Source organism: Jatropha curcas, chromosome 4 (assembly GCF_041381405.1).
Source record: "Jatropha curcas cultivar XTBG-Jc1 chromosome 4, XTBG_Jcur_1.0, whole genome shotgun sequence".
Lineage (NCBI taxonomy): Eukaryota > Viridiplantae > Streptophyta > Magnoliopsida > Malpighiales > Euphorbiaceae > Jatropha > Jatropha curcas.
The window spans coordinates 12479815-12551903 of record NC_143154.1 but is presented as its reverse complement, the minus strand read 5'-3'; the positions used below and the strand labels follow the sequence as shown (position 1 = coordinate 12551903).

Below are 72089 nucleotides of genomic sequence, written 5' to 3'. Positions count from 1 at the left end.
CCATTGACGCGCCTTCTATCAGGCAATCATCTCCGAAGCTCGGTTTGATCGGCTTGGAAAGATTCTGAATTGATCATCTGGTCACCTCCTAAGCTCGGTTTGATCGGCTTCGTCGGTTTCCATCCAACATGTGAATGACTTCAAAGCTCGGTTTGATCGACTTGGAAGACACCTTCGGGGCTCGGTTTGATCGGCCTGAAGGACTTTGAATGTTTGGTCACCTTCTCAGCTCGGTTTGATCTGCTTCGTTGGTTCCCATGGAATCTGAAGGGGCATCCTCAAAGCTCGATTTGATCGGCTCGAAAGATGTTGATTTGATGGCAAAGTCTTCGAAACTCGGTTTGATCGGCTTGAAGAGCTTTGATCTGGCCACCTACTCAGCTCGGTTTGGTCGGCTTTGTCGGCTTCAGTCGGTTTAGAAAAAGGCATCCTCGAGGCTCGGTTTGATCGGCCCGAAAGATGTCGATTTTACCCTGGTCAACTTCGCAATTCATCATCATTGACCAGGGGTAAATTTCAAACAGCTTCGCAACACACCATCACTGCTTTGAAATTGTTCTGATTAGCTTCGCAATGCACCATCACTAATCAGAAGGACCTATCGGCTTCGAAAAACCATCACCGGTTAGCCTGAAAAATTATTCACAGGAAAAAGAGCAATGTTCGTGTACGAACAGACCTTGCCTTCTGTTAGAAAAATATTGGAACATCACATGTGCCCATGCATTACTTATGAAAAATTTTGCAAAAATTTCATCATAAACGATTTAACAGAAAATTTGTTATCTGCATTTTCAAGTATACCTTTTATGATATAGTGGTTGAAAGAAAACTTACCTGAGAGTAATCTGGCAATTTGATGCTCCTGCCCCCTGTGCGGTGAGTAGACAAAAATCGCTGAAGTGTGCGAGCCGCACATCGACGTCAAATCGCCGAAGTGGACCGTCGTGGGTTTTCGAAATGGGCCGTGTGGGCCTGTTGGTCTCGGAAAGAGGTAATGGGCCCAATGCTCTTTTTGGGCTCAGTTGAGTGGGCTTGGGCCCAACTTGCTTACTATAAGTAACTTTCACTCTTAATCGATTCACTTTTACTTATCACAAACCCTAAGCAATTGAGAATTCTCTGAACTTTCAACCAAAAAGATGTCTCAACTCTCTGAAATCCCCGCTTCTGCTTACACTCCTGAGATGGAGACCCTCGGGGCCCTACCCGATATCCCGACTTTCGATGGCGAACCAATGCCGGTGAGCCGGAATCCACTAACCCCCGGGACACGGCCGTTGCAGCTCCTTCCGTCGCCGGGTACGGAGTTCCCGGTCAGGTACGAGATGAGCCGGATGCGCGGCTTTCAGTCCGAGGTAAGTAAAAAAAATTCCTTTCTGTTTTTTTTTTTTTTACTGCTTTTGATCCATAGTTGTAGCAATAGGATTACATTTTGAAGTTTATGCCTGCATCAACAGTCGCGTCACGCAGGTAGGAGTTGCGTGGCGCGGTTGTTCTTCCATGAATAGATGCGTGACGCAGCTGTTCTTGTGTGAATCAGTTGCGTGACGCAACTATTCGAGGCGCCAGAAACCCTAGCTTGCTTTGAACCTTAGAATCGACCCTTTTTATTGCATTAAAACTTGATTTGTTGACATTTGATTGTTGGTAGCTCTAGGCGACTTGATTTTGCCCTGAAAATTGTATGAAAACAACACAGACATAGTGAAATTAGATTGAAATTGAATTACTGCGTACCTTCGACAGTTGCGTCACGCAGCTGTTCTTTGGAAGAACAGTTGCGTGACGCGACTATTCATCAACGAGTAAGAGTCTTGAACAGTTGCGTGACGCAGCTACTAAGGTGCGTGGCGCGACTTTGTGGTTGCGTGGCACATCTGTTCTTAGGGCAACATATTTCAAATAGTTGCATGACGCGGCTGAGGAGTGGCGTGACGCGAGTGCATAGATGCGCTACGTAGCTGTACTTCTAGGTGCGCAACTTAGGCAAAGTTGCGTGACGCGACTACGTAGACGCGTGACGCGACTTTGTAGTTGCGTGACGCAGATTCGGTTCAAACCGAAATTTGGTCCTATTCATTTTCCTGCCATATAAGAAGATAAATAATTGTTAGTATCGTACGTATTGAAATTGAAATTTTTTCTTACAGGTTAATCTGGGCAAGGCCCGCTCGGGTGGGTCGGCCACTGATGCTTCCGCTTTCTGGGATTTGCTGGACCCTCCTATGCGAGCCTGGGTCGTCGCCGCTGGCTTCGGGGATTACGCTGCAGGATTGCGTAGCACGCAGCCTCGTTTCCCACCCGCTATGTGTGAACCCCTCCCCAAACATCATGGTATATGAATGCATGTGACTAAGGGCAGAAATGCACGTGAGTGTGTGAGTCGCCACCTTGTTTAATTATTTTAGGGTAAACTAGGAAAAAACCCTAAGTGACTCCAATTTTAATTAACCTAGTTACTAGATTAATTATCCCAATGTTTAAGGCACAGTCTACGAACCCGAGGTGGATCCCGAGACTATGTCATGCTGATGAACTAACCAGTGGATGAATGCTTTGCAGGGTAAATGGATGCAATTGGACAAAAAAAAAGAAGTGTTTTGATGATTTCGACTTGCCGCTCGGGGTTAAATCCCAAACGTGCCTACGTACTTCCGTTTGAATGGAAGATCAAAGTCAACGTAGTTCGATAGGCCTCTTTTAGAGGGCTTTGAATGGGGATGCTTTATGCATGAGTGTGTGTATGCTTTGTGCATTTTGTTTAGACATTCTGCCTGAAAATTGATTTTTAGGCATTTGATGCCAAAAGTGTTGATTTTAATGGCTTTTAGCCAAAAAGATTAATTCAGGCAATTGTTGCTGAAAATGTTGTGATTTAGGCGATTGTCGCCAAAATGCTTGATTTAAGGCTTTTAGCCAAAAGATTGATTAATTTGAAGGCTTTTAGCCAAAAAAAGGTTGATTTAGGCAATCTGTTTGCCAAAAGATGATTATTTAGGCGATTGTCACCAAAATGATTGATTTAAGGCTTTTAGCCAAAAAGGTTGATTAATTTAAGGCATTTTGCCAAAGAAGTGATTTAAGCGATTTGTCGCTTAAAAAATGATTAATCTACTTATAGGCAATTTATTTGCCAAAAGTGATTAATTGATTTGTAATGTAGGCAATTGATTGCCAAGAAAAACGTGTTTAATGAAGGCTATTTAGCCACAATTATTGATTAATTGGACTTAAGCCGGGTTTGTTCGAAATAAAGTCAATTTCACCATAGTTATTGATTAACTAGGCTTTTTAGCCAATATTGTCGGATTTAAGCTTAACACCACGATTATTGATTAACTGGGCATTAAAGCTTAATTATATTTAATTGAGGCGATTTATTTGCCAAATTAATGACGTGAATGCATTTATGCAGTTGTAGAGTTTTAGGAGTAGAAGAGAAATATGCATGAAGTGCTAAAATTAAATGGACAGGGTTTCGTTATTACCTGAGTCAGTCGTAGGCCACTTCTTAGCTCCAGATTAAGCTCCTCGTTTGGGAAATATTAATTTAGAATTAATTTAATTTAAGTGGCCAAATATCAAAGCAAGAAAGCAATTAAAGCTAAACTAAAAATGCAGAAAAGCAGTAAAGAATCGCAAAGAGCGTAGGGGAGAAGGAGTGTTTTCTCTCGAATCCCTAACTTTTGCCTTGGAATGAAAGATTTTCCAAGCGAGATTTTTGTTATTTTTGTGTATATTTTGTATCCTTACTTTTTGCCATGGAACATATGGTCCCAAGCAGGATTTTCTTTTTATTTTGTTACAAATTTTCTAATCTCTCACTTATTTTCAGATAATGCGGGAAATGTTGAAATACAAAGGAATTGCAACCCCCTTATAACTCCCTTTTCTTTTGGGCGTCAATTTACTGTAAGTGATTGCGTTATATTATTCAAAGAGAATTTGAGGTCCAGTCTCAAAATCAAGGTCAGACGTCCATACCGAACATCAACTCTTATTAATGCATGGCTGATAAAGAAAGTGTTACATGGTGCATGAATGTCACAACATATGTACAGTTTTATATCATACAGGGGAACGGGAGTTGGGAAATGCATGCCTTCTAACCTTATTTCTCCCACACACGGATTCCATTGGTATAAATTTCGACATCTATTTCCTAGGAATTGGTCTAATCTCGACAACCAACAGGGGGTTTTGAGATTGACGATATAAACTCTCGGAAATGAATGCGGCATTACAACAGCAAATAGAATCGGGCGCACCTTAGGGGAAGTAACTAAGGCTTTGGACTATGTGCATGGGCTTCGGTCTCATTGGGCTGAACAAAGTCTGGGTTCCGCAAACAGGATTCGGGCTTTGTTGGGCCTACTCCTTTTGACGCACTTTTAAGGTACTAGGCTTGCGGTTGGTAGTAATGTTAATTCTCGGATGGATGCACCTAAATCGCATGGTCTAGGCTAGATCCACCGTCAAACTTAACACCAGTACCGAAGGGTGATATGGGTAGAATGAGGTGAGAAAAGAGAAATGCGAATGAATGCAAAAATCCTAGAAAGAAAATGGAAGCAGTTAAACATATACGGACGATTAATAATTTTCCATCGGCTTTTTCTAACCAATTTTATTTAGAAATAGTAGGCTTTTTAGAGTCAACTCCTAATTGCAACCACTACATTATTTATAAACAACCGGGGATTAGTGGGTGCAAATTCCCCAGTGAAGTCGCCAAACTGTTTTGCCCCGGAGAAAATCAGGCTTTAAATGTTTTGATGTGTGTTTATTTTGGAAAAATGGTGACAAAAGCCCTTTTTAGATATACGGTGCCGATAAGTCGGTCTTATAAAACATTTTAAGTCGCCACCTATTTTTTCGGTAATGGGACCGTTTCCATTTTTTAATTTTATAAAAGTGACTCCATTTTAACCCATTTTATTCAAGGCCTTTTATTTGAAAGAAAACTGGTCAGGCGTACCGAGTACGATTCTAGGTAAGGGAGTTAGGTATGTCGGCCTGTTGGAAGCCGAGGCCCGGAAGACCGACCTCTTTTAACCTACGATTTCTAATTCGATTTATTTTATTTAGAAAAGCCATTTATTTAAACCCAACCCGAATAAATCGAACCGAGTTCCTATGTGGAAAATTAATTAACCGTCCCAATTAGGTTCATTCATTGCATTCATCACAAATAAATCATCACATCCATCATCCATCCATAATACATGTCAAATAGAGTAAAAGACCCGCTCTTGCCTTATGGTTAAAGGCGGGCCACAAACCGAGTTTAATAATGTAATTAATAATAAACGATAAGAAATAAAATCTTAAAAATCTCATAATCATCAATAATTAGTTGACTTTGCTTGATTAAAACTTAATCTGCCCATGATTGATCATTTCCTAGATTAGGATTAAAATCTACTTAATGACATGGAGTTAAAATAAAATAACAAAAGTAAATTGAAACTGGGAGACAGTCGCGTCACGCAGCTGTCCTACGAAGAATAGGCGCGTGACGCAACTCTTGTCTCTTATTCTGGAACTTGTAACAGTTGCGTCACGCAGCTGCTCTATGAAGAACAGTCGTGTGACAGAACTCTAGTTATGATTCTGTAGACTAGAACAGTCGCGTCACGCAGCTGTTCTATGAAGAACAGTCACGTTACGGAACTTCTAGCTACGTGACGGAGCTGTTCATAGTTTATTCAAAACACTCAGACATATTGATTATTTATTTACAGTGAAACACTAAAGAGTATAAAAACAAAATAAAAAAACTGAGTACGCGAACAGCTGCGTCACGCAGGTGATCTAACCCAAAATAAAGGATTTTGGACACGAACAGTCGCGTCACGCAGGTAGTAGCTGCGTGACGCGGCTACTCTGGTCCGCAACTACCTTTCAAACCTTCCTTTTTTACGTATTCTTTTTGTTTATAGTGATTAAAACCAACCCAAAAGAGTTCAACAATGGGCAAACTTCCGTTTTATCAATAACAATTCAACCAAATAATGTGAAAATGAGATTTTAAGAGATAAGATACTAGAAACGAAAAAAAAAAGAAAAGTTAGAATCGTTACCTAGCCCTCAGATTTGAGGATTGCATACGCTGATATTGATTTAGAGATAATGTTTCACAATCCCAGGAGCGCAATCACCAAGTTCTTTCACGAAAATAAAATTTTTTTCCTCTCTTTTCCTCCTTTTTATCTTTTTGTATTATTTTTCTTTGATCTTAAATCTAAATATCTATGACTTGATCTACCTCAAGTTTACTCAGTGGAGTTCTTGAGAAAGAGCTTTAGTCGTTTTTTAGATACCTAAACTTAGAAAGTTGTATTTCTTAGAGGAAAATGAGAGGAACGTGTCAAAAGTACAAAAGTCCGTTTTTGCTGTAAAAATGTTGTATTTATATGGCTAGGGCAACAGAGCAGTCGCGTCAAGCGGGTAGAAGCTACGTGACGCACCCGTAAACCTGCGTGACGCGACTTACTTTTCGTACAGTTGCCGCGTATCCATACAAACAGTGCAGGTCGTTGCACGGGCGCGCGCCAGAGGTGTCAGTCCTGTTAGAGCTGCGTGACGCAGCTAAGAGTGCCGTCACGCAAGTACTAGCTGTGTGACGCAGCCCTAATACAGGTCAGGCTCCTTTGTGCGGTTTGATTCAATTTTTGGTTCAAACACTTCTGGTTTATTGTGAAACCTTATCCTTTGTCCTCATATCATCATCGGGTCAGGTGGAGGCATAAAATCACGCGTCAACAGGCGATGAGGAAAGGATGATGCCAGAAGTTCCCAGATTGACACCCTAGCTTGTGTCTTTTTTAGCTATGAGAGTACCGGGTCTTCCTTTGGCTCATCTGCCTTCTGGTAGGGCTTATTTTGGACTTTGTCCAAGACTAATGGTTCATACTGTCTCCCGCTCCTGGTTATTGCATCGACCTCTTCAGATAAGTCATTCAGGTCCAGGACACAGATGTCATTCATTTCTAGGAATAGTTCAAAAGGATCGATCAATTCCTGGTCAGCAGCAATAGCATTTACCCCATGATTTGGTAAGGGATTAGTGCTAATGTTTGGCTTACTCCTTGGAATAATTGAACCGTTGTCCACCAGGTCTTGGATGCGGTTCTTAAGCGTCCAGCATGCTTCAGTCTTGTGCCCGTTACCCTGATGATACTCACAGTATTCGTCAGCTCTGTAGTTCCTTGGTAATGGGTTGGGTGGCGGCCTTGCTTCCAAAGGCTTGATGTAGTTTGCCTTGACAGCCTCTCGGAATACCAAAAGGATTGGCATCCCGAGATCAGTATATGTCCTTCTCGACTGACTGCCATTTTTCAGATTTCCCACACGTAAAGGATTCGTGGGGGTGATGCTTGCCACTTCGTGGACTTTGCTAGCTTGGCTAGGCTTCTTGTATTTTGAGGCTCCCGAGTCTTCTTTCAGTTGCCCCATTTGAATTAAATCCTCTACCTTCATAGCAGTGGCAATGAGCGACTGGAACGTCGGTAGGTACTGAGTTTGTAGTTGTTGTTGGTAGACAGGCAACAGGTTCTTTATAATTATGTCCACATGTTCTTGCTCAGAAGGCCGGTTGATCATTTGGGTGGCCTTGGCCCTCCACCTCGTAAGGAATGAGGAAAAGGGTTCATTGTTTTTTGGTTTGGTGGTCTCCAGTTCTCTTCGAGTAACATCGACCTCCATATTATAGTGGTATTGCGTATTAAACGCATTGCAGATGTCTTCCCAGGTCTTCATTTTAGACCGGTCCAGGCTGACAAACCACCTCAAAGCAGCACCAGTGAGTGATTGTTGAAACAACTGAGCAAGGAGCTCGCTGTTCAGTCCGAACGGGTTGAGGGCACCCACATACATTTTCAGGTGCGTTTTGGGACAAGTGGTTCCATCAAACTTGTCCATGTTGGGCATTTTGAACTTTGTTCGTAGTCTTGCTTTGGGGAACAAGGACAAGGAGTCCATGTCCACTACTTCCTTGTGTGTCTTAAGGGCAGTAATAGACCTTTCCAACAATTCCAGTTTGTCTCTCATTTTCTGAGCTTCCAGCTCAGAAGCAGTACTGGAGGGCATGTCATCCAGGGCAGGGTTTGTCGGTTCAGCAGCAGGTCCCTAATTGGAGGTAGCAGGTCCACTTCCCCCAGCGGAAGCCCCATTTCCATTACCACTACCTAGTTCAGCTATTAGGGCAGTTCTCTGGGTAGCTAATGCCTCATTCATTCTAGCCTCCATTCTGGCTTCGAGTTGTTCCATGAGATTTTGGATGTCAACAAGTGATGCCATAGGTGCAGTTGAAGTTGATGAGGTTGGAGAAACCGATGAGGTTGGTGAAGCTGGTGAGGTTGGTGAAGCTGGTGAAGTTGGTGATAGCACTGTAGGTGTGACTGGAACTTGGATAGGCACTCGAACAGTGGGTACCTGTAAGTATAAGGGTAATCGGATTAGGGTATAGTGGTTCGTGTATCAGGGTAGCTGATGTGAGGTAGATCGACTCTTTGTCCAACTGTGCATGACTAAAAAGAATATTTTGTGTTCTTTTTAATGTTTTTATCAGGTGATATGTCATGAATGCGCACAACATCACGTCATAATTCGTTTCAATGACATGATTCACATCATTGGGTGCATACAGCCCTAAAGGATAGGTTCTATAGGCTATGACACAAATAGAGAATAAGCTTATAAAGGGACCTTTGAACCTTGAGCATGGATATACCTAACCACATGTGAAACAAAGAGTTTCCCGTAGGTCCAACATTACGCATACTCATGGGCCACCCCCAAAAGGATTAGGGATGGTTTGCGGTAACAAGGAGGACGCTTTGGCTGTCTGTCGACATAATCAAAGAGACCTGCCGATCAGCGCTACTTGCTATCCAGACTCAGAAGTTTGAACAGAAAGAGAAGAAATTCATTTGAAATTCGTTTTTTATGCAATGGAGAAAAAGATTCTCAATTAGTGCAAATAAATAAACAAATTTAAGTGATTTAAAGTAAATTTTAATTAGGTCCAAATTCTCCTTATTAAGCATTCTTAAAGAAAGAATACTTAATCTTTGTTGGGGTACCCTGCAAAACAAAGCATAGTAAAATAATACCCTAAAGAAGGGCAGGTTAGTTTACACAACAATTGTAGTCCACTTTATGTAAAACGATTACATAAGTCCCCAGCGGAGTCGCCAAACTATGAACCCCTCCCCCAAAAATAGGCATATAATGAATATGACTAAGGGCAGAAATGCATGTGAATGTGTGAGTCGCCACCTTGTTTAATTATTTTAGGGTAAACTAGGAAAAAACCCTAAGTTGACTCCAATTTTAATTAACCTAATTACTAGGTTAATTATCCCAATGTTTAAGGCACAATCTACGAACCCGAGGTGGATCCGAAGACCATGTCATGTTGATGAACTAACCAATGAATGAATGCTTTGCAAGGTAAATGATGTAATCGGACCAATGAAAATGTTTAAGTGATTTCGACTTGCTACTCAGGGTTAAATCCCAAACGTGCCTACGTACTTCCGTTTGAATGGAAGATCAAAGTCGACGTAGTTCGATAGGCCTTTTTTAAAGGGCTTTGAATGGGTATGCTTAATGCATGAGTGTGTGTATGCTTTGTGCATTTTGTTTAGGCATTTTGCCAAAAAATTGATTGATTTGATGTTTTAGGCATTTGTTGCCAAAAATGTTGATTTAAGGCTTTTAGCCAAAAGATTGATTTAGGCAATTTGTTGCCAAAAGTTGATGTGATTTAGGCGATTGTCGCCAAAATTGATTATTTGAAGGCTTTTAGCCAAAATGGGTCGATTTAAGCAATTTGTTTGCCAAAAGTGTTGCTTGGGCGATTGTCGCCAAAATGATTGATTTAAGGCTTTTAGCCAAAAAGATTGATTAATTCAAGGCATTTTGCCAAAAATTGATGTGTAATTTAGGCAATTTGTTGCCAAAATGTGATTGATTAAACTGTAGGCAATTTGTTGCCAAAAAACGTGATTGATTAAGGCTTCTAGCCACAATTATTGATTAATTGGACTTTTAGCCGAACTTGTTCGAAATAAAGGCAATTACACCGTAGTTATTAATTAACTAGGCTTTTTAGCCAGTATGTTCAGATTTAGGCTTTAACACCACGATTACTAATTAACCGGGCATTTAAGCTTAATCATATTTAATTGAGGCAGTTTATTTGCCAAATTGATGACGTGAATGCATTTATGCAGCAGTTTAATTCAGAATTGGAGTAGAAGAGAATATGCACAGAATGCTGAAATTAAATAGACAGGGTTTCGTTATTACCTGAGTCAAACGGCGGCCGCTTCTTAGCTTCAGCTTGAAAATTCCAGATTAAGATCCTCGTTTGGGGAATATTAATTAAAATTTATTCAATTAAGTGACCAAGTATCACAACAGCAGAATAATAAAAGCCTACACTAAATGCAGAAAAGCAGTAAAAGAGCCGCAAGGAGCGTAGGGGAGAAGAGAGCATCCGTCAACACAGACTGAGTCTGTAAAAAAGTCGCACCGGGGCTGTATTTATAGGGAAAACCCGGGCTGGAGGGCGGCCGCCGCAGCTATGGCCGGCGGGCGATGCTGCCGTGGCCAGCGATCACGGCCGCCTCCGCCGTGAAGGGCGAGCGCCCCGGCCGTGGCCGGCAGACGCCGCTGCCGTGGCTTGTCCACTTTCTAGTTTTTGTTCCGGAGGCTTTTTCGGAAGTTCCGTACCTCCAATAAATATTCCGGGACCAGTTCTGCGATCCTCGCAATTTTCCGGACGTTTCAAGTACCATATTGGCATACTTTCGGTGAACTTTCCGAATGGCCTCGGGTCCGGCCGGACTGTTTGCAGTCCGGGAAAACAGGCTTTTTGAGCCTCAAAATTTGAGTATTCACAACCGGTGGTACTATTCACAGGCCGGTAAACTACTATTGAAACACAGGAAAAACGGGGCGTTACAGCGCTCCCCCCTTAAAGAATTTCGTCCTCGAAATTCACCTGAATTATTCCATAAAAATAATTCCTCAAATTTCCTCCATAAAAATAATTGCTCAAATTTTCTTACTTAATATAACACCATAAGTCACTATTCACTAAGTATCTAAATTCTCCAAAAATATTCCTTACTTACTTTCTACCCATAAAAACCATGCATACATGCTCCAAAAATGTTAAATAAAATATAAAACGTAACTAGTAATTTTTCCGGACCAAAAATAATACTAACTTCCAGGCCGGTGATACTATTCACAAACCGGTAAACTACTATTGAAACACAGGAAAAACGGGGCGTTACATCTAGGTCCTCCTTGACACCTTACACCTTACTTGGCCTGGTCCAAGTTTAATCTCTGAGATAGGAAGATCCTAACTTCCTTAGTCCTTCCATAAAGAAGGAAAGCATGAGTCAGCCAGCCTTTAGGCTCCCCTCTGGCCAGCCAGTCAACCAGCCTTCCTGCTCCCCTCATAGCTTGCCATCCAATCCATGTCCACCTAGTCGATCTTGCCCACAGGCCCAGATAAGCTCTAATGGCTTAATCTTTTTAAATGTAGTCCTCTCTTCTTCTAAAACGACTCCAATTAGCTTTCTTTTTCCAAATTCGACGATCCATGCCAAGACATTGTTTATAAAATGGCAATCCAATGCCCAAAACATGATAATTAATGTCTTTAATGAACCTTTCTCTAATTATAATCAACTAACCCTCACAACGGGTAAAATTGCTTGGTCATGATTCCCATTTCAAGGAATAAGCAGGCAGGCTCGAGTCTAAAACCGAGTTGCGAACCAAATCCCTCCAAAAATCCTTTTTTCCCTTCTTTTCTTTAATTTAATTTGAATTAGGAGACATGTGATTGCCCTAGAATCCATAAAGGGGCAAGAGGCAATACTCCCTCAATTTATGCTCTATTTTATTTACTTTACGGCTTTTTGTTTATTTAATTGCTTTCTTTTTTATTCAATTATGGCATCATATTTACCGCTTTCTATAAATGTCATTCTTTAGCTAAATTCTATTTTTTTTCATTTGATTGAACATTAATTAAGGCAAGTTAGATGATCATCAACGAATCCTCCTTGGTTTCATTAATTATTACACTTTTCTAAATTGGAGTCAAATCAGGTTTTTCTTAAGTTTACTTTTGAAATGAAAATTTAAGTGGCAACTCTACAAAACCTTTCCATGAGCCTTATCCAAATGAGCGTTCCAATTCCATTTTTAGCGGATCATATCTAGCGCTCAGGTCGGGGTCTCACATCTGGCGACTCCGCCAGGGACATAAATTAAACTTTTACAAAGTGGACTGCAAATTGGTTTAGAAAATAAAAACAAAAATTATTTTCCCAATGTTCGTTTAATTGTCCTTCTTTTAATTTTCAATCTTTCATGCATTATGACATTTTGCATCACCCTTTAGAAAAATTAGGATAAACTTTCTGGGTTCTGGTAGTGCCACGTCAACAACTCTCTTGAGGCTGTTGAGAGGTTGAGAAAGTGCCTAACCCGCAACGAATTCTTAGATCCTTCCTGAGATGTAACGAGTATGGAGTACTGTTGGACCAATGCCAAAATCATTATTTTACATGTGGTTAGGTATATCGTTGCTCAAGTGTGACGAGACCTTATTAAGCCAAGCCACCCTTGATCCACTTCATGTAATGGCATTAGAACTATGGCCTTAGGTTGTATGTACCTTAATAATCTAAACTTAAGGGAATGTCATACAAAATGGTTTTTGATCATGCATTTTACATGCATACCATGCATACACCTTATGACCGAGAACCTAAGATACCCTATATCCTTGTGTCCAACCATTGAAACCTTAGGGCCTTAAGTTTCTACCCTATAACCAAGTGGAACCTAACCCAGTGTACCCTACCCATGTTTCCCAGGAAAGCATGACTCAGGAAATTGGGAATGATTAGTTGGATGCCCTCAAGGAATGGTTTGAAGCTACTTTGAAGAGGCAAGAAGACAACTTTTGACAAACCACGACTAACGAAAGGAGAGCTATCCTGGCTGAAGTTAACATTCCCTACCCCGAGCTCTTAAACCAGACAAGGGTAAAGCACATGTGGAAAAAGAAGAGACTGAGCAGGAAGACAACTAGTTCGGTGCTGCTCAAGGGGCCAATGAGAAGCCATCCCAACCAAACAATTCTGAGTTAGACGAGGGATCCAATAAGAAGATGCTGGAGAAAATGGTGGCAATGGAAAGAAAACTCTTGGCCCAAAAACCAAATAAGGAGATAATTGATGTACACTCTCTGGCACTTTTCCCGAGCTAAGATAGCCTCCAAAGTTTAAGATGTCTCTTATGGACAAGTTCGACAGAACAACTTGTCCTAAAACGCACATGAAAATGTATGTAGGTGCATTGAACTCCTTTTGGTGTGAATAATAAGCTCCTTGCCTAGTTGTTCCAATGATCTTTAACAATGCTGCATTAAGGTGGTTTGTGGGGCTAGAGAAGTCTCACAAGAAGATTTGGGAAGATGTTTGTAATGCTTTCAGCAACTAATACCATTATAACATTGAGATTGATATCTCTTGTAGGGCCTGGATACCACTAAATAGGACCTGAAAGAGCCCTTCTCCGCATTCATTATAAGGTGGAGGGAAAAGTTGCTCAAATGGTAAATAAGCCAAATGAGCAAGAACAAATTGATATGGTGATTAAGAACCTGCTGTAAATTTATCAAAGTCACCTGCAGACCAGCATCTGCCCAACTTTCAAGCATTGATTTCTACTGCCAATAAAGTCAAGGACTTAATCCATTTTGGCTCAATTAATTATAAGTCGACTGCAAGGTTCACGAGGAGGAAACAATATACTTCACACTCCATTAGACAAAGGGTGGAGAAGTTCCTCATATTTCTACTTAGGCTTCATCCTAGGTAGACAAAGGTCGCACCAGCCGAAGATCCGACATCACTGATTTTAAGGTTCCAATCACCATGATCTACAAAAAAGCATTGGAAGAAAAACTAATTCAGCCTCTAGAACTAAGGGATTTGTCTCGAACGAAGGGGTATAATGCCACTGAGTAAAATGATTACTGTTAGTCTTTAGGCCATCAAACTGAAGCATGTTGGAGTTTGAAGAGGAAGATCCAAGACTTGATGGACCAAAAGGTTATCCTACCACTGAAAAGGACCCCGAACATCATTAGTAACCACTGCCTAATCATCACATCAAATCCATCATTGAGGCTGGACTGGACATAGACTACTAATTTCTCATTAAAGAGGTGGACTCTTATGTATGTGTTTTGGACTTGAAAGATTTGTTCAAGGAAATTTTCATAACCAAGAGTGGCAGGCAGGTTATAGTCCAACCTATTGTTCCTCCAGCTAAAAAGCTAAGACCTACACCTGAACTCGAAGAGGATCCAATCCAGAAGTAGTTGAAAAAGACCTAGGCTAATATATCTATCTAGAGCCTGATTATGTCATATTTTCCTCATCCTTAAGCTCTTTGTAAAGCGGGCCAATGTCAAACCCCGATTGAAATATCACTTGACTTGTTGGTGGCCTCTCTTACCTACAACACCAAGTCCAATGTAGTCTTCTTCAACGATGAAGATCTAGCGAAAGGAGGGGCATCCCATAATAATGACATGTACATGACTGTGATGGCCAAAGGGAAAGCAGTCCCAATAGTGCTGATGGACAATGGGTCCACCTTAAATGTATGTCCATTAAAGGTGGCAAGCCGCTTGGGGATAGAAGCAGCGGACAGGAACCCTCTGACCAGATTATGAGAGCCTACGACAACACCTAAAGGGAAGTGTTGGGGGTGGCCACATTAGAAGTCATAGTGGGGCATGCTAAGTTCTCAATCTCTTTCCAAGTAATTGATGTACCTTTGTGCCTCAACCTCCTCCTTGGATGATTTTGGATGCACAATGCAAGAGCAATACCTCCTCGGTCCACCAAAAGTTAAAGTTTCTATTCGGTGATGTTTTGGTCACGATCAAGGGAGATTTGGCTAGGAAATTAGAAGTTCCTGCCAATAAACCTATCATAGAGATATAGCTAGATCCAAAAAATGTGTCATTTTCAAGTTTCCAATTTGACACGGTAAAGTTTATAAAAGCTAAAGTGAAGGAGCTGGTCCCTTTTGAGTTGGATCCATACAATAGCTTCGTAGTGGCCAATATGATAAGGATGAATTACTTCCCTGGGACTTGGCAAGAGACAGCAGGACATGAAGTAGTTTAAAGGGTACCCTACAGTAGAATCACCCTTTGGTTTAGGGTATGTGCCTACGTTCAAGAAGAGAGTGGTGGCTAGGAAGAGGGCCCAGAAAAGAAGGCTTATGGCTGTGAAAGGTGGCAAGTATGATTACCCCATGTGCCCTTACTTTCAGCCTTGAATGGTTACTTTATGAAGGAAGGAGAAACTCAACCGTTTCTCGTGTTTTTAGAACCCCTATTTTGCCCTAACACCAAAAAGCAGTGCATTGTGTTCGAAATATTTGTCGATATGGAGCTAGGAATGGAGCTAGAAGACTAGATGAAGCCTTCTCTCTTTGAGACAGTCTCTGTATTAGAAGAGGATGGAGTTAAGATGGATTAACAACCCTCATTCAGTCGACGCAAGGTGGATCGAAGATCTAGTACTATAAGAAGGTGTCGAACGCGAAGCTAGTTTAAAGATCTGTCTTATCTATACTTGAGTTAAAGTCATAGTTAGGGTCAAAATTTGAGTCTAGTGAATCTACTGAGTTGGACCTAAAGGGTCCGAATTTCAATTATGATGTAACTCTTGACCTTGATGGTCTTATCCTTAGTAAGAATTTTAAGCTTTCTAATTACTTGCCTTTGTCTTCTTCCCCATTTCCATTTGATTCAATAGAGAATGCATTGCATGAAATTAAAAATAAAACTGGACCTTCATCCACTTTAGATACCAAGACAGAATGGGTTTGATTAATTTGATTATAAAGTTTGCAAGTTATTTTGTATGGAAAGTAGTGGACATGACAGGAGTTGATCCCTCCATAGCCTCCCACAAGATACCAACCTATGAGCATGTGAAGTGAAACAAAAGTTTAGAAGATTGAAGCCAGAATGGTCCTTGAAAATCAAGGAATAAGTCGCCAAGCTGTTAGACAATGGGTTCTCGAGTCAACCACACATCTTACTTGGCTAGCAAACATAGTGCTAGTACTGAAGAAAGACGGGGAAGGTACGAATGTGTGCAGACTACCAGGACTTGAAGAAGGCCTATGATAAGGATGATTTCTTGTTACCACATATTGACTTTCTAGTTGACAGGATGGCTAGTGTGGAGATTATTTCCCTAATAGATTTATATGCCGAAGATAATCAAATACCAGTGTTTTCGCTGAACAAAGAGAAGACAACCTTCATCACTGAATGGGGGTATATTATTATCGGGTAATGCCTTTCGGATTGAAGAATACTGGGGCAATGTACCAATGAATGGCAACCACCATCTTCCATGACATGATGCATAAGGATATTGAGGTATATGTCGATGACATGATTACCAAGTTGGAAACAGCTGAGGATCACTTTTGTGCTTTACGATGGTTCTTCCTTACACTCCATCAATACAGCCTCAAGCTAAATCTGACTAAGTGTCTGTTTGGAGCACGCTCTAGTATATTCTTGGGTTATATGGTCAGCAAGAAGGGGATTAAGATGGACCCATCCAAGTCCAAGGCCATTCTAAAATGCCACCTCTAAAGATAGAGAAAGAAATTTGGGGATTCTTAGGTAGGCTTCAGTACATCAGTTGGTTAATCGCGCAAATGGTTGACACATGCAGATCTAGTTTTAAGCTATTTAAGAAAGGAGCATCTCGAGAATGGAATTAGGACTACCAGGATGCTTTTGAAAAAATCAAGGAATACTTGCTACATCCGCTTATTTTACATCTGCCAAGACCAGGGCAACCCTTGCTGTTGTACTTATCTGTCATAAACGAATCCATGGATGCTATGCTTGCTCAAAAGGCAACAAACTCTAATAAAAAGAACACAATCTAGTATCTGAGCAAGCGACTATCAGAATATGAGTTGAAATACAGCCGTATTGAGAGGTTATGTCTAGCACTTGTATAGGGTTGTCAAAAGTTGCAACACTATTTGTGCTCTTACACCACAAAAGTAACTACAGACTAGAGACCCTTGAAATTCCTTATGGAAAGGCTGATTCTGGATAGCAAAATGGCCCGATGGATGGTAACCTTCGTAACCTTTAAGCTATAAAGGTAGTGTCGTAACGAACCACTTGGCATCTGCCTCGGTGCATGATGAAATACTCAAGTGGAAATTTCCCAATGAAGACATCCTGTAAGTGGAGGCGAATGTGTGGAAAATGTACTTCGATGGGGCATTAAATCACAATGATTTTAGCATTGGGGTTGTATTGATTGCAGTTAATGGCGAACATCTGCCTATATCCATCAAGTTATCATTTTTTGCAACTAACAATGAAGCGGAGTATGAGGCTTGCATCACCAGATTAGAAGCTATAATCCAAATGGGTGTTTCTTACTTGGAAATATATGGGGATTCCTACCTTATGGTCTCCCAGGCCTTAGGGAAGTGGAAAGTTAAAGAAGAATGCTTAGTTCCTTACCATCAGTGCCTAGAGCATCTCATAGGCTAATTCCAAAGCATGTCTTTCTATTACCTTCCCTGGGAAAAGAAACAGTTTACTGATGCATTAGCCACACTAGCTTCAATGACAGATGTGGGGGCAGAGATTGTGATTTGACTATTGGCTGTTGAAATGAGGGAGCAACCAACCTTTTACATGGAAATTCAGATGGTAGATGAGAATCCTTGGTTTTGGGATATATATCTCCTTCTCAGGGACAAATTATACTCGGAGAGCGCCACCAAAATAGATAGGCGTACCTTAAGGCAATTAGCCTCCAATTTTATCTTACACGATGATATGGTGTATAAAAGAGCCTGGATTAACATCCATCTCTGATGTGTGACTAAGTATGAGGCGGAATAGATCATGGACTGGGTGTATGGGGGTAAGCAAGGTCCGCACATGAATGGCTACACAGTGGCTCGTCATATCACCAACTTGGGTTACTTCTGGTTAATTATGAAGAAAGACTATGCCAATTTTGTTAAGAATTGCCACAAGTGTCAGGTGTTTTTTAAGTTGTAAAAGAGACCTCTAGTTCCTCTAAATCCCACCACGATGCCATGGCCTTTTGCCACTTGGGGTGTAGATGTCATTGGAAGAATTACTTTGAAATCATCTAATGGGCACAGATACATTCTAGTTGCAATGGATTATTTCACTAAGTGAGTGGAAGTGGCCTCATATCAAGTGAGAATGCCACGAAGGTGGCACATTTTCTCCAAACCAACATCATTTATCGGTATGCCCTTTGAAATCATTTTCAATAATGAATCTCATTTATAAAAGGAGGTGGTTGCCCTCTTGAAGAAGCACCAAATCCAACACCACTGATCTTTGCCACATAGGCTGTAGACAAATGGAGCCGTTGAAGCGGTTAACAAGACCATTGAGATAATTTTGTAAAAAATGGTTCAAAACCATAAGGGTTGGCACGAACAATTACCCTTTGCTTTATACGGTTATCAGACTTCCATTCAAACTCCAATAGGGGCAACTACATACTCATGGCTTACGAAATGGAAGTCGTGTTACCTATTGAGTTGGTGATTCAGTCTGTTATGCAAGAAAGCTAAATTAGCAACGTCAACTAAATAAAAGGGTATCATGAGCTGCTAGCAGGCATATATGAGAAAAGGATAGAGGCTTTATGCCGAATTCAGAGATACCAGCAAAGGATAGCCCGACACTTTAATAAGAGGGTGAAGACCTAGGATAGGCAAGAGGGTGATTTGGTGCTAAAGGAAATTCGGGCTCCGATCTATAGTGTTAGAGGGAAGTTCAGTCCGAAATGGGCAGCCCTATACTTGCTCAAGAAAATCTTATCAAGAGGTGGAGTTATTCTAGTTAATCTAGATAGGATAGAATTTTCAAGCCCGTACAACCTGGATCAGCTCAAGAGATACTTTGTGTAAATAATAATGAAATAGTTTATAATTTCATCATGCTTTGTAATTAGAACTACGAGAACCTGATTCTCAAAATTTTTCAAACTATTTTCAAGAATCTCAAGACACGTAGGAAGCCCATCCTTTGGGTCCGGTCCAATTAATCAATAAAATTTTCATTTTTTGACTGTTGATGTTTCTTTGCTCATTTTTGCTTTCATATGAAATGAATATGCAGTTTATTTATTATTCGAATCAATAACCCATACATGATCAATTTTGTCCAGTTATTAGTCGAAAACGAAAGTAATATAAACAAATGGAAACCCAATGAAGAAGTAAAAAAAAAAAAAAAAAAAAAAAAAAAAAAAAAAAAAAACCCTAGAATCTAGGTGCTCCTTTTCCTTCTAAGAGGAAGGTCTCTTATATTGTCCCCTGAGTCAGCAATAGGTCGTGTCACCCTAGCCATAGGAAGAACAGTCCCCTCTGTGGTAGCATGCCCCCTATCATAAGATCCAAAATCCTAGTAGGTGATCACTCTCTAGCTCGACTAGCATGGAAATTCTCTTTGCCTTCTCATAGGGCCATCCAATGCCTCACAAGTCATTGCCCGGAATGTCCTAGGCCACCCTTCCTGGACAACCATCATGGTTCTCCCTGTTAGCTCCACTGAATCAAAAGCCCTACCAAGCTGGGGGCAAGCACTGTGCACAAACCACCTACCTCAATTGAAGTAAGGCAACAACATTACCATCTGATTCCATCTACAGTACTAACTCTGAAACATTTATCTCTACTTGGGCAACTAGGGCAGGAAACAAAAATCTAGTAATAAGGCAAAAGACTAGTGCCCTCATTCTCAATTTCTGAATAAGACTAATCTTGAGAACCTCCGGTATCCGAGAACTTAGAAATCAATCCCATCAAATCCACTACCATCAAACTCTCAGCCTTCTCCTTACTAAATAGGCTTCCTAGGTAATACTACCAGTTTATCCTATATCCTACACCCTAAGTTAGCACAGATACAATCTCAAAGGCACCTATGTTAATTTTCTTCAACTTGATGAGGTTCTTGGTCCACAAGTACATCTCATGCATAAAAGATTGCACTCATATTAAAAAAATTTTTATCATTCATAGCATTTATACATTCATCCATGCATGGTAGTATCTTGTACTGCGACCAAAATTGAAGGAGATAATACACAAAAAAGAAGTCTAGTGCATAAGTCACAATCCTAATGCTAATAAAGATAAAAGGAAATGACCTCTCCTTCGATGAGTGTTCCAACCCGAGGCATAGGAGGGTCACATTCTGCCATCGGCAATATGCTTAGAGCAACAACCAACATAGCATACATCCTCCAGCTGACCATGTAGTTAATGACGGAAGCACTCCATAGGCACTTGCAAAAGCAATTCAATTAATGAAGTTCACTTAGATGATCCTTTCGGATAAGTGACATGAGCCTATGCTTTTGATGATCCTTTATGATAAAGCATAAAGGGTACAAACCTTAGTCAAGTCCTCTAGCAATGGCCTATAGACAAATGGAAGGTTTGTTAGAATATTCATTGTCACCATACAAAATCCCATCGCAGGATAGGACACCCTCTCTTGAAGCTAGTAGGTTGAATCTAGTACAGGTCCAGTCGCAGTCGAAGTTGGTGTCGGGCCACTTGAAGCTTGAGATGGACCAGCAAAAAACCTATATGGAGGAACTCGTACATGAGTCTGACCATGAGAAACCCTTACAGTCGGGTGTGTAGATCCTCCAAAGGATGGCCCCTGTGTGCTGCTAGGTGGCGGACCAGTTGAGATGTCCTAGGACAAGCGAGCCTAGGCAAAGGCTGTGTAGTCCTCTGTGGGATAAATGAAGTGAGCTATCTCTACACCCATGGTAATCATAAACTCTAGATGAGCATTACCGAGACCCTCTCTCATGTCAGAAAAGGATAGGGAACGACACAACTTTGCCTATCATCACCGTCACTCGCTCCCCAAGTAGTATTGATAGGTCCCGATACGTGAAAAAGAACCATGAAACCAAAACCATTTGGGTTCAAAGAAATACCTCCCACAAAAAATAAGTCCCACCAATCGATGACTCGCCACGAGACAGGCTGCATATATACTTAACATGGTACACAGGACCGCACCACCCTAATCAAACTCAACAATCTTTGCCCAAGTCCTTAAAGGTCCTTAGAATACTCAAGTCCACGATGTCCTTATGAGTGTACCATATGGTGCAGCTGAATATTAGTAGAAGTCCAACAAGTCGAGCACACTAATCAGCCCCACGAGTACCCTGAAAATGACCTAGCACTCCTATGTGAACTGGGTCCTCAGCCACCCACACTGAACGGTAGGGCCGTCACCCAAAGGAACAATGCCGATCAGATCCTGCATCTAATCAGGTCCGATGGCCCTCCAATCATTATAAAACTACAAGGCATGCCCCCCGAATACTAAGCCAGTCATAGCTGCCAGATCCAAAGGTGTGCAGGTGATCTTAGCGCTGTTGACGCGTGTCTTTATGCCCCCGCCTGATCCGATGAGGATACGAGGATGCGGAATGAAGGGTTAATGCTATCTAGAAGTCTTTTAACCCAAGGATTTAAATTAAATCGATTTTAAGTTTCTGGTTGAGTCAGAGTTGCGTCACGCAGCTAAGCAGGCGTATGATGGCACTGTCAACTGCGTCACGCAGCTCTAATCCAAAAGCAATTCGGATTTGTATGACGTCACCAAAAATAAAGACATAACTGTTTTTTATTCTATCTGAGCGACATGTGGCTGTGGTCCAGAAAGGAAGCTGTGTCACGCATCTACTAGATCCGTCACCTAACCGTAAGTTGCGTGACGCAGCTACCCTCTGCCGCCCTACATTTATAAATTGATCTTTTTCTCTCATTTGAAGGGGCTTTTTGAAAAACTCACTTTCGGCTATATTTTTCTCTAGAGATTCTTCTGAGTTCATTTGAAGAAAAATTGCCATTAGATATCAATTTAGGTAAAAACAAAATCATAAAAAAGAAAGAAATCAAGAGAGAAAAGAATAAGTGTTTGAATCCTTGGTGATAAAGCTTCTAGGAGGCCTTAACTATCATTTGTTAAGGCATTTAAGCCACTTACAATCCTCAATTTGAGGATTAGGTAACTCCTTTACCCTTCTTTGTATTTTTATTTACTTTTGTGGTTTTAGTAGTTTAAGCTTCTTTAAACTGTATTCTGTTCATCTTTGGTCATTTTAGGTTTTCTTAAAGCATATTTAGATAAAAAAATGATCTAAACAAATCATTTGAAAAATAAGTTTGGGCCAGAGCAGTTGCATCACGCAACCAACGGATTTGGAAGATACATGACGGATCTGTTCATATCCAAAATTTTATTTCTATACCCAGTGTTCTATTTTCCAGATTGTGGATTTAAAATAAGTTTCTCATGGATCTGGAGTTTTAGGGACAGTTCCGTTACGGAACTATTAGATCCGTCACGGAACTAGAAGATCCGTGACGCAGCTGGTCTAAGATTCCAGAAATAATTTTTGTTTTTTTCAAAAAAAAAATAAATTTTGCACAAAATAAAGTTTAATTTCTCCAATAAATCCGAAGATGTCTAATTATGAATAGATTGCAATTTAATTAAGTTTAGAGTACTAAAATGTAATTTTGCGTATTTACTTGTATGAATTTTACAATTTTAGGTTGAATGAAAAATGAAATTAAATTTATGGGTTTGTTAGTAATTTGCATGTTTAGCATTAAATTAAAAAATAAAATGTGATTTAGGTGCTAAATAATAATTATGCATGATTTTGGTTTTTGGTTTTTGGGTTTAATTTTGAATCGAGTAGAATGTATTTTAGGTTCGGTTTGTTGCCCGCCTTGAACCATAAGGCAAGAGCGGGTCTTTTATTTATTTGATTTAATCGCTTTGGTTTGAATGATTATAAATGCGATAATTGGATTTGATTGGGGCGATTAAGTAATTTTCCATAGAAGAACTCGGTCCGATTCATTTGGGTTGGGTTTAAGTAAATAAATAATTTGACTTTTCTAACTAAAATAAATTAGAAATCATAGGTTAAAAGATGCTGATTTTTCTGGGCGTCGGCTTCCAACGGGCCGGCGTACCCAATTCCCTTACCCAGAATCGCATTGGTGCGCCTGACCAGTCTTTTTAATAATTTGGCCTTAAATAAAATTGGGTTTAAAATAGAGTCACTTTTTTATAAAATAAAATTGAAAACGATCTCATTGCCGAAATAATGGGTGGCGACTCAAAAACTGTTTATAAGACTGATTTATCGGCATCGTATCCAATAAAATGTTTTATCACCACTTTTCATAATAAGATTACTTTCCACATCAAAATAAACAACATAAAAATAAAAAATAAAAAGGATGTTTTCGAGCCATCCGGGGGCGGTACGAAAACAAGCGCAAGGCATATGAAAGGTTTTAGTGGTGTCCCACCACCTCTCGACTTATCTAAGTCCATACTTCAGTTAGAAACACGGGTTTTAAACCATTTAAATCAATTTATTTTACCATCAAATTTAATATTCAGACATAAAATAAATAATATTATTCACGGGTTAAAAACTATTGGTCACTTCCTGAGACCATTGTTCATGACCACCATTATTCATGACCCAAGATTTAGGGTGTTACATTGCTCCTCTCTTTCTCTCTCTTCTATGGCTCCTCCGTCCTTTGTAATGGGTCACTCTCTATGCAAATTGCAACAAACATGGCTTCTTCAATCTGTCACGACCCGTTTCCGTGGGCCGGACCGGCACTAGGGCCCAGGTAAGCTTAAGGCCCCCGAGGCCCGTAGTAAGCCTGAAACACTAAAAATTTACTATCTTAATATAATATTAAACATTCAGCCCATGTTTATAGGAAAATAAATCTCAAGATTTTATTAAATCTCGGCCCAAATTTATCAGCTACAACATTCCACAGTTTGGGCTCAATTAACAATACACCACATTTTTAATATGGGCTCACATAATTATATTGTCTATGTTAATACACGACTAATTGTATACAATTTCTACAACTGCGGAGTCACTAACTAATAGATATACATAGGTTTTTTATACATCTAGATACATAGCAAAATATTTATTGGTCTAGGAAAATTTTCTTTCTAGCTCTGCGACGAAGGAACATAGCTTAACCGAATTAAAGAGAAACTTACTTCCTGAAATATTAAACAACACATGTGAGTTTTCTAAGGAGTAATAATTATTGCACAACACACGCAGTCACACAAATGTGTAAACATATCAATCTAGTCATCCGACTAGTTGTATGCTCACGCAGCCAGTCACACAAATGGCACATCACCAGCACTCACAATCATTAACATCTTCATATAATCACATCACGTGGAAATTGGTCTGTGGCGTCACCGAAACCCCCAATGAGCCGTCCTCCCACATGGCCCATCCTCTCATAACGTGTGCACCAGGGAGCCGATCCCCCATACTGGCCGACCGGTATAATCCTCACTTGACCAGCCCTCTCATTGTTTTTCCATTCTCTCTTTTCTTTTCCATACCAACAGGAGGCAACCCGGTCATCTCCATCAAATCTAGATCATCAGGCGCTCACAACAGGAGGCCACCCTGCGGGCTGCGATCAAATCTAGATTATCAGGTGCGCCCAATAAAGAAGCCAACCTGTGGTTTTCCATATCATACAAATCACAACGATAGGTACACACGGGGGCGCCGATCTCCCATTTACCCGGCCGACGGTCCAACCGTCCTCACAAACCCATGGTGACCCACTTCATCCCAACTCCACACAAACAAAGCATAGCATTATCACAACACAATTAATCAAACATTGCAATTAGATGCAAACATATTGATCAGTTGAACATCATAATGCAATGCACAATTAGACATTCATACTCAAATGCAAATAAATAAATAATATTAACAATAAACAACAATGATAGAATAAATAATAATAATAATATACAATAATAATGAAAATAAATAAGTAATTGAATAATTAAATAAATAATGATGATAGTAAAATAATTAGAGCACTTTATTTACTATGTATTAAGTTATGGAATTAATCTAAATAAACTTATTAATTATATTGTTAATTAAAATTAGTCTAAGTTCTATTGAAATTTCGGCAGCACCTCCCTTAAAAATTGGACTATCTACCTGTTTAGATAACACAGTATTATTATATATTTATCAATCAATACACACAGCCCATCCGTCGGGCAATCAATCAACTTAATTCCCATCCTCCTTCAATAGCAACGTCATAGCTAACAAACCATTTAAATCGTCTATCCATTATACATTACTTGTTTATACATATATATATACTCCCTTCTAATACAACACAAAAACTCAAATGGTTGATGCCAACTTGCAGAAATAAAAGTTTTCTATGTCCAAATCATGGATTAAACATTAACTAACTATTCCTATCGAAATCAAATTTATAACTTCAATGTACTATACTAGGCTACAATTTTCCAGAAATAAATAAATTGAAATAATTGCTTGCCAAATCTAAAAGTCTAGACTTCATGATTAAATTTTCATATTTTACACACTAGCTAACTCACTACCCTACAAGAACTTCATTTACAACTTCAAATACCCATCCCAAACATTATAATTCAAAGAACCAACTAATTAACTGCTGCTAGCTCATGGAATTCAAAATGTTCTATTTAATACCCCCAAATATATCCACTGGTTTGCACATAACTTATTAAAATTCAATTTATAACTCATTCAAAATGGAAACAGTTCAATAATTTCTTCATAGGATATTAAGAACTTGAGCATATAGCTAATTAGTTATTTTCAACCTAAAGAACCCTAAATCCTTCGTAAAGATTTATAATAGATGCAATACCCTAACCATCCCAATATACGAATCAGTTTATATACCAATTTAAAGAGCAACAATTCGAAATTCCTAATCACATTCACCTAAATAGTAGCTAGATATATAAATTTCTACAATAGCTCAAGCATTGGTGCCAATGTTGCTGTCATAATCATGCTATATCTATTCTTAAACTGAAATCCCCTTGTTCATGCTAACTTATCCATCAATTTAGCTAATAGTTAAACTAAACTAGAGAATCAATTAATAGTAGGAGCTAAAGTCTAAATTTATGCAATAGTTTGATTCATGATTCAAAACCTTCATCTTTGATCAAGGAACTCATAAACTAAATTGATGAAGGTTGGAAATTGACTTACCCAGCTGCGATACACGCCGGAAATCGAAATTTTCTGGTTAGAACAATCGGCAGCGGCTCCTGTAATATCCTCAACGTTGTAGTTCCTGCTATTCTAGCTTTTTCGATGAATTCGGTTATCCGAATGAAAGGAAAACTTAGAATAATGGGAAACACTATATATTGAGGATGTGAATATTAATTAAATAGTAATTAATGTGATTACAAATCAATGTGACAGCTCCTTTGTTCAAAAGCCAATTCTGTCGATGCTAACTTGGTCGGAAATGAATAGGATGGTGGCTGGAGAAATGCTAGAGATGAGGAGAGGGCCTGTGATGAGCTGGTGTAGTCGGAAAGTCGAGGAGTAGGAGACTCGACGTGATTTCCCGATTGAAGGAAGTCGTGGCTCTCTTGCGCCTTCTGCGTGCGCCAGAAACGAAAGAGGAGAGAGGAAGGAATGCCGGAACTGCTGCGGCGAGGAGGCGACGACGAGGAGGCGCTGGTCTCAGGCGGTCGGAAAAACGAGAGGAGGAGAAGGGGAGGGGTGGGTCGACGCTGGAGAAGAAGGACGAATAAAAAAAAAAAGAAAAGAAAAGAAAGGAGAATTCTAAAGCTTCTAGACCATTCCAGTTCGATTCGAACCGGTTTGGTCTAATTCTATGATTTGGCTCAATTTGTTTGGTTTTCGAGTTTTTCACTTGGTTTTCGAAAAATCGAATTGGTTTACGGGTCCAGTTTAGTAATAATAAAATACTAGCTGGTATAATCTCATTGGTTGAAATAAAAAATTTAGTTTTTAAATGAAAATTCTACGAAATTAAATTTTCGGGTCGTTTCACTTATACCATACTTGTCCTTTTCCTTCCACTCTCATCTTTTTGCGTTCTTTCATTTTCAAATCACGACTCTTTTCTTCAACGTTTAAAACTTAATTCCAAAGTCATAATTCCTATCTCTACTTCATTTTACACACCAAACAATTCTCATTCTCTTCAATCTTGCAATCACATCTCAAATCCTCCATTTCGCATTACCACCGTTCTTAAATCTGCACTCATCTTCACGTCATTACACGAAACCCATATCCAAACTGCTGTCATTTGTTCAAAATGGTTGGACATCCATCTTACACATTAGAAATTTAAAATCATTTCATTATCATAGATTTATCAAAACCCACTTTGTTTATGTTGATATTGACAATAATATTACATGGGTTCAAGCCAGCGCAATCATTGGGGAAGCATATTACAGAAAAAAAAGCAAAACCCATAGCTTTCTAGCTAAAATTTAGACCAAAATTTGGATTTTGTTTGAAACTTTATTACAGAACAAATATATAACGTTAGATTTGAAGCAACTACCACTCTCAATACTCGAGCATCAATATTGATATGGATTGTGGCTCATGTGTCATATGAAATAGAAAGTGTGAATGATTATGTGGCTAAATGTGTATATATAGACATTGAATTTTAAAAATCTCTCTCTAATGCACTAGTTTTGAATTTTCCTCCATCCTCATTTCCTTTTCTTTTATGGGCCACAATTCAATATGCAATCAATCATTATAGAACAATAAATGTGTATATTGTCTAAGAGACCCTCTATAATAGAAGGTGTGGTAGGCAATATCTATTTATTTTTTTTGACACCTCAGGTTGACATCCAAATAGACATGCCATTGGAGAGCATTTTTTAAAAAATCTTTTCAGTTTTTCTGATGTGACAATTAAATAAGAGCAGTCCACATTAGTATCGGAGATGCTTTTATCACCATATCTTAGAGTCTTTCTTTTCTATTCTATCTTTTTTACCTAATTCCTTTCCTAACAATTATCACACATGAAGAAAAGAGGATGAAAGAGACTGACCCACTAAAGAGCCATGAAAGAGAGAGAGAGATAAGATCGGTTTGTGGAAGAAGAAAGAGAGATATTGCACAAAATAAAACGGTGCATTTTTGTATTAATTTAAGTATGGTTAGTTAACTAGTATTGGTCCCACTTTTATTATTTTTTAAACTCAATTTTGAGCAATTATGTATTTAGGGTGCAATAGTAACACAAATTTAAAATCTGGTGTATATAGGGGATTAAGTTCATTTTAGGATGCAATTGCTACAATCATTAAAATTTAGGGTTCTCAAATGGTTTAGCCATAAAAAAAAATCATTGATCCGCACATACAAAATTACTACTTTAAATCCATAAACCTAATTCCAAGTACATTCATTGCGATCCCAACAAGTTCTATGCCCATAATTAATTAATTAGATAAGTATTTAGATTTTTGTCATTTACCCTATTCAATACGAATATTTTTAAAATCGAAACGGACCGTTCGGTCGGATCAGTTAAACCGCGACCAGTAACTGATCTGGTCTAGTTTGACACAAAAAATCGGATGGGCTAAAAACCGAGTCGGACGGGACAAAACCGGCCAAACTTGGGAACCAACAAACCGGGATGAACCGGATTTTTAAGAAATGGCATCATTTTTCTGCAAAAAAAAGAACAATGAACCCTTAAAAATTAAAACTTATCGGTACCTTGATTTCCATTTCCTTTCTTCTCTACTGTAAACCTAAAATCTCTTCCTCACTATCTCCTCCACAAATCGAAGAAACAAAGCAGAGATTGAGAGTTCACTTGGGGCTGTTCATGCTAAATATTTACTGAAAGTGAGTTTTCATTGATAGTAGTATTTGGTTTGCTTATTGAAGAATGAAGAAAACAATTACTTATAAAATTTGACTGAAAACATCGGCATAATCTAATAATACTCATTGAGTTAGGATATAATTATAGAAGGTTTATGTATTTTGTTTAATTTCTGTTATGCACATAAGGCGTTTGAAGAAATGTCCAGGTGAAATTTGGCTATTCTTGACCTTAGATAACAGAGTAAAAAGAGGATAAAATCAATTTGTAATTAGTTTATGCTATAAAAATCAATTTTTAATTAGTTTATGCTATGAACTATTGGACTTTAGCATAAATTGATCAAAGTCAATAAAATAAGCTGAGCAATAAAGGAATATGCCATTCATGGAGATTGTGGAGTCCATGGATGTAATGGACTAGCTAAAGAAAGTAATTTTTCTATAAATGAATGAGCTCATGATGATTCTTTAATTTAATTAATAATTTAAAATTTTTATTTTGCCCCGTTTGTAGTTCACTACAAGTCATATATACATAATTTTAATTGTCCAGTAAGTGCATTTAGGTAGTTGTAATTAGTGTTTTGATTTTCTCTATTCAACTATTGTGTTTAACTTTCTTGATTTGTCCAATTTCAAGTGAATTTGCCTGAGTTGTATTTTCTTGGAGATGGTAAGATATTTAGATACTTTCTTACCAGAAATATAAAAACATCATACCAGATTAGCTTTTTCACTAATTCTATGTGCTTTTTCTATCAAAAAGGAAATATTATATTACCAGTAAAGCTTATTTTGTCCCTAGAAGCATTATGTTACAAGAAGCTAAACTAAAGCAATATTGGAGGAGTTTTCTATTTTTCCTACACATAATATTTCTTTTTTTTTTTTTTTTTTTTGAAAAGAAAATTGTACATCTGATCCTATTTCTAACTTTTGGGACATTTTTGGTCCATGCTAAAAGCTAATGCATTGACTTGTTAAAATTTATGATTGGGTGTCACGACCCGTTTCCATGGGCCGGACCGGTACTAGGGCCCAGGTAAGCTTAAGGCCCCCGAGGCCCGTAGTAAGCCTGAATCACTAAAATCTATTATCTCAATATGAATTTCAAATATTGAGCCTATATTAACATGAAAAAAAAAAATATATCTCAAAATTTTATCATATCTTGGCCCAAATTTATCATCTTCAACATTCCACAGTTCGAGCCTTATTTACAATACAACACATTTTTAATATGGGCTAACAGAATTACTTCATCTGTATTACTACACTACTAGATGTATGTAAATTCTACAACTGCGGAGTGACTAACTGTTGTTATACATAGCTTCTTATACATATAGTTACATAGCAAAATAATTATGGAACCAGGAAAACTTCTTACTAGCCCTGCGGCGAAGAAACATATCTTAAACCGAATTAAAGAGCAACTTACTTCCTGAAAAATTTAAACAAGACATGTGAATTTTCTAATGAGTATTAAATATTGCACAACACACGCAGTCACACAAATGTGTAAATATATCAATCTAGTCATCCGACTAGTTATATGCTCAAGCAACCAGTCACGTAAATGACATATCACCAGCACTCACAATCATAACATCTTCATATAATCACATCACGTGGAAATTAGTCAGTGGAGTCACCGAACCCCCGATGAGCCGTTCTCCCACATGGCTCATCCTCTCACGTGTACACCAGGGAGCCGATCCCCCATACTGGCCGACCGGTCTAATCCTCACTTGACCAGCCCTCTCATTGTTTTTCCATTCTCTCTTTTCTTTTCCATACCAACAGGAGGCAACCCGGTGGTCTCCATCCAATCTAGATCATCAAGCGCTCACAACAGGAGGCCACCCTGCGGGCTGCAATCAAATCTAGACTGTCCGGTGCGCAACGACGAGAAGCCAACCCGTGGTTAACGGTAACGATAACGGTAGGTGCACACGGGGGCGCCGATCTCCCATTTACCCGGCTAACGGTAATCATATTGGATCCATATAACGGTACGGTCTCACAGTCCCATAGTAACCCACTTCATTCCAATTCCACACAAACAAAGCACAGCATTATCACAACACAATTAATCAAACATTGCAATCAATTGCAGACATATTAATCAATTAAACATCGTAATGCAATGCACAATTAAACATCCAAAATCAATGCAAATAAATAAATAAATAGTATTAACAATAAACAACAATAATAAAATAAATAACAATAATAACAATAATAATGAAAATAAATAAATAAATATGTAAATGATTAAATGAGTAATAAAGATAATAAATAATCAGAGCACTCTATTTATTACGTACCAAGTTATAGAATTAATCTAAATGAACTTATTTAATTATGTCATTAATTAAAACTAGTCTAGGTTCTATTGAAATTTCGGCAGCATCTCCCCTAAAAATAGGACTATCTACCTGTTTAAATATCACAATAATATATATATATATATATATATATATATATATATACACACACACACACACACACACACACACACACACACACACATAGCCCATCCGTCGGGCAATCAATCAAATCAAATACCCGTCCGCCTTTAAATGACATTATCGCCATTTAACATCCATAACAACTTACATGAGCTTAATTCATATTCTAAATAACATCATTTATCAGTCATTGGATACATATGTATGTATATACAAGCATATGTGCATAATTAACTTTCACGATTAATTCTTATTCCATATCTTTTCATTAGTACCTAGGCATGTAAGACTTCAAGCTTAACCTCAGTTACCACTTATTAGAACAAGAAGTTTTACTATATTCAAATTTACACATTATGTTCTAAGTATCTCGTATCATCCAACTAACAACATCAATAATTAATCACCAATACAAAATTTTAACTTTACTTTATAAGGTTAAGCAAATAACTAAGTAGATAAACAATTGCAAATTTATATTGGCTTAACGTTTATATCCTTCTAGTGTAACTATATATATATATATATATATATATATATATATATATATATATATATATATATATATATATATATATATATATATATCTTTAATAATTATATGCAATTATAATTTATAAACTCTTCCATTTCCTTGTTATTAATTAAGATCTCGAAATTCCATTTAATGATCCATGAACCATCATCTATTGAATATGAATAAGCATTTATGAATATCTATCGACCTGGAAATAAAAAAAAAATACACTTCCTCATCCATATTTGTCTTCTACAACAATTTAATATATTTGCTGCCACTACACAGATTCGTAGTTTTTCTACGCTAAAATCTTAAATTGCACACCAACTAACCAATCTGTTGCAAATATTAGACCTACTACCTCATATGTACACTATCAAACAATAATTTGAAGGAATAATTAAAAATAAAATTCCTAAATTCCAGTTTAATCTCATAGCACACAGGCTGGCAAATTCACTAATCAACTTACCTTACTAAGAGAAAGGTTGGAAATTGCTTACCCAGTTGCGAAAATGTCGGAAAAGTGCAAGACAGAAAGGAAATGCCACTGTCCCTGCCGAAGAACGATATCGCAACTCCTTGCGATTTGTTGCACCAGTAGATGAACGACGATGGAGAAGGGGAGAGCGGAGCTACACCGTCGACGGGGATGAAGCTGGAGTCGATCGATCGCCGGAGAGTTGAGCTAAAGAGGCGACGCGATTTCCCGATCACAAACTCGCAAGTCTGCTGTGAGTGTACGCCAGAAACGAAAGGAGAGAGAGAGGAAGGGAGGCGAGGGCTGCTGCAGTGAGAAGGCGACAACGAGGTTGGCGATGGTCTCGGGTGGTCGGAAAAAAAAAGGGAGGGGGAGGGGGTGCGCGCGCATGGCGCTGGCTCCAGGAAGAAGAAGGGAAAAGAGAAAAAGAAGGAAAAGAAAAAAAAAAGAAAAAGAAAAAAAAGAAAAGAAAAGAAAAGAAAAGAAAAAATCTTGGGGCTTCTAGACCATTCCGGTTCGATTCGAACCGGTTTGGTCTAATTTAATGATTCGCCTCGATTTTTGCTCGGTTTGTAGGTTTTTTCACTTGGTTTTCAAGCTATTTGTGTGGTTTTCGAAAGATCAATTTAGTTTTAAGGCCCGGTTCGATTTATTTTAATTATTTAGTTTGGTTCCATAATATTTTCTCCATTCACTCAATATAAATAAAATATGAACAATTATGATATTTGATTTTTAGGATAATTAATTTATATATATTCATAACAGATTAAATTGCTGGAGTTTCATATTATTTCTTGAAAATTTTTAACTGTCCTCAAATCGAAAATTCTGACAATATATTTGGGCTTGGGCCCAACTCACAACACTTTGGACCCAAATCTAAGATTGTTTGGTGTTTAAAGCCCATATAGTCAAAAATCGAAATTTTTGATTTAATAAAAATTTAAAAGTTTTGAAAATAAAAATTCGGGATATTTCATTGGGTCACTCATTCATTAAGGTTTAATTTATGTTTAATTTTATTTAATTATGCAGTACTCAATAGTTGAAAACCTCCATATGCTATTATCATTTAAAATTAATGATAGATTATCTAATTGTTTAATTTTATTTAATTAATAAATTAATATTGTTAAATTAATAGTTTTATTTATGCCCTTCCTTTGCAGAAGCCAGGGAATCAAGAAACACATTGTCATCTGATGCACAATCTATAGAACAAGCTTCTATAGCACCTTTTGTGGGAGGTTCTCTTTGATTAAAAAAAAGATATAGCATGGAAATATGTTACAGAAGGAATAAATTCACAAGGAAGAAAGATTTTGATTTGCGAATTTTGCAAAAAATGAGTTGCAGGTGGGAGCATTAATAGAATGAAGCAACATCTTGCTGGGACTAGAGGGAATATTGATCCATGCAAAAATGTGACTGCAGATATTCGACATCACATCAAATGCTCATTAGATGAGAACACACAAAAAGCTAAAGGATAAGAAAGGGTTGAATAATGCAATTCCAATGGCTGAAGATGTTGATGACATCCAAATGTTTCCTTCTCATATGATTGGGAGTTCAAAAGGAAAGAGGAAAACTCCTTCTGGTTTTAGGATTGAGTCATATTTTCAAAAAGGTGTAAGTGATTCTTCTCAACCTAGTATTAAAGCATGTATGAAAGTAAGGGAAAATGGAATGACACTTATATGGCTACTGCATTGTGGTTTTATGATGCTTGTATCCCTATAAATGCTTGCAACTTGCCTTATTTTGAACTTGCCTTATTTTTAACTTGCTATCAATAAAATAGCTAACATTGGTCATGACTATAAGGCTCTCTCATATCATGCTTTGCCTGTTAATTTGTTACATGATGCTAAGTTGCATGTTAAGTTGATTATTGATTCATATAGAAACACTTGGGTTGAAACTAGTTGTACTATAATGGGAGATGGATGGACAAATATTAGAGGAAGACCATTAATTAATTTGTTGATTTACTGTCCAAAGGATTTCATTTATCAAATCAGTTGATGCTTCTGATATCTACACAAATGTAGAAAATTTGTGTAATCTTTTTTCTGAAATTGTAGAATGGGTTAGTCCTCGTGATGTAGTTCATTTGGTGATTGATAATGGAGCCAATTATAAAGCTACAGTTAGTAAGCTTATGGAAAGATATCCTTTTATTAGTTGGTCACCTTATGCAACTCGTTGTGTGAATTTAATTATGAAAGATATGAGGAAAATGCCTACGATCTAAAGTCTTATAGTTCTTACATATAAAGTGACTGTTTTTGTTTATAATTGTAAAGTCACCTTGAATTGGCTGAGAGTTAATTGGAGAGAAATCATCAAACTTGGGGCTACTCATTTTGTAACTAACTCTATTGCACTACAAAGCATACATGGCCACAAAGATGATTTGCAAGCTTTGGTTATTGGTGAGCTTATAAGCAATTTTTGAAAATGCAAAAAGGTAAAGAGGTGAAATAAATTGTGTTGGATGAAAATATGTGGAATAATTGCTTGATGGTTGTGAGAATTATGACTTCAATAATATGTTTATTGCGCCTTTGTGATACCGATGAAAAATCATCTTTGGTTTATATTTATGAGATCATGTATAGGGCATGTTTGGGGATTAAAAAGATATTCAAAAATAAGAAGAATATATACAAGCCCTACACTGATATTATAAAGAATAGATGGGATAGAATGTTGCCTCGAGACCTCCATGCATCAACATGTTACTTGAATCATGCTTTTCAATAAGATCAAGCCACTTTTTATAGAAAGCTAGAAGTTATGCGAGATTTTCTTGATGTAATTGATTAGATAGAGGATTTTAGAGGAACAAAGATATTAGAAGAGACAAGAATCTTTCGAGAGCGAGAGATGGGCAGCTCGGCCAAAGGCTCTCAATTGCAGCAAAACCACTAGACCTAGCAAGAATTAATTTGATATAACTATAATTTCTTATTTTGATTTGGGGAGTTTTATGTATATGCATTTCGTGATTTTTATATAAAAATTTATTTATTTTGTTTCATATTCAACAAAAGATGAATGGTGGAGCATATTTGGTTATGATGCTTCAAATTTGCAAAAATTGACTGTAGAATCCTTAGCCAAACTGTTTCTTCTTCTAGATGCGAGCGCAATTGGAGTGTATTTGAACGTATTCACATAAACAAGAGAAATAGATTGGAGCATCAAAGGTTTAATGATCTTGTTTATGTTCTTTACAACTTGTAGCTTGCAAGATAGGTGAGACATATTTTTTTCATATATTTATTTTTTATATCTTATTCCTTGCATAGAAATAATACTTTCATATACTTATAATTGATAGATTGACAAAAAACAAAAGACTTTACCATCCAATTGATTATGAGTCCATTGACAAAATTGAATTTTGGATCGTGGAAAAAGAAGAAAAAGGAAAACTTAATTTTGATGAGCTTGAAAGTGCACTTCAAGAAGAGTATCCATAGAATGTTGGAGATGCATCTCAAGGTTTGTTCTTAGTTTTTAACTTTTGATTAATTTGTTTTATGCACTATTAAATTTATCTTGAAACAAAACTTGTTTGAAATTTCTCTTTAATTCTATTTTTTAAATATTTTTTTAGATGTTAAGGATGATGATGATATTGATGCAATACAATCAAAAGGAGGAGATGATTATAATGATCTTGACAATGAAAATTGGTTGCATCGTTCATAAATTTGGATGTTTACTTATATTGAGATATTGAATTATAGTTTATATTTGGATTTTTAATATAAATTATATTGGATATATGTTTCTAATTTATGTTTGGAATATTTAATTATAACTTATACTTGACATTTATTTCTAATTTACATTGTGATATTTATTATTTATATTTGGTACTTGTTATTTTAGTTTTTGATAAATATGTAAAAAAAAAAAAGTCAAAAATTTGGTTCAATCGAGTTGATCTGGTCCAACCGTGACTAGGTTACCATGCCGGTTCAATATCCGGTCCGTTTTAAAAATATTTTTCAATAGGACTCATTTACACCAATCATTTTCGTTCTCTCTTTGCATCTGAACTCTACAAACCAAACAACCATGAATCAACGGCGAGCACTATTCCCGCCAACTCACGTCAACTCCCACAGAGCTAATCAAAGTCAAAGAGAAAGAAAAATAAAAAAGAAGGCGTGGTGTCCCACAAAATATACACAATAGACCAATCTTTCTCCATTGCGGAAACAGGAAATCCTTTTGGCCAGATCAAACACAGTAACCAACTTCCCTTATCAATATATTAAAAAAAAAAAAAATTGGAACCGACATGAAGGATGACGATTCTCTCCCGACATCGACATCGGCTGCGACGGCGACGGGAACAACAGAGGGAAAAGCAAATGCGAAGAAGGATAGCTCTGATTCTATTCTATTCGGGAAAGGACGTTACAAGTTCTGGGCTTTAGCTGCCATTCTGCTTTTGGCATTTTGGTCGATGTTCACCGGAACCGTCACCCTACGTTGGTCCTCCGGCAATCTCAATAGTCTTTACGACGACATTGATGCTCCTATACACGACGATCTCGACGTCCTTGTCAGTCTCTCTCTTTTTTCTCTCTTTCTTAATGTGTATGGATAAATGGATCTTGGCTGATTTTAGGAGAAAATTGTAGGAAATGGAGGAAAGGGAGAAGGTGGTGAAGCACATGTGGGATGTTTACACTAATAGCCGTCGGATCAGATTGCCTCGATTTTGGCTGGAGGCTTTTGAGGCTGCCTACGAGGAGTTGACTAGCGATGTCCCTGGGATTAGAGATGCTGCCATTTCTGAGATCGCTAAGATGTCTGTCCGCTCCATTATTCTAGATCCGCCTCCTATTCAATCAACGGTCAGCATTCTAGGGCTTTATTTTTCTGTATCTAGTTATCAATTACCAAGTTATAAACCATTTGCTTTTGGAAATTCGAACCAACATTTAATAGTTATCTTAATTAATTGGGAAAAATCATTTACTTTATTGAGAAGAAAAAATCTAAGTTTATTTTATGTTGCATTAACTTTGAAAAATCCATGCTACTGTGCATAAGTTGATTTGTGGTTAGGAGTTGGGTTAGGTTCTGAGCTACCAGTTAAAGTATTACTCCAGATCATTTATGACTGGAACAATGCACATTGTCATTGTGTTGAAAGTTGCTGTTTGCTATAGTATATCTTAGTGCTAGTGGTCTTAAGGGAAGTAAATTTCTCAAGTCACCCAGTATTTTTGGAAGAAGCTTTATTATTTATATGTCGTCACAAATTTAAATTATAATTTGAAGGGTGATTAAGTTGTTGGAATTTTTAGCTTTCAATAAAGATTTTCTGTATTTTCAGTGACCTCGAATGTTTTGAGATGGATTATCCCTCATTTATTTTACCTTTGTTCTTGTTCTTTGGATGTCTCTCTTGTCCCGCCCTTTTTTCCTGGAAAAAAAATGTGAATTTTGAATCATTGTATTCTTGCAATGGGTTTTGTTTTACATTCTATTTTTAAGATGTAGGGATCTAGAAGCTTTTCCAAGTCCTATTTGATAACTTTATGAGGAGGTTCAGACATGTAAATAGTCACTTGAAAGAAGAAAAATTTTGAATTTTGGTACTTTGTGGCCTTGCTATGGGTTTTGTTTTTACACACTTACTATTTTTAAGTTGTAAGGGTCTAGAAGCTTCTCTTGAGTCCTATTTGAGAACTTTATAATGTTTGGACCTGTAAATGGTTGTTTGAGGATTTCAGACTCGAGTCACTTGACAAGAAGCTAGATATTTATTTGGTGAATCAAGTTCAACGAGCATTATTATTATTATTATTATTTTATCTTTGGATGTTGGTCATTGGTATTGCAACATCTGATATGTAGTTAATACGTAATAGGCATTTTTAAGTGTGTGAAGTGTTAACTACTGTTAATTTGTTATTGTGAGCCACCTGAGAAATACCCTGTAAAGATGCTTATCAGGTTAGTTGAACGTCCTGTATGATAACTTGGAATATGTGGAACACTAGTCAGATCATGAAACATCCTCCATCATATTCTCTTCCTAGCCTGTTAGATTCCACATGAGTAAACTTCTGTTCTGATACGTGTCATTATCTAGGACGATAGCAGATTTGGTGAAGAATCTATCATGCTTATCTCTGTAAATTATGGTTAATCGATTCTACTTGAAATGGCAAAACTGATGAACGGTTCCAAATTACAGAAATTTGCCCATTGAAAACAAGTTCACGATTTGGATAGCTTAAGATGCAGACTGAATATGCGACTTAAGACAGCTCTCAAATAAAAGCTGTGGAATAAGGACTCTATGCACTGATCTATTTTCCCACTTTATGATGCTTAAGATGGTCCATTCTCCTTGAACTAAGTATATGTGACTAAGCTTTATAGAGTCAGCGTGATAAATTGATGGATAGATTATAATGCTCTAGACTGCTATCTGTGGCTGTTTGTGTTATTAGATCTTATGCTCAAGTTGGATATGTTTGTGGTTCTTCTTCTTTATCTTTTATTTTCTTTTGTGGTGTGATTTTGGTGTGGGTTTTCTACTTGTTCGTAGCATATATCCATACTCCATGGTTATAAGATGTCACTGGATGCTTATATTGTTAATGCTAACTACCTATATATTGTATGAAATGGACTCTCAATGATTGTCTAGTCCATTGGCCAAAAATTTTGCCAAACTGAAAAGTTAAGTTTGTCCTCCTGTGACTGTTTTAGTAGTGGAGCTTATCTAAATTTGAATGTTTATTTTATCCTTTTATTGCGTCCTTTATGCTTTATGATCTCTAACTCTTCACTTAGTTGTTACCTTCTGGAGATCATAAAAATGTGTCTAAATTATATAATCGGGTCAAATTATTTACTAATGTTGTTTTTGGCATGGATTGTTTCCGAATGTGCCAGTTCATTTCAAGTACCATATTGGCAGAAATTAGTTCACTTTAGGGTACTGATGCTCAAGTTAGATGTAAGGCTAAAGAACTAACGGTGAGGAAATCTGTCTGGGCCTTGCTCTACTAAACTTTAGACCTAACTGAAGGATCCAGAATCTAATGTCGGATGAGAGAAAAGAAAAGAGAGAGAGAGTGTGCGTGATATACGGCACCTGTCCCCCCTTCAAGCTTTTCTTTTAATCATGTAAATTACAAAGCATTGTGTTTATTCAATGCCCAAGAATATTTGGGTTGCAGCGTTTGACCAGCCTAATATATATCTACAAGAATTTTTCCCTGAGCTTAGTAAACATGTTACAATCACAGACATATGCCTTTATTCTATAGTGTAGTTGCATATATCATAATCTCTCCGTCATTGTGGAAAGATGCTCTTTTGAATCTTTTGGTTATCAGGATTCTTTATATCCGGGTCCTACTTCTAGATTAATAAACTTTTGTGCTTTAAGTCAAGACTGTTCAAAGTTCTTAGTATTAGTAGTGAACTTGGTTTCATTGTTAATGCATGCACTAGAGTGCAATATCCTCAGAAGCCTAATGAGCTTATTGCTGAGCAAAGTTGAAAAAATAATAAATAAAAAAAAGAACTTAAAAACTAACAAGTTATGCTAAAAACATATCCTAGTCGGGACTTTGCTAGTCTTACCACATTAGTCCTCACAATTGTTACCCTGGATCATAATAATTTTTACAAATATACTCTTCCCTAATGCGCAAATCTTTACTTGGAACCATGAGACATTTTTTAAGATCTGTCGAACCCATATGAAGTTTTTCCTCGTTTCTTGAATATTTATATTCATCTACTAGAAATTGCTGATGTAGTTCATGTCCTAGTGTCATGGGGTTGGTCTCACCTGGAAAGGCTAACTCAATGGGTTGAGGGTAGCACTCCGCTTTATATGGCTCAAGATTGCCTTTTCATACCTAATGTGGAACTTTTTGTCACACTAGGGTGTAGTTAGATTGATTGATTGATTATAGTATCTTATGTGCTTAGTTACCTACTTTAAGGTTTCATATTCTGACAATATTTATTGTGTTTATAGATGTGCAAATTTGAGTATCAACTATTGTTTAAAAGAGTAACTAAAAATAGTTTTGTTACATCTAAACGGTTATTTTGTTGTCATATCTTAAACTATCAGCCAGACTACCTCTGCTTTGCCTATCCTCTGAAAAGGAAAAATGAGCCTATACCTACCACCTTTTCCATTTTACATCGTGAACTTAGAGTAATTAACTTCTGATACCCAAATCCTAAGAACAGAATTCAAGTTTGTTTTTTTGGATGGTCAATTTATCCTTAATGACCTAAAAAATCTAAATGATGCTCATTTTTCATTTTAAGCTTCTTAAGATTGCTTTATTTTTATTTTTATTTTTATTTTTTAAATAGTGTCTGTAAAGTATTTTAATTGTAGCAATTCTGTCCACCAACTTGGTTGTCACTAAGCACCTTTCGTTTAAATTTAATGTGGTGCCTAATTGTGTGCTGGCAGTATTACTTTTTTGTTTGTTTTAAGGAGCTAATAATAGAACTCCACTAGTTTGATCAGCGTTGATCATGATTTTCATCTAAACAAATGGAGATCAAGTAAATAAAAACTAATGCAGTCAATATGGCAACTGGTGTGACATTAGAATGGCACATTATCTGGATAGAGAGACAAGCGAATGCCGGGTGGCTGTAATTGCTATAATTAATAAAGTTGACAAGATTAAGCAAAGTATAAGTTTCCCCAAGTAAAAAATGTGCATGAATTGTCATTTTTTAAGATCATTCACCCTATCTTTTATTCTTTCGGCACTTTGATTAAACAAATATTCAAAATATTTCTTTTCTTCTTCCCTACACTACAGCATGTAGAGGTCTGTAACTAATTTATGATATAATACAACTCATTATAAGCCTTGAACCAGCCTCACCTTTTTCTACCCTTGTAACTTTTTTCCCCCCAAATTGTTTGTATTTCATAAATCCTCATTTATATATTGGATGAATTTCTGTAAGCTTTCATCTTGATCAGGCTCAATGCATTGATGCAGCAATGCATAACTCCGCATCACATTGATTTTGATGGGTTGCCTGGAATTTGACGTGATTCTAACTCATATTGGACCATTTTGAATAATAAGGGGAAGTTGTGCAATTTTGTATTCAAGTGCCATATGTTTTACATTATGTTGTTGGACTTTGAAGCTATTGCTAGTGTTTTTTAGAGTTGGTGGTTAGCAAATTGGTAAGTTGAGTGTCAAAGTTGCATTTGCCTTGTCTTTCTTTGGTCTACCAAGTTATCATTTTCTTTGTAGAGTTTGTGATTCAAACTTGGAAGCCTAAAACATTTGTTTAGAGCAACTCCACCAGTGATTCTTATTTAGATGGTATTTCAATAGCCTTTTCTATCTGGTTTTCTGCTCTATATTCTGTAGAAGTCAGTTATTATTATTTTCAGGTCCATGCAAGGTCTGAGGATCTTGGGATGTTCGTCTATTTTATCTCATCCATACATCTGATGTTATTTGATGTTTGTTGGTTAAACTTCCCCCTGGTATAACATCATGATCCATACATGATACCTGGTCGCCCTTCATTATATGCAAAATCTATTTGTCCACTAATGCTCTTAAAGTTATAGATGCCTTATTTTCCTTTGTCCATCCCTTTGCTGAAATTAATATTTCTCCTTTCTCATCTCTAGCACGAGATTGACCTTTTTTTTTTTTTCATTATTGGAAGCCTTAACCACTCTATCTAACTCAGCCTGTCCGTTCCAATGTTTTTGATAAAAAGCAATTTTCAGACTATTTATTCCTTAAACAAGCTCATCCACATTCTATTGGAAACAAAGTTTTCTGGCCTGATGTAAGCTACATGTAGAGCAGAAGCTGTAATGATATATTAACTATCTCCATGCTGACCGCAAATATTTTTCACATATATTTTTATGCTTAATCTTTTAACATTTACGACCAGTGTTCTTAACTCTTAGATCTTTCAGCACACTGATTCACAAAGCATGTCTGTCCTTTTTCTGAAGTGCAACTATTCTATACCTTTTGCACACTAGGACTAAGTGCTTCACTTAACTTTGTCCTCAGTGCTTTAATGATACAGATGTACATTACTTCTGGTGAAAGCATTATGTAACTGCCTACTTTTCAGTGGAAGCTCACCGTAAGGAACCATTGGAATTCCTTTTAGGATTCGTTTGCGTGATCATAGGATGTGACATTATGATTGTCCTCAACCCTCCATCTTTACCTGACCAGTTTGTAAAGCATGGACAGGATTTTCTGTGGCCCTCATAGTTCATTTTGAAGGTTATGCTAATGAGTCCCATATGTTGAATTGTGACATTTAATTGTTCTATCTTGTTCTTTATACTTTAGATAATGAAAAGTTTGTTCAATTACATTTTTGTTTGATGATTGAGACACTGGCTTCATCTAATTGTGCATTGCTGAACACTTATTAGTTGCCTTTTGTTTTTCCCCTACTATCTTGTGCTTAAGTAGTTTTTCTTGTCCGATGGCAGAATGCACGGGAATTAAGCAAGAGTCTGAAGTTAGTAGGAAAAGGTGGTGCTGCTGCGACTTCGAAAGGGAGCAGCAACTGATGGGAAGAACTTGAGAACCTGGGCTTCAAACCCGCTGTTAAATCTGTAATAGCAAATCTCATATGCTGCCACAATCTGCGACATGCGGAAGGTGGACAATACTCGGTTATCCTCAGTTTCATAGCAGGAACAACGTAGGAATCTAGTTAGGTTCTTGTTTTTTCCAAGTTTTTGTTGTCAAAAACTTGCAATCTTGTCTTCTGCAAGGATCTCAAACAACTTTTTCAGTAGATGAATATTCAATGAAAAGTTTTTATAATTATTTTATATAAAGTAAGAATTAGAAGTATTTTTGAAACTCTATGGTACTGTTCCTCAATGCATATTAGTGGCATGTGAAATTGTATTCTGCTTTTTATTGGATAACCGAGGTTATAGTCCTTTCTGCTTTAGTAGAACAAAAAATCAACAAAAAAAAAAAAAATTATGTTCAGTTTGATTTTCATATGAAGAGGAAAAGCATAAAAATTAATGGGGTGTATTGAATTAGGATTATGTTAGATTTTAAAAGAATCGTTGAGTTTGACTGAATTAAAGAGTGTGTTCAATTGTCGAAAACTGGAGTAGTTTTCTAGAACAGTTTTCCAAAAAAACTAGAAAATAGAGTTTTTTATTCAATCAGTCAGTTTTCTATTTGGAAAAAATTTTCTAAAATTTAACTAAAATTTCAAAAATAGTTTTAAGTTGTTTTTCAGATTTTTCCTTTATAATAAAAAACATGTTCTCCAACTGTTTTCCATTTTAAAAAAAATGACATTTTCATAATTAAAGTTATAGTATCTGTAAATGATTTTTTCTATAAAATATTTTCATTTGAAAAAATAAAAATATTTAAATAAAATAAAAATTTATATTATGCTTTAATAAATAAATAATTTTATTATTACAAATACATTATATCCTTTATTTTTAAAAAAAAAATTATAAAATGATATTATTATTATTAGAAATAATCAATAATACAAATTTAAAAATGTTTACATAAAAAATTTCTAAATTTATTTTATATTATGAAAGTTTTGAATAATGATTGTGAAGTTAAATTAAAATATAATTTTTTTATTATTATAATGTGAACGTATTTTTTATTTTATGTTTTCTAGTTTTCGTTTTCTAAGAAAATTGTTTTCTTAGAAAAAAAAAAAAAAACAGAAAATTGTTTTCTGTAAGTAAACGCACCAAAGGATTTCTTAAGATTTCCACATATTCCACTAAAATTCTACATCTAGTTTTATGAAATTGGTTGAACTATTTTTATAAATTTTGATTGACTTTGATGGAATTACAATGATTTTTGTATATCTAATTAAAATTAATTTCGAGACCTAATTGAATAAATTAAGAAGTTTTCAAGCCCAATTGAAAAACAATGAGGGACCAAAAAGTAACACATGTCATCTTCTTTGAAATGGTATTTTCTTTATTAAAACCTTACCGTCGCCAACTATGAAAACCCTACAATGGCTAGCGCCGCCGGTAGCAATCCCGTGCTCCCAGAACAATTGTGATGTAGTCAGAAAACCATAAGCTTCTCGTCCCTTGACTGAATGGTGACCTTGTTGGAAAATCACAGGTGTATACACACACACACACACTAAAAAAAATTGATAAAATAAAGTAGTTAAATTGATAAAAAATAATTTGAGAAAAAACATTCAATAAAAAAAATTTCCTCTTCCCTAATTCGTTTTTTTCTTACAACACGACAATTAAGTTTTGATTTTTCACATTTTTTTGAACAAAACATCAATCTATGTTCGAGTTCAAATTGGAAATTTGATTCAATTGAGGAGTAAGTTCTTTTTTTTTTATTTTTTTTTATTTTTTATTTTTTTTGTTCTAAGATAAGTAGTTATGGTGACCAATTCACTTTTTCAAACTATTTCATTATTAAGAAAAGGTAATAAAGATAAAGTACGACCTTGCTTTATAGCAATAGTAATTAATCGTTGTTATTTTAAACTCAATCTATTCACCTGTTTAGGTATTATTTTTCTTCACCAATAAATCAACTAATTAAATTCATGTTTTTATAATCAATTCAATTCCCTGATTGGATACGAGGCAAATACCTATGAAAAAGATTGCTTGGACTTAAAAAAAAAGTCATTTAGATTTATCCGTGTTTTGTTTATTTCTTATTTCGAAAATCCTTTTTCATTTATAATTATAATATCATTCATAATTATCTTTTAGTGTCTTCTCTAGAATACCATGACTGGGAATTAATATAGAATGCACATCTCAGAAATTATATCAATACTGCAACACCTTTGGACTAAGAAGAAGGGAAAAAAAAAGAGAAGAAGCTTTACAATGCGTTTATTGTACTTTCTTTCATTTCCTTTATATAATTTTTTTTTGGTTGAAAAAATATATTAACCCATATACATAACTCATATAATAGTTTAAAAATAATGTAATTAGCTCGGGACAACAAAAGAAAAGAAATACTCTTTTGTTCTTGTTTTCCATTAATTTGGCTAATACATAGTATTTACAAAACTTTTTGACTGAATCATGTCCTCCAAAAGCAACATGCACATTATCTCTCGTCTTGCTCAATAATATTAATATAACTATCTATTTCTTACCAAACTTAATGTGATCAGAAGGAGGTAGAAAATGTTCTTTTGACAAACCCCAAACATTGAAATCTACATCTTCAATCTTCCATTTCTCCTCCATTTGCCTCTTGTGATTAGCAGACTGCTCTCCATATCTAAAAATAGAAACTCGAGTCTTTCCACTATGTGCAATGTTAACTCCGTCAACATACTTGTAATCCTCCATTACAGATTCTGTGCTAGTTTCCCAGAACACATCATCATCATCTTTAGTTCTCATACCTATAAGCCTTGAGTCTTCAAATTGAATCAAAAGGCCTGATCTTTGGCTAAAATATCCCCATATTGTATGGTGAATTATCTCATAGTTTGGTCCTCTTTGAGCTTCTCTAATGGCAGGACTCGTCTCAAGCTTTAGAATAAAGCAATCCTCATCGTTGATGATTTTCTCCCCAATACATGTGGCATCTATAAATAAATTTGCAGTGGATCTTGGATCCAAGCCCTGCCATCAAGGAAGATGATAAAATCAAAATGCCATGCAATTGCTTGTTGGTTAAATTTTAAGCTATTATAAAAAAAAAATTGAATTTTTGTATAGAAATTATTTTTTTAATGGAAATATAAAAATTGGTACCTGCAGGAAACGACGCAAGGGTCTAGGCGGACCATTAGAAATAGGTCCTTGTTGATTGGAAGAATGCCTCCAAGAAACCTTGCCATTGCTTCCACAAATGACTTTGCATCCAGAAACAACAAGCTCTAGAATCCACAAATCAGGATCTTTTTGCCAAAGCACGAACCCTCCAATCTCCCCGCCGCTTTTTACTTTTATAGTCTGGTCACTCTGATGAAATTCTGATGTACTAATTTTCACCTCTCCTATTACGCACATGCTATGCACTGCATTTAACGCTGCTTGTCCTCCCGTTGCTGCTATATATTGTTGTACTATATATTTCGCTGTCGAAGCTTGCTGCAACAGAATGCAATAATACATGTCTTAAATTCTCAAATATAATCCTCAAAGATTCATCTAAAGTTGATCTTAATTCAGGTATGAGATTTTTATTTATTACTACGTGTTTTTAAAATCGAACAGGATAGACCCGTTAATTGCAAACCGACTATTGATCCGTTCTGATTTGATGCTAACCAAGGAGGCAGAATTAGAATTTAAAGTAAATGGCTTTTAAAATCGAAACCAGGGTCGAATGGTTCAGGAAGAACAGCAAAGTTTTAGAAGGTCCTGGATTTGATCTCCATGACTCGCAAGCAACTTTTTTCTTCCTATAAATTGTTTAATCAAATTTTTTTTACAATTCTTTTAGTTTTTTCAATTGATAACTTCATTATATCTCTTTTCAAGAAGTTAAATGGGTATTTTTTTTTTTTAATATTTGGGCTTTTTACTATAACAATAAAAAGTGAAAAATCATATCCAATCTAATTCAATTAATTCATGTTCTGTCCGATTTTAAACACACTATGTATTACTTACAATTGAACAATCTTTAACAGGCTTGTGAACAGAATGACCAACTTGCACCTGAAGAGGAATAAGAGGAGATCCAACCATGTAAAGAAGAAAACGAAGCTCGTTAATGCGGGCTGCAATCACCGGTTGTGACCATTTATCAGATGTTTGAGCCTTCATCCATGCAAGCATGTTATGCCAACGCAAGGTCTTATTGCTTCCCATACTATTGTACATTTCTTCTGGTATTGGGACCTCAAGAACTGTCTCAAGGGCATCATCTCTGTCAACATTTGCACAAAGTTTCTTCATTTGAAATTAGTAAATAGTAAAAAACAAATTTATGACAATAATGTTGTAGAAAAAATGAAGAAAAAAGTGAAAGGTAGAGAGGTTAACTAATTAAAGAAGAAGAAAGGAGGATAAAAATAAATAAATAACTAAATTACAAGGCTTAGAACACAAAAGGGCTTACTGCCTTTCTCTTTTCACCAAGGCTATACCTACGGATGGTAGGGAAATTGTGAATGAGAAATTTGCTTAAGGTTGTCCTTGCTTATAGGCGTCTTTGTGGGCATGATTTGTAGCTAGATTTGATTGCTTTTGAGTTTCTATTTTTGGGGACCTCTGAATACATTATTGCAATATTCTTCAGATGACCAATCCATAAAATGTACTATGGATTAATGTTTTTGTAACACGTACTATGAAAATTAGAACTTATCCAAAAGGTACGTAATAGTAACAGGGGTTTGAATTTATTATAATATGAATAATTAACAACTAATATATAAAAAATTTAGTAGGCTTATTGGTATTGCTATTGCTAATAGCATTTTTTTTTTTTTTTTTGTTAATTTCATGGATCAACAAACCATAAAGCTTTTTTAATGCTCTCTCCATCTTATAAAAATAGGCTAACTTTCTATTTTCTTACTCATTGCAAATTATTAGTCATATATTTTCTTAAAGAAAATTATATTCATATTTCCCTTTTAAGAAAGTATAATATTTATAGTTTCTTTGCACGTCTATTTAATATGCATCTCCATTTAACAAACTAGTCTTGACACACTTCACGCATGGATAATGTTTATTGTAATTGACTTATGTTATCATTTTATAAAAAGTTTTCATTTTGCAACTTTACATGAACAATAGAAATAATCAAAAATATGTTAAGTAAAATCTCAAAAATAATTAACTCTTTGAACTATTTTTGGATAATTAAAAAAATTGTATTGATAAAACATTTGATATATATTTAAATGCAAAGTTAATAAATTTATATTGTTGAAACAAAATACAGAGTAAACATAAAATAAAATTAAACATAAATAAGATTGGTCTGAGTATAAAAACATTGGCTTCTTTTCTCAGTAATGTGCGTTGTTATTCAATCATATACAATCCAATTGCATAATATGATCACCTAATTATGCAACGAATAAGATTTTCTTCTAAAACATGTAATCTCATTACATGAATGCATAATCCAATTACATAATATAATAGTCCAATTCAATCCACATTTACCAAGTATATCAATAAAACACAATTGGTTAGTTTCCTTGGTCGTACATAAACTATAACATCCCATACTTGGATACGCATAGACCACCCAGTCTATGGATAGACCAATCCGAAGGTGCCACATCTTATGCTAAATGCACTAATTATTGTCGATTAAATAATTATAGCTCAATTCTTTAAACATTATTATCCTTTACATGCATTATCTTACTAAAATCCTAATAAGAAAATTCTGCAGAAGAACTGCAAGAATTCCCCCTAATCTCTTATCATTCCCAAAATTTTAACCTGCTTATAAAACACTTATATGCAACATCTAATCTTCAACCTCTCATAACTACTATCATCAACCAAATAAACAAATTCAAGAACACTTCAAAACTCATTGGATCAAATTACTTATATCCAATCTGTTTATAGCGGAAGTTTATAAAATCACGCAAATACATTTATAAGTTCTTAAGACATCCATACAATCTCCATCACTTAAATTATAGTTCAACTATATCATGATCTAATATCATGATTGCTTATACACAAATAAATATTCACTCTGTTTATAGCGGAAGTTTATAAAATCTCTTGGATACATATATAAGTTCTTAAGACATCCATATAATTTAAATACATGCCAAAAATGGTAAAAAATGGTTAAGTATATCATGATCTGATATATAGATTGAGATCGTATACTATAAGCATGGCCGGTTAATTGAACCGCTGGTTCAAAATTTTTAAAATGTTGAACCTGAACCGGCCCTTGATGTTAAATCTCTAACAAATTGCAAACAATTAATCAATCTCGGTTTCCTTTCAAGTTTTATGATTATCTCCACCAAAGCTAATATCTAAGAGCTTTAATCTTTGTCCCTTCTTTTTTTCTTTGTTTTGGTGGCTTAATCCACCTATTGAAGCCTGCATGTGAGGGAAACCTCGTGATCATTCAAAAGTAGTTTGACTCCTTAAAAGTGGCGCATGCGATACGTAGTGACCCATGCCACTTCTTCCTAGCCAAACAGGTTTAAAGGCTTGTGAACACTCTATTCTAGCTCTAAAGCACGCCACAAGAGTAATGGCACATGCCATTACATATGGCGCACATGATTCCTGTCCAGAATCCCATGTATCATGTTCTTCATGCTTAAACTCAATTCTATTGGTCCTTTTGGGTCTAGCATCAAGCCTTAAGGCTTAGATGATGTTCTAGAATCAAAAGAATCACTTAAATCAATAGGAAACATTAATTTTGATTGTGATGGTCATATTTGTTACCTTTAAGGGAAGAACATCAAAGGCTTTGAATCATAGTTCTTGCCAACTTTTAGTTTAATCCAATTTACATTCTGTCAATTTACATTTACAGTTCTTTACTTTTCATTCCTGCAGTTTATTTATCTTTAATGCCTTTATGTTTTTATCATTATTGCTCTTATGCTTCATTTATGCTTTCATTTCCTTTTATGCTTTATTTATGCTTTCATTTCCTCCATTATGCTTTAATATTTACTTTTCATTGTTCTTATTATTGATTATTTGCTCAATATTGTTATTATTGTTGTGGTGTGAGGCCCTGACATGAGCGCCTAGTCTAATATCCTAAAAAATGAAATCGGAATGCTCATATTGACTTGGGTTCACAGTGTGAAAGCATATTTAATTTGATTGTTTTTATTGAAAAGGAGTCGCTACTTATATTTTTTATTTTTGAGGGAAAAATCTAAAGAAAACCGTAATTTTAACTCTAGGAGTTGGTCAAAATAAATAAAATGCACTAATCATTGAAACCAAAGAAGGATTCGATACTAGGTTTTCCTTTTAAAATAATCAAATAATTGGCCTAAATGTTAATGTTTTGTTGAGTGAAAACAATTTTAAGATAGATAAATGCATGACAATTATAAGAAAGCGGTAAAGAAAGCAATTAAAGAAATAGGTAAATAAAGCGATAAAGAACAAATGGGAGTGCCATTTCTAGCCTCGTTTAGAGGATTCTAGAATGGTAAGACATCCCCCATTTGAACAATGAAATTTTAAAGAAAATAGTTAAATGAATAGAGCTAACATAAATCAATAAGAATCATCAAATAGGTAAATGAATTTTTGATTAAAAGAAATTGCTTGATCCATAGTAATTATGCATATATGGGTAGAAGGAGTTTGGAGAGAATTGAGTTATTGTGCAATATTTGAACACAATTTCTTCTTTATCTACTAGTAGAAAGACATCTAAATATCATTGGTTGGTGGCAAAAAGTTTTTCATTTTAGGAGCATTAATGTCGTGCTGAGCCACTTTAGTTTTATAAGAAAAGGATTTGAAAAGAGGTACAAGGAAAAGAGAGAGAAAGCTTAAAGAAGGTGAAGTGGAAATGAAATAGAAAATGGTCCTCTTACATTCTTTCAAGAAGCCTAAGGAGTCTATAAAAGCTTACCTAAACCCGATGTATGGACCCACTTATATAACAAATCAATTACAAACAATATTTTTGTTCAAACAATGGTATTTCTAACCATAGGTTTAGAAAAAAAAGGAAAAAAACAATAAAATTTTTTTAGAAAACTTGTTTTGATTGGTTTGGTGTATGAGATCACCCATATATAGGGTGTAGGCAAGAAATTTCCAAAAAGGAAATTGTTTAAGAGGAGACAATATTTTAATTGTTCAAAAATCTGATAAATTTAAAATGGAGAATAAAACAGTATCTTAATTCATTTCATTTCTAAAATTTGAAATATCATTTCTTCCTAGAATAAGTCCCAAATTTGAAAATTCATTTTCTTTATATGGAATAAAATTTCAAATTTCAGAAATTCATTTTCTTGGAATAAAGTTCCAAAATTTTGAAATTCTCTTTTGTGGCATAAAATTGCTTTTTCTCAAAAGTTCATTGTCTTGAAGTAATATCTATTTCTTAAAATGTTATTTTCTTTTTATAAAATTCCAAAAATTTGAAATTCTTTTTCTTGGAATAAAATTTAATTTTTTCCAAAAATTTTTTTTCTTGTAATTAAATTTCGATTTCAAAATCCATTTTCTTTGGATTAAATTGACAAATCCAGTTTGTTTGTTTGGATTAACACAAAAAATTTTGACTTTTGGACTGTTGCAAGCTATCAAAAGGGTATTGTTTGTTTTAAGCTCCCTTTTATTCTAAAACTGAACTTGTTTGCAAGCTCTCTTAGAATCTTAGACTATGATCTAGATTTTGCTATCAAGTTTTATTAGATTTATCCTATAAAGTTGGCAGCTACCATTTTAAATTAAAATCAATATTGAAGTCGATTACTAAGAATTGTAGAGAAGGTCTTTCTTAATTAAAGCTATGTTCGATAACAGCTTGTTAAGTAACTTTTAACATTTGACCGGTGAAAATGCTAAATATTATTTTTTATAGTGTTCAATGACATAATGTTTGAACTAACTTTTAGAGGTTAATGTAACATTTTATGAAAAGTTAACATATATATATAACTTTTAGTGTTTCATGAAAAACTACTCAGACAATTAACAGTTAAACTCTACTAAAATAGCTAAAAACTAATTTGGCTGAACAAACTCTAAGTTGACTTTAGCAATGTTCCTATTCGTTTCTCCTAGTATTTAATATTCCCAAATTGTTGCTAAAGGAATTACTAGCATTCAAAACTTAGACTATGTTTGGTTGGATGTAATGCAATGTAATATAATGTAATAATCAAAGATATAATCCAATGAAAAATGTAATGTAATTAAGATTCCATTAATATGTTTGGTAATGCAATTGAAAAAATTTACAGAATGTAATCACCATTTCATTTTTATGTTTGTTTGTAAATATGTATAGCACACTACCACCACCAATCATGCCACCACAACTCCACTAGCACCACCACAACCACCACTCCACCACCACCACCACCACCACCACCACCTCAAACACCACTCCACCACTACCACCACCACATCATTATTAATACAAAATAAATATTTGAATCAAAAGCTATTCACTATATTAAGCTATTAAAGATAATTTAGATTTATAAATTTATTTGAACTAAAAATTTAAAAAAGCTAAGCCAAAAAAAATGTAAGGTAATAAAATAAAAGTTAAAGTCATTAGAAGTGAATTTTTTTATATGTATTTTCATTGAATAAATTAAATTACAATATAAATTATGGATATTTTGATTATCTTAGTGATTTTTTATTCTATTCTTTTTAAAAATAAAAGAATAAAATATAATTTTTATTCCGCATTGCATATTAAACACTAAAATATAATTTTAATTATGTCGTGGTGGTGGTGGTCATAGTAGAGTGATTGAGGTGGTTGTGGTGGTGGAGCAGTGGTGATAAAGTGGTTGAAGTGTGGTGGTGGTTGAGGTGGTGGTGGTGGTGGTGGTGGTAGAGTAGTGGTGGAGGTAGAGTAGTGGTGGAGGTGGTGGTGGAGCGATGTTGGTGGTGGTAGTGATAAGGCGGTGATGTGAAATGGCAGAGCTTTAATTGGGTTGGCTTGATGTAATTGGTTTATATATGTTTGATGTAATGGATAATAATATGTTTTTTTTTGTGTAATGAATATTATATGAATTTAAGTAATGAAGATTACATTTGCAATCTCAATTACATTATAATGTTAAAAAAAACTCTAACCAAATAATGTAATTAGTCATGTGATGTAATTCGCATTCCATTACATGGTAACAATGTACCAAACATGGCCTTAGTTCTTTGGTGTGGTGGTATGGAAGGAAAGAAATAATGTGGAATTTTTAAAGAGAAACCATCTGTCCTACTAATGAGGTGGTATTGGACTTACATACATAGTAAAGATTAGCTTTGCTTAGTAAATGACGGTGGAGGTATGGAGATGAACCTTACGCTTTATGGCATAAAGTCAACAAACCTATATATTATATATAGTAGCATTCGGTGTAAGAGCAGACTGGGCCCTTGAGTTCAGTTTCTATCAAACCTGACCCATTAGGTGAGGCTGTGCGGACCTACAAGCCATAGCCATCAGTCCAAAAACAGAAAACACAACATATAAGCATGAGAAAAGAGATAGGGAGAAAGAGAAAAAGAGAGAAAGAATAGAGTTGTAACATCCCTTCCCGGTCCACCTGTGAACCCGAATGAACCGAGTCGAGATGCTACAATCTGGTTGAACCTATGTCCTGTCATGCTGATATTATTTTGTATGCTAAATATTATGTCATGTTGTTGCTTTATACATCATTTATATACAGACATTTATTTAATATATACAAGACATTACACTATTTGCCAAAATGAAATGGGCCCAACTATGTGCCCTGTACATGCCACAGAACCAAAATATCAAAATGAGTAGTTACCCTGAAGACTGGGTCTTCAAAAGATGAACTGCAGCAGTTGTAAAGATGACTCTTTATAGTCTAGACGCAAAACCTGCGAGTTTAAACAGGTAACTCGCTGAGCAAATAAAGCTCAGTGGATATCTCAACTTAATAAGAATTAAATAAATAAGCATGTAAGCACACATATCATTATGCTTTCATGGTCTTACCTGCTATTCATTATGTTGTATGAATTATGCAATTTTTATTAAATATCGTATAATTTATAAATAACGCAATTTTATAACTGTATGGCTCCATAAGGTTACAGTGAAACCGAAGTGATAAGAAGGACTGTATGAAACTGGATAAATACTATATGGCTGGGCTGCTATGACCTGTATATAAATCATATCCACTCAACGGCCTGTAGCCGGAGTACCAAACTGTATGGGACGCAGATCTGCTATCCTATGTCGCGACATAACCTTATCTACGTGGTTTCTACCTACCCTCAGTGAAGCATATTATCTGTATTATTCATAAAATGCATAAACCATACTGTTTACCTGTATATTGTCTCATTCTATACGTCGCTAGCCTGTTTCATGCTTTAAAAGGATTTCATAGACAACTACAAGTAATACTAATTCAATAATTGACTACTTTACCAATATATTTCAGATAGGTGATAGGATACATATTTTTGTACCCTAATGTGTTAGCTAACCATAGACTTTAGAATGACCTAAATTGGACTTAAGAAGAAAGAGTTATGCTAGAATTTGTGAAACATGTATAGGCTGCCTTGGCAGATTTTAAGGCTACATTAGAAATGTTGTTGGAATGCATATGTAGATTCATTCAGCCTAAGATTAGTACTTAAATTAAAATAAAAAAATTTCCTTAATCCGAATGTTCTAAATTAAGATACATAAAGATTAGTAAGAGTTGCGTCGCGGGTGCAATAGTTAGATTAATTTCATGCAAGTTCCTTTACAAGTTATCTTGTGGGATATCCAAAAGATATTATTGGATATTATTTCTACCATCCTCTTGAGAGAAAATTTTTTATCTCAAACGTGCTACCTTTCTATGAAAGGAATTATTCCTTAAAGGAAGCAATGGGAGCTAGATAGAACTTAAAAGTTTAAGAACCTTAAACATACATCAAAAATGGAACTAGAACAAAATATTTTTACATTAGATGAATGGTCAAAATACATTGGTTAAAGAACCATCACATAAATCTATTAGGATGAGTTGTACTCCTACAAAGGTCGCACCTTTTTGTGGAGACTCAAACCTAACAAATATAATAAAAAATTTCTGACATTTTACTTGCAATTACAGCATACTATTGTTTTCGCACCGCCCCCGAGCGACCCGAAAAATGTGTCTTTTTGTTTTTGGTGAAAAAAATGATCTTATTTTGAACAGTGGTGACAAAACATTTTATTGGATCCGATGTCGATAAATCGGTCTTATAAAACATTTTGAGTCGCCACCCATTTTTTCAGCAATGGGACCGTTTCCAATTTTATTTTAAAAGTGATTCCATTTTAAAACCAATTTTATTCAAGGCCAAATTATTTAGAAAACTGGTCAAGCGCACCAATGCGATTCTATATAAGGGAATTGGGTACGTCGGACCATTGGAAGCTGACGACGGGAAAAATCGGCCTCTTTTAACCTACGATTTCTAATTTGTTTTAGTTAGAAAAGCCAAATTATTTATTTATTTAAACCTAACTCGAATGAATCGAACCGAGTTCTTATGTGAAAAATCAATTAATCGTCCCAGTCAAATTTAATCATTGCATCCATAATCATCCAAACCAAAGCAGTTAAATTGAATAAATAAAAGACCCGCTCTTGCCTTATGGTTAAAGGCGGGCCACAAACCGAACCTAAAAATACATTCTACCCGATTTAAAATCAACCCAAAAACCGAAAACCCAAAAATGATGCATAATTACGTTTAAACTTAATTAAATTACAATCTGTTCATAATTGGTCATCTTTGGGATTTATTGGAAAAATTGAATTTTATTTTGTACAAAAATTAATTATTTTTCAAAAGAATAAAATTTTTTTCTGGAACCCAAGAACAGTCGCGTCATGCAGCTGTTCTTTGGAAGAAGAGTTGCGTAACGGACCCGACAGCTGCATGCGCAGCTGTTCTAGGGAAAGAAACGAAATTTTGGACATGAACAGTTCCGTCACGCAACTGCCAGCTCCGTTACGGATCTACTGGCTGCGTGACGCAACTGCTCTGGTCCAAATTTTGTTTTAAATTATTTGTTTAGGTCGTTTTTTTTATTTAAATATATTTTAAGACCACCTCGAATGACAAAAAACGAACATAATACAACTTAATTAAGATTAAACTAATAAAACAATGCTAAAATAAATAATCAAAATAAACAAAAACACACAAAAGTGTAAAGGAATTACATAATCCTCAGATTGAGGATTGTATTATGGCTTTAACGTCTTAACGAACGATGGTTAAGACGATCCAGAAGCTTCGGCACCAAGGATTTAAATGTTTGTTCTTTGGTTTCTTAATTTTCTCTCTTTTTTATGGTTTGATTCACCTAGAATTAATATCTAATAGAAATTCTTCTTCAAACGAACTCAAAGGAGCTTCTAGAGGAGAATGTAGCCGCAGGGCGTGTTTTTTAGGGTTTCAGAATCATTCCAAAATTTTTTTCAAATGTGAGAAAAAGATCTATTTATAGAATTAGGTCACAGAGCATAGCTGCGTGACGCAGCTTACTTGCTGTATTAGAGCTACATGTCGTTTAATACAAAAATGTCATGTAGTTTAACATAGCTGCGTGACGCAGCTATGACCCAGTCAAAGACTTAACATCTTTTTAATTTTAAATCCTTGGATTAAAATACTTCTAGATAGCATTAACCCATTCATTCCACATCCTCCTATCATCATTGGATCAGGCGGGGGCATAAAAACACGCGTCAACAACTATAAATATGTAATTTGTCATATTGATATCAAAAATTGCATTCTTAAATGAAAATTTAATTATGGATGTGTATATGACACAACTTGATGATTTTTAATCAAAAGAATTTCCTAATTTAGTATACAGACTACAAAAGTCAATTGATAGACTTTAGCAATTGATAGACTTTAGCAAGCTTTTGCGGAATGAGAGCATTTGTTTTAATGAAATAATCAAATAGTTTGATTACATTAAAAATGTGGATGATCTTTATGTGTATAAGAAGGTCAGAGGGAGCGGAATGATATTTCTTATTTTGTATGTTGGTAACATATTAATAATAAGAAATTACATTCCACTACTCTAAAAGTTTGGTCGTCTAAAAACTTTTCCATTTGAGAAGCGGCTGATATACTTGGTATTAAAATCCATAAGTGTAACGCCCCATTTTTTTTTCCTGTGTTTTAATAGTAGTTTACCGGTCTGTGAATAGTACCACCGGTCCGGAAGTTGGTATTATTTTTGGTCCGAAAAATTACTATTTATGTTTTATATTTTATTTAACATTTTTGGAGCATGTATGCATGGTTTTTATGGGTAGAAAGTAAGTAAGGAATATTTTTGGAGAATTTAGATACTTAGTGAATAGTGAATTATGATGTTATATTAAGTAAGGAAATTTGAGCAATTATTTTTTTTTATGGAGGAAAATTGAGGAATTATTTTTATGGAATAAATTAGAGACTTTTGGGGAGATAAATAATATTTGGAAGGAATTTAATTGGAGAATATTTGGAGAGAAGACCAAAATACCCTCCAATTTGGAAAAAAGACCAAAATACCCCCTTAGTTGCTTTAATAAAGCAACTATCAATTATTGAGCACCAACTTTTGCCTTCTTCTTCTCCATACACGTTTCCTTCTTCTCCTTCTTCTTCTTCTTCTTATTCTTCTTCTTCTTCAATTCCTACTTAGTAACCACCCATCCAACTTGAAGGCATAAATCTTAGAGAGTGAAGCTAGAGAAGTAATCTTTGGTGACTAATTTCAAGGAATTTGGTGATTTTCCTACTTGGGTCAAGTAAGTGATTTTATGATAAGTGAATTATTTTTGGATTTAGAGTTGTCTTTTAGCATATACATGCTTAATCATGCTCCAATTATTTCTTTTCTTTGTTTTCTTTGTTTGATTTTGAGTTTCTTCCATGTAGAGGGTGGAGAGCCTTCTAATAAGGATAAAGGCAAGACCAAAGCTTGAGAAGCTTTGATTAAAGCTTGTTAAAGCTTGTTTTGAAGGTTAGTGTTCATAAACACACTTACCTTACTCAAATTTTGATTTTGTGCCTTTATGCTATTATGTGTATGTTTTGAGATTTTGTATGAAATGGTTGGTTTGTTGAATTTTGGTTGCCATTACATGCTCTTGGATGATGTTTGATGAGTATTTATGTTGTGGTAGACATTTCTACCTTGTATCTTTGTGGTTCATGTTCCTTTCATGGCTCAAGTAAACTGAATTTGGGAAAAATGAGATTTTGAGTGAGATTTAGGACCATTTTTCGGTCCTTTCTAGTTTCCATGTGTGTCTGAGTCCTTCATAAAAGTTGTAGGTCTATCTCTTAGCTTTCCAACCCATCCTCTTGTGTCCAATTTGGAGATATATAACTCAACTTATGGCTGAAACACCCAAACTGACTCTGTTTGTGTCGGGCCACATGCATCACTGACTTTAGTGCCCATTTTGACCACTATAATGACACGATTAGGTTCTGAGTTCTTCATAAAAGTTGTTGCCCTGTGTCTTGAGAATTCTCTCGTTCTGGATTGGTTTAATTTGAGTGTGGGGTTTAGTAGGAATTGAAGAAACAATGGACTTGGTTCTGCTAAATCAGGTCTGGTCTATCAGTCTGTGTTCCTAGCTTTGTTTTGTTATCTTTAATATTGATCTGGGCTGTGATCCCTTCATAACATTTGTAGGATTTTGTCTTAGCTTTCTAACGACTCTAATTTCATTTAATTTGGAGACCCATAGCTCCGGTTATGTTTAAAAAACACAGCAAAGGTCCATGTTATTTTTATGCTGGAAATTTTCTATGTTAAGTCATTTTGTTTAAGTTTGAGAATTTTTATGAATTACTTAAGTTTAAATTAAGTTTTTATTATGAGAAGACTAAAGAAAATGAATTTTATGAGAAATGTTTTTGGGCTCTAATATACTTGGTGTGAATTTGATGCATGATTTGATTTTATTATGTATGATGAGCATGCTCGGCATTTGATGCCATTATGATAAGAAGCTATGATCATATGCTAAGCACGTGGGTGTCTTATGTTAGGGCGGACGCGCTCTATATGTTATGAAAAGGTTGGCGACCTAAGGCCATTATGAATAAGCTATGAAAACTTATCTGCTTCTTTTCTCCTAAGTGTATGTGAGCCCTTATACAATATTTTTAAGGAAGTGAAATAAATGAGATCACATTATGTTAATAACTCTTAAATTACCACAACTTATTTATGATATCAAATGAATTTCTAAAGCATGATGTGTTGGTGTGCATATGTACTGCATGTTCAAATTTAATGATTTTATGTATATAAATGATTGTTTTTAAGTATGTTGTCATCACAACATTGGTTTGTTGTGTTTTATGAGCACCACTGAGTTTTATACTCAGCGCGTTGATTTTATCACGCGCAGGTTGGAGATTGTGCTTGCTGCTTAAAGACCTGAAGAGTAGCATCAGAGTTGAAGAGATCTTTTGGTAGTTGATTAGTATTTTATGTAACTAAAAATTATGGCATGTATAAGTATTACATTTTTGGAGACTGCATTATTTCATTTTATAACTTAAGCATGTTATTGTAAATTATTTTGGTGTATATATATTGGGAGATAAACTTGGACTTATTTAATGGTTAGAACATTAGAAGTTGATATATTTAAATGAATGTATTGAAGTGATGAATATTATAATGTTATTGAGGAACTATGGAGTTATGAAATTATAGAAGTGCTATTGTGTTGTTATTGGAGTTTGAATTTGGGAGTGCTTTGTATTCATATGTTTAGCAACTTCTATTTTTAGGGGAAACTCTTGCAGTTTTTCTGTAGGATTCTCCCAAATCATTTTCAAAACAGAATACTATTACTTGCTAAACTTGTGAATACTAAGTCACTTCTAATTCATAATATGATTGTTTGATTTATATGTAGGTTAGGACGGTGCCTCCGGCACCGAATGTGGCATCCACCGTCGGATCTTTCGGGATCGGGCGGCGGGTGTTACAATAAGGATATATTCGATAGACTATTAGGATTATCTGAATCTACATATGTTAATAACATGCTAAAACAGTTTAGCATGGAGGAATCCAAAAGAGAATACCTACCTATATATCAATCTGATCCGGATGAAAGTCACTGGATTACTGTTAAAATTTTCCTTAAGTATTTAAAAAAAATTAAGGATACTTTTTGGTTTATGGAGAAACTAATAAACTAAGAGTTCATAGATACACTGATATCATAGGATTAAACACATGGATAATTGGCTTTAGTGCAAGTGGGAGATTGTAAGTTATATGCCTATTGTCAATTTGATTGGTTATATTTTGGATTTAATATTTCATATAATAAATAATTTATTATTAATAAAAGGCATTTATTTATCTTTCATATCCTATTTATTGAATCTCGGTAAAAGATAAATTCCATGAGACAATATTGATTTGTAAAGTAAATTATAATGTCATTATAATTATGAGTTTTATTTTGCATTAAAGCAATGTCTCTAAATATTTCTGGTCAGTGTTCTCCTTATTATTGGATGATGATTAGAACTGTTGAGACTGATACATGTTATATTCTTTCCTTACGAAAGTAGTGTTCTCATAAGCTGAGATATATATGATATTTAAAACTAATATATAGGTGCTTGTTATTAGAATAAGTCCACTGAATTGACCTGCATGAGAATTCCATATGGAGAGTTATCTACGTCTATGGAATACTCAAATGATGGTTATGTTTTGATTCTTCGTTCACATTATTCATTCATGAGTAATAAGCAATGATTAATTGGACATAGTAGGAACTGTATGGAGATACTTGTGTAATTAAGAGATGATTCATCATCCTAGCTAAATCAAAGAAAATGTTCTAATTGTTCTCTATTAGTATTGATTTAGAAATCTTTGTGCAAGGTAGAATGAAATTAACAAATTAGATTTGAAATTTCATTCAAATGATCAATGGCTAAGATTAAGAGAATTAACATGCTTTAGTAAAGTAGACACACTTCATGCCTCATTACGAAATCAAAACATTAATGATGAAAGGATATTAATTATACTGATAAATCATGCACTGAAAGATTAAGTCAAACCACTGACTTTCTAAATATTTGGGTAGTAATGACATATTGCTAGACAAGGTACTTGACCTTTAAATATTAATTAATTGATTAATTTATATTTGTCGCAACATATTTGTAACCTATAAGGTTACATACATAAGAATGAGTATGAGAAAGTGAAAACGAGAAATCGAATCAAGTATAACTTGATCACAAATAAGTCTTGGGACATTAAGGGCAAAATTGTAATTTATATTTAATTATAATTTTACCTAAATTATTAAGTATTGACTTAATTGATTTATGTCTAAAATTTATTAAGATAAATTTTAGATTAAATAAACTAATATTTTAATTATTATTTACTTAAATAGTTAAATAAATAAACATAATTGATTAAATTGAAAATCCTATTACTATATGTATTATCATTTATTTATTGAAATTGTTTAAATAAATAATAGGCACATATGTATTTTAATTATAATTAATTTGTTTAAATAAATAATTATAATATATATATTTATGACATAAGGTTTTCATATATAAGATTTAAGAGACAGTCGTTGTTCATATCCACAAAACTAAAATATAGAGCGTAAAATAGTTGTAGAGTTTTTCGATTGTCCATTCGTGTGGATACTATTAGAGGCCGACACTTGGGCGCTGTGGTTTGCGATAATCTAGTCACGTAGATCGAAGTTTCGAAGAATATGCAAAAGAAGCATTCTTTTAAACAATTTTATTACTTTAATCGTTTAAATGAATTTCTATTGAAATAATTATTTTGTTATAATTATCTCTTTCCATTGCGTATTTGTCATATTAAAACCCAACAGCTTGGACAAGAGTCCAGTTTTGATAATCAGCTATACTGAAAGTACCCTTCTCTGTTTGACTTTTTTACATCTAAAGAATACGTCTTATATTGCAAGTTGTAGTGTTGTTGACATTATTATTTTGAAGCTATTGGCAAATGATACACTAAATAAATGATTCAAGAGCATATCTATAATTTTATCAATGATTATATTGCAATTATTTCAAAATATATAATGTCCAAATCAAAGGTTCATAATTAATAATCCCTGATATTTGCTCAGTGATTAATGTTTTCATCCCTTACTCGGACTAAGGCAAAGAATACTCTGCTTTCCTATAAATTATTGTACAAATACTTTTGAGGGACACAAAAAAAAAGTATGATTTTTATTCATCTATTCTCTGAATTATCCATTTATCATTTTTACTTCTGTAAGTAATCTTTACTAAGTGATTGGTTTAATTTTTCGTTTTTTAGGGTTTTTTTATATCATTTGCTCAGTATAGCTGTTGGTTTTTTCTCTATAATAAAATTTTTGCAGTTCTTGAAAAAAGGGGATATTCAAATAGTAACATTAAAACCACAATATTTATTACCCTATATTTCTTTTTACAAATAGATTGATTTCATTTAAGTACAACTCTAGAAGAAAGAAAGTAGACACATTTCCAGTGCTAGATTATCTAGTACTACACGATTCTTTCTATGTCACAGCATTCTAACCATACACTAAATGTATTTATATTTTTCTTGCAAGGTTTATACTAAATATATACTAGGCATTACTGGTTGGCTGAAGCTGAAGATTTCTACCTCTAACGCCCTTGCTAAATAGCAACTCCATCTCTTCCAAGGACCTTCCCTTGGTTTCTGGGAAAAGAAAATAGAAGAAAAACCAGCCAAGAACAGCAACACCAGCAAACAAGAAAAATGTTCCACCTATAGTAATTGCTTTATAGAGTGAAATGAAACTCATAGAGATTGTGGCATTCATTAGCCTATTGACAGCCACACCAATACTATACCCTTGAGCCCTCAACTTCAATGGGAAAATCTCAGAACTGTAAACCCATGTGACAGGAGCAAGCCCAATGTTGAAGAAAGCCACAAACATGTATGTAGATACAATACTAAGGCTAAGAGCCCACATGAGTTTCCCTCCATTATGGTACTCTACTATTGTCAAGAAAGATCCTAGAAGTGTCAGTGAACCTATAATCCCAGCTGTGCTTGATAGTAGCAAGCGTCTCCTCCCAACTCTGTCAAGCAAAAACGTGGCTGTTAATATACAGAGAAACTTCGTAAGCCCTATCCCAACTGTTGCAAGCAAGAGCTTTTCTTTGTCTGTAATTCCAGCTTTCTTGAAAATTCTTGGACCATAAAGAATAACTGCTTCAATTCCTACTGCATGCTCAAAGAAATGGATTCCTATTGCAGCGATTAGTATCCACCGGACGGCTGGTGTTGGATGTAATAGTAACTCTTTCCATACCTCTTCTCCATGTGTGTTTTTTGGAAGTTTGACAAATTCTTCATTGCAATTCACATCTATTCCAGCTGCAACTTTTATGTCTCTGAAACGGGCTTCAGCTTCTTCTTTAGAGTTAGATACATCAAGTAGGGCTCTCTTGGCTTCCCCTAAACGGCCTTGCATCACTAACCATCTTGGAGATTCTGGCATTTTTAGAATTCCAAAGCCTACAAGAACCGAAGGTATAGCAGCAATTCCAAGCATCATTCTCCAACCGAGTTTTAGACTCAGTTTTCCAAAAAGAACATTTGAAATATAGCCCAGTAAAATCCCAATACTGATTCCAAGCTCAGGCAAAGAGGTCAAGAAACCTCTTGATGATGGTGATGATACTTCCGCAGAGTAAACTGGAGCAACCATAAGAGCAAAGCCAACCCCAACACCAGCAGTGCATCTTCCTGTCATTAGAATAGCGTAATTCGGACCATATCCCATCAGAACTGAACCAATCATGAAAATTGTGCAGGCTACAACAATTGTGTATCGCCGGCCGATGAAATCAGAAGTTCTTCCCGCTATAAGGGAACCCACTAAAGCACATAAATTCAAAATTCCGGCAAGGACTTCCACTTGTGTATCATCGATTTTCAGGTCATCTTTTATGAATATCATAGCACCACTCATTACACCAGTATCTAGTCCAAATAAACAAATAAATAAACAAAAAGGAAACATCTATGGATGAAAAACCAAAAATGGAGAAAGAAAGAAAGAAAGAAAGAAAGAACATACCATAGCCAAATATAATGGATATCATTGAAGCAACTATTGCACATGCAGCTGCATACTTATTAAACTTCATTTGGGTGTCTTCAGCTCTTCCTTCTTCCAACGAGGCCATGATAATTTTCTATGCAGGAGTTTTTTCCTTCAAAAGTTTTTTACCTATTCCATATATATAGAGAGAGATAGATATTTGGATATGGATGGGGATATTACCGTATTAGTACATGGATACGGATAAAGATTGCATTAATGTGTATAAATATAAATCTTGAAATTGTTTAGGCAACTATACAACAGGGATATGTACAAAGCTCTCAACCTCAATGACATAATTCTGTAATTTAACCCACTAAACGATACACTTAACCCTCAATTTTTATAGCAATAGGTATAAATTTTGTATAGGACTCCTTAATAATAAAGCTTGCCTTGCCTTCTTCAAAAAGGAAGTAAAGAATTTCCAATACCAAAGTAAAAATCAAAATCACAAAGGATGCACAACAAATCAACCGAACCAACAGGTTCAATAGGCCAGCCAGGCAACCTGACCTTGTTAGGCAAGATACCACTTTATCTTTTCTTATTGAAAAAGCTCAATTTCATATAAGCACTTATAATTCTTAACAATTAGATTTAAAAATTTTCAAAAATAAATTTAAAAAAAATGATGTAAGAATGACTTAGCCAAGGTTTTCTATATCAATGACTTAAATTTACAGTTTGAAAATTAAAACTTCTTAAATTCCAGATTTAAAGTGGGAAGATAGTGTTAAGAAGAAATTAAATGTAGGTAAAAACAAGAAAAAGGAAGAAAATGATTGCCTTAGAACTAGGGAAAATATACAATCCGTTGTTATTAAAACTGCTTTTAATGGTTTTGCCACTTGCAAATCAATCCTGATCTGTTCGATTTTTACTTAATTTGGATAAGATTTGCATGCCTATGATAATCCAGCCTGTAAGGTCATCCATATTTGTCCGATCAGTAAGCCACTGACTCGGTATGTGTATGTTTGATTTTTTTTTTTTTTTTTTCTCTTTTCCTAAAAATTACAAAAAAAAAAGATAAGGAAATAAAATAAAATGTCAACCATAATTACTTTAATCGACAGGCGTGTGCAAACCATGAATTCAGATTTTCAATTGATTGTAAATTCAATTTTTCAATAGAAAAATGTATATTAAACCCAACAAAATTGAATTGGCTTAGATCTGTTAGAATAAAATCCTATTGATTTTAGTACATCTGACTGTGATTCGAATATAATTGTGATTGTGTATCTAATTTTGATCCCTTTTTCCTTTTGTTTATACTTTTATATAAGGGTATTGTATAATGTAAATCTCATTGCAATACAATATAAATTCCTTCTTATTCAACTTGGTATCAGAATTTTTTTGGGCAATTATTTTTCCTTTTTGTAAGCTTCGGCTCTTCTCCTATGAACTTTCACGCATTCCACATCCACCTTAATATCTTCTTTCTCTTATGATATATTCATCCCATTCAACTTGTTTTAGATGATACTAATTATAATTCTTGAAAACAACAAATGCAATGGTTCATGCCTGCTTGGCTCGCTATAATGCCGCTCAGGATAACAAACGTCTCTGTCAGTTTTTGATGGGTTCACTTGATGAGTATGAAGATGGGTGTTCATCTATTCTCAATCGGAAGCCGAAAGTGAAGAACCATTCCTGGGGAGAGTAAATAAGTAAGGCGCCTTTAGGAATCGTACATCCTACTCCATCTCTTGAGACACCTCTTAATTAAATCAACTCTAAGGAGAAAAGGAAAAAGACTGTTGTCTCTCTTACTTTCCACTTGATTTTATTTATTTTCGGACTATTCTAGTTATTCCTGATTCTACATCTCTGGTTCCTGATATGAAGTGGTGTTATTATCATAAGATATCTACTCATCAGCACTTAGAATGTCACACTCTACAGAATCGCGATTGGAATAAACAGAATTCCTCTTCACGCCCAATGACTGCTGTAACGAACACTGTTCCCTCTATTGAGTCTTCTTCTTTTATTCAGATGCAACTCACTTGATATGAATTGGCAGTAATTACTCAGCTCCGTTAGTTCCAAAATGATGATGGAAGTGGTATTTCTAATTTTTCATCTCATATTTCTTCTGCCTTATCTATTACAACAAGTACCCTACATTGATTACTTGACTCTACTTATTGTAATCATATGACATCTGGTCTACTCTCTTTCTTACACAAATCACCCACTATTCTATTCCACCTATTCACATTGCTGATGACACCTTTTTGCATACTACTCACGTTGGCACTATCTCCGCATCTTCCATTTTTTTTCCTCACACTTATTTACTTCTATCTTTGGAACACAATCTTCTCTCTGTTGGGCAAATTGTTGATCTTAGTTAACATATATGATTTTTCGATTTTGATTATTTTTACCCTTTTTTAGACTTTTAAAATTATTCATAATAGGATTGAAAAAACTTTTAATATTTTCTATTAAAGTAAAAATTGAACTAAATAACTTAAAAACTAACTTACACCAAATCGATTAGTTCAATTTTGCCCGTTTAACTAGTTTATATTTAGCACTAACTACTAAATTCCACTCGAATATGAGTAGGACTGAGTAAATGGTCGGTTTAGTTCAAACTGAATCGAATTGAGGTAATAAAATACAAATCAAACTTTTACAACAAACCAAAACGAACCTAAATTGGTATTTGATGAATCAAATCGATTCGAACCGAATTCAATATATTTTGATCGGTTCTTATCATTTTGGTATGAAGCCCAACCGATAAATTTTTATGCTAGCAATTCGAACAGAACAAGAAATTTGGTTCAAAGAACCACTTAATTGAACCTTTCTTAAACACCTGAACGAACCGAACCAAAATGTTTGCGGACCCCTAAATGTGAGACTTAAAAATTGACCATGAAAAACTGTGATTGTGTGAAAGATTAAATTAACGACGAAACAAGCTACAAATGACAAATTTATATCGTATTAATTAAGTAATATGCATTTTTGTATATTCTCCGTACGTGGAAGACATTAAGTAACCAAATAACCGCCTATCTTCCATTTCAAGGGGGCAGAAATTTCCTTAATCCATTTACGTTGCTATCAAATATATATACAAGTGGCTGTCAAATAAAAGGAAATATTGATTTTATGTGTATGCACTTTAGAGGTCTCCTATTAACTATTATCACAGTATACAGGTAATAATGGCTTGGGAAGACCACGGCACTCCAAGTTTTCTCGAAGTTTAAATTTTTATATACTTCTCAAAAAAAAAAAAAAAATCATTTTCCGCCATAATTTTGTAATATATAGATTTATATATTACAAAAATAATCATTTTTACTCGTATCTTTAAAATTATTATTATGAGACACCAAAATTTAAAAGTTTTTCATATTTTCTCACAATTTAAATTTTTTTATCATATTTAATTCCTCAGTTTTTATTTTTAAGACTAATAATCTATTTTTAGTGTTGGATTTTGTAGAATAAATTGATAGCAAAGGCGATGGTCTATTCATTTTTCGATAAAAAGAAATAACGTTTGAACCATTTGAGTAATAAATAAATTGTAAAGTATAATATCTTCATCAAAATTTTGAGCTTTGCTTTCCACCTTTAAAAAAAAGAAAATTATCATTTTATCCTTATAGTTCACTATAAAATATAACATTGCACCTATATTTTTAGAAATGCATAATTTTGTCCGTCATTCTATTAGACTGTTATATCCTTCTATCAATTTTTTATACTTTTTATTAATAAATAATTATTTCATCCTTATATTTATCAAAATTAAGTACTCAATTCTTGTATTTATTTTTTTTTTTGATTTTAAATATCCAGTATCCGAAACTCACAGGCCCAACTAATCCGGATTCATGCCAGACAGGCCCATAAAAGGAAGCAAAGTACTCCCTCTCAATATTTAAAGGGACTTTATACCCAAGAATCAAACACGAGAACTCTGATTAAGGGAGAAGAAATCATGTCATCTCGTCTCACCCCTAGGGTTAATTCTTGTATTTATTAACTATTTTGTCTTTATATTTTGTTAGAATTAATAATATGTCCATGTATTTAACGGAAAAAGTATAAAAATTAGATAGAATGATATAACAGTGTGACAGAGACAAGATTATGTATTTTTAAAAATATAAGGGCAAAAAAATCAAGTATATTCTTGATAGAATATACGAATAAATAATAATTTTTCCAAAAAAAAAAAAAAGGGAAAAAAAGAAACATAGAATTAGCTATTCACATGGATTTCATGCTTTCATCTAGGCATGGCCACCGGTTCGGTTCTAACCGGAACCGAACCGTACTGTAGACGAATCGGAACCGGACCGAAATCGGCGGTTCATAATTTTGAACCAGAATCGGCGGTTCAAGGGCCGGTTAAGGTTCATGTGGATGTTAAAATATGAACCGGAATCGGCCCAGAACCGGCGGTGAACCGGCGGTTCCGGTCCGGTTCGAACCGGATACACAAAAAATTGTAGCTTAAAATTTTTATAAAAAAAATTATATCAATTGATTTGATTGTAGTTGATTTGATTTATGGTGAAGAGAAGTAAAATGATACATAAGTTATAAAAAGTTGTGAAAAAAATACACATTTTTTGACTTAATATATATAAAAAATGGTACATGAATAGTTGATTTATATAAAAAAAATACTTTCAAGTGTACAAAAAAAGAGTGTAACGGATAATTTTTGATATGATAGGTGTTTTTTATTTATTTTTTTGTAAATAAATTTTATTCATTTTAATCATTTATTTATTTATTTACTGTAATTTACTAAATTATATAAGAGACAATTTGGAAAACTAATAAATGAGATACATGTATAAATATGATGAGTTGATGATTTTTTATTTCACAATCAATTATATCATAACTCTTCTCTTATTCTCAATCAAAATTCTCTCAAATTTCCATAGTTCATTATTTTTTCTATTGCTTTATTTTCCTTAATATTGGAATTATCTATTGTTTATTTTTTATTTTCTTACATCCAATTCCAAATTCTTTCTCTAATCTCAATTTTTTCCATTCATAAATTTACTTCCTTTGATTTTTTAAATAATTTTCTTAGTATTTGAAAATAATAATTTCCAACTCATTCCATTAATTTTATATTCCATTTATAGTTTTTTATATTAGTAAATTAGCGAAATTTGTAAATTTAATGTAATAATATTTCTAAGTTAGTTAATAGATGTTTTTCTTTTAAAATTTATAATAATTCATTTAGTTAATAAAATTTAAACATTTTAAAATTATTATTTATTCATGAATTCGGAATCAAAATTTTATTATTTTTTTAAAAATTTGCGTAATGCCGGAACCGAATCGGAACCGTAATTTGAACCGTCGGTTTGCCGGAACCGTGCTAAACCGTGCCGGAACCGGAACCGGAGGTTTAAGGGTCGATTCCGGTTCAAAATTTTAAACATCTCGAACCAGCGGTTCAGTAAACCGGAACCCGCGGTTCACTGAACCGGCCATGCCTACTTTCATCTCTAACAGTAATAGATGGTGACATGACTACGGGTGCATCAACTCAGTGCAATGAGGAGAAGAATGAAGATTCGTTGTGAGTGGACGATGTAATTGTGGGTAGCTAAAAAGTGGATTGCAGGTTCCACCATCAAAAAGGGCAGATAAACCGACGGTTGACCAAATCTAAAGGAACATGGATACCCATAATTGGTCACCATATATACCTGCACTGGTGGGCACACAATTGGTTCAGGTCATACCTGTCTTTAAAAAGTTGTGAACTATATCATATTTCTTATTATGGAATATTGAATTACATCAATGAGTGTGCTTTGAAATTTAAATCTTCTTTTTACCAGAAAATGAAAGGTTGATCTTAATCAGGGACAAACCACCCCAAAGAATTAGGAAGGGCCAAACTAAAATATTTTATTAATTTCTTTAAAAATTATTATTATTATTATTATTATTATTATTATTATTATTATATTGGAGGCCAGGGCCCCTTTGGGCCTTATGTATGTCTATCCCTGATCTTAATTATCTCCCTTAAGGAGCAAAATATTGAACTTGGACTCATCGAATCTCCCCCATCTCCTACACCTATTTTTTGCCCGTTCCTAATTTTCAAGAGCATCAAGCTAAAAAAGTTCTGTAAAGCTCAAGATGGTTGTATATGAATGAAGATATTTTTGAAAAAGTTTTAGGTTTATCAAACTCATCCAAAAATATAGTAAGTATTATATAACAGAGTTAGTATGTTTATATTTTTTAGTTTTCAATTGATTAAATGCTATAATGTAGAGACGTAATTGTCATTTATTCTGTAGGAGGGGATTTTCGTAATTAAATCTAAAATTTAAATTATTTGTTGATTCTTGAGCAACATTTATTGCCTTTAATCGATTCCAATGCATATACTTTTATTTCCAATTGCCATTTATTAAAGAATTAATTAGTGACTAAATGCTCAATTAGTATTTCAATTGGCTTATAAACAAGGAGATTACAAGAGAACAAGATGTAATATTAAAAATTTAATGTACTTAGATAATATCATGATTTATACTTTAAAGAATTATACGATTTGTACCTTATAGAACTTATATATTCTTAGCTATGATTTATACTTATAGAAAAAATAAAATGTAATTAGCTATCACACTACAAATAAGATGGAGTACGAATTTTAATAAAAAAAACCTTTAAGATTATTTATTTTATGGATTTTTATTTAATTAAATTAAAAATTATATTTAATTCCATTACGTACATAAGTTTCTTAATTTCAACCATATTACTCATATATGATTTTACTTATTATTATTTTTAGACAAATTCACAATTTCTCTTCAATTTATAATATAATTATAATATATTTATTTAATTCATGAAAATATAGATTATTTTTAATCAAAAAAATATTTTTATTTAATCTAATCATAATCACAAAGAATTTTTAACTAATCAAACTCGTAACATGAGAAAATACTAACTAATTCAATTAAGTATATTATTGTTTAATAGAATTACTCTTTTAAATAATTTTCACTTATTTAAATTACTATATTTATTTAAATTATTATATTTAATTAAATTAACTATTTATTATATTTAATTTGATTATTCATTTTAATTTTTTAATTTTATTACAGATATTATGGATTTATACTTATTCCAATTTGCAATGGTATAGATTGGAAATTCTAATAATTTTATCATTACAGATTTCTATGTATTTTATTTTTGTTTATATATATATATATATATATATATATGAAAATCAGCTTTGATTCGATAAAATTTCGTATGTAAATTTTATTTTTTCCTTTTCACTTTTATTTTTTTTATTTTCTTATTTAATGATTTAGCTAATTGATGCAGAAATTCAAAATAAAAGCCGAAAATTGTTAGAAAAATAACCAAAATTTTCTTGTAAGACGAACTTTAATTCAGTGTACTCAAATTCAAGAAAAAAAATTTATCCATACACCAAAAGAATAATTAGTTACTAATTTAATATTTTATTTAATTCTTTTAAAAATAATTAGAATTATATATATATATATATATATATATATATATATATATATTAATCCATGTTTTATTATGAGTTAATACGTATTTTAACACTTTATAGAATTAAACAATGTCTTATAATTATATATGCTATACATACATTTGCTTCATAAACTAGTGCCGTACTATAT

The 72089-nt window shown here is 34.6% G+C and overlaps 3 protein-coding genes, 1 long non-coding RNA gene and 1 pseudogene across 5 annotated transcripts; 3 read left to right on the top strand and 2 right to left on the bottom strand.

Moving 5' to 3' along the window:
- The first annotated feature begins 34106 nt into the window (after positions 1-34106).
- On the top strand, positions 34107-35933 carry LOC149496870 (uncharacterized; annotated as a pseudogene).
- A 710-nt stretch (positions 35934-36643) lies between these two features.
- On the top strand, positions 36644-43352 carry LOC105643856 (uncharacterized). The gene is made up of 3 exons (XM_012229080.4): positions 36644-37030; positions 37110-37325; positions 42974-43352. The coding sequence occupies exons 1-3, from the start codon at positions 36764-36766 to the stop codon at positions 43052-43054; spliced, it is 564 nt and encodes a 187-aa protein (XP_012084470.1). The 5' UTR covers positions 36644-36763; the 3' UTR covers positions 43055-43352.
- Positions 43353-45496: 2144 nt separating this feature from the next.
- Positions 45497-47671, bottom strand: LOC105643859 (spindle assembly abnormal protein (DUF620)). Of its 2 annotated transcripts, XM_037635905.1 has the most exons (4): positions 47574-47671; positions 47123-47381; positions 46259-46597; positions 45497-46126 (listed from the first exon to the last, which is right to left on the bottom strand). In XM_037635905.1, exons 2-4 carry the CDS (start codon positions 47333-47335, stop codon positions 45638-45640), a joined length of 1041 nt encoding a protein of 346 aa, XP_037491833.1. In that variant the 5' UTR covers positions 47336-47381; positions 47574-47671; the 3' UTR covers positions 45497-45637. The 2 variants fall into 2 exon arrangements, with proteins under 2 accessions (XP_037491833.1, XP_012084472.1); XM_012229082.4 differs by lacking the exon at positions 47574-47671 and having other exon boundaries at positions 47123-47567.
- Positions 47672-57807: 10136 nt separating this feature from the next.
- LOC149496869 (uncharacterized) lies at positions 57808-59859 on the top strand. Its single transcript, XR_016320606.1, has 3 exons — positions 57808-57981; positions 58112-58196; positions 59602-59859. It is a non-coding gene; the product is annotated as an uncharacterized LOC149496869 (long non-coding RNA).
- Positions 59860-62650: 2791 nt separating this feature from the next.
- On the bottom strand, positions 62651-64554 carry LOC105643858 (putative polyol transporter 6). The gene is made up of 2 exons (XM_012229081.4): positions 64345-64554; positions 62651-64247 (listed from the first exon to the last, which is right to left on the bottom strand). Exons 1-2 carry the CDS (start codon positions 64451-64453, stop codon positions 62857-62859), a joined length of 1500 nt encoding a protein of 499 aa, XP_012084471.1. The 5' UTR covers positions 64454-64554; the 3' UTR covers positions 62651-62856.
- Between the last annotated feature and the right edge of the window lie 7535 nt (positions 64555-72089).

Coding starts and splice junctions, on each gene's coding strand:
- LOC105643856 (XM_012229080.4), top strand. CDS start 36,764: ATGAAGGATGACGATTCTCTCCCGACATCGACATCGGCTGCGACGGCG. Junction 37,031..37,109: donor ACGACGATCTCGACGTCCTT/GTCAGTCTCTCT, acceptor AGAAAATTGTAG/GAAATGGAGGAAAGGGAGAA. Junction 37,326..42,973: donor CGCCTCCTATTCAATCAACG/GTCAGCATTCTA, acceptor GTCCGATGGCAG/AATGCACGGGAATTAAGCAA.
- LOC105643858 (XM_012229081.4), bottom strand. CDS start 64,453: ATGGCCTCGTTGGAAGAAGGAAGAGCTGAAGACACCCAAATGAAGTTT. Junction 64,248..64,344: donor ATCCATTATATTTGGCTATG/GTATGTTCTTTC, acceptor TATTTGGACTAG/ATACTGGTGTAATGAGTGGT.
- LOC105643859 (XM_012229082.4), bottom strand. CDS start 47,410: ATGAAGAAACTTTGTGCAAATGTTGACAGAGATGATGCCCTTGAGACA. Junction 46,598..47,122: donor CTGTTAAAGATTGTTCAATT/GTAAGTAATACA, acceptor ATTCTGTTGCAG/CAAGCTTCGACAGCGAAATA. Junction 46,127..46,258: donor CCTTGCGTCGTTTCCTGCAG/GTACCAATTTTT, acceptor CCTTGATGGCAG/GGCTTGGATCCAAGATCCAC.